Below are 70335 nucleotides of genomic sequence, written 5' to 3' on the forward strand. Positions count from 1 at the left end.
TTGTAAGTCATGTGCCCCAGCCCCCATATCATTTTCGTTGCCCTCTGCTGGACTCTTTCCAATTTATCCACATCCTTTCTGTAGTGGGGGGACCAAAACTGGATGCAGTACTCTAGGTGTGGCCTCACTAGTGCTGAATAGAGGGGAATAATCACTTCCCTCCATCTGCCGGCAATGCCCCTACTTATACAGCCCAATATGCCGTTGGGCGTCTTGGCAACAAGGGTGCACTGCTGACTCATATCCAGCTTCTCATCCACTATAATCCCCAGGGCCTTTTCTGCAGAACTGCTGCAGGGTTGGCTGCCTCCCAAGTGCCCCGCATGGCTAACAGTTGCTATGCAGGGCTCTGCCCCATTGTCTCCTTCACAGGAGGCCTTACGCAAACTCAACAGCCCAAAGGAAGTTCAAGCATCCCCATGTGGGGTCCAATTCATTAATTCTTCGAGTACACACTGGCCCTCCTGAACCTAGTTCAATGTCTCTCTCCCCATAGCCGGGGAGCTCCCAGCCCTCTTCCCCAGAGCTGGGCACACTGCAAAGTGGCTGCAAGAGCTACTCTTCTTCCTCCTGTCTGCAGCCAGCGTCTCAGAGCTCTGCTACTGCAGCCTCCTGCGGCTCTTTATAGGGACCGAGCTACTCTCCTTTCAGAAGCAGCCTGGGCTAGCCCTGGGCCCTCCAGCCATTAAGGGATGAGCTCCCCTGTTACAGGGATACGGTGTCTATTTTCTGTAGTGCTCACTCATGCCGGATGAAATTCACCCCTGTTCAGAGAGGACTTAGTCTGCACAAGGGTTCATTCCATCTTTGGCGAGCAATTAGCCACCCACCCACACCTCCTGCTTGTGCCATGGAATAACCACACCCCTGGGAACACGAGCGCCTCCAAGCTCGAAAGCCCCTATCGCTTTATACAGCATGCCACTCAGCTGGAACTGTACGTGAGCTCAGCCCTTGAACCAGTCATGCCCACACCTGGGCCACAGGTTTGCTGTATTGTTCTGGCACTGGTCCAGCGCTTAGTATAGCAAGTCTTGGACCTCAGTCAAAGGTAATTTTCAAAGCCTGATAAAGAAAGGAATCCACATTACCCTCCCTTAGCTCCTCTCACACGCTCCATAGCACTTACAGGGTACGTGAGGCAAAAGCCAAGGATAAACACATGACCAACTGTGCCAGCTGGATGGCCTCCGCCTCCTGAGGTGAAGGGAATGCTCTGCTTCCATTGCACTAGGCTCTGTGGCTATTGCACATCCAGTACGTCCATGGGGTGGCATTTCAGCTGGCAGGTCTTGCATAGCAGCAGATCCACCATTCATGCCCCCATCAATCTCCTGAGCTCTGCTGCCCCAAACACCCCCAGAACTGCCATGGAAGAAGCATGCTCCTCCTCCTGCTGGGTGCAGATTTTCTGCCTTTTCCCCTCCTCACTTCAATGGAACGGCACTGTTCCTGCTGCCAGTTGGGCCTTAAATCCCCACACAATGGGTAGCCTGTGTTCCTCTGGTGTTCTGCTGTGCCCAGAGGAGCAGAGCCTAAGCAGTATAAGCCAGTGGTGTGCATTGTGGGTGTGCTGGGAGGACCCAGGCCAGTGACTGAGCCTGCAATAGAACCACCCCCTCCTCAGTCCTATTCCAGCAGATGCTGTTTGCTCCATCCCTCCTGAGAACCAGCTGGTTTAATTACTACTTGAGCTGCATCCACTCACAGAGGAAGGCGATGGGGTGTTTGGCTCAGTGCCACTGCAGCTGGCTCAAGGTAAACAGACTTGCTCCAATACACCGGCTCTCCTGTGTGCCGGTTAATGTCCTCGGAGAGATGCCTCTGGTGTGAAAGGAGCAGAGATGGAACCAGAGCAAGATTCTACTCTCCATGAGGCTTTTGAAAGAGGCAAGGCCCTTGACACGAGTCTAGCACTTGCGAGGCTGGTTTGGTTTGTCTGGTACCACCCACCCTCCATTTGTAGTCAATACCTAATGAGTCAGCGGAAGGCAAACCACTAAGTCAGCCTTCGAGTGCCCCTAGGGATTGTGCACCAAGCAGCTGCAGGGGAAAGATTTCTGATTTTCCTTTCTGACCTTGGCTGATAAGCAATTTCTTTCCCAAACCAGGAGCTTTCATTCTCCTTATCGCCGCTTGCATAACTGCCACACCTAATAACAATAAATGTGAGCCAAGTGTGGAGAATGTGGGACATTGCGGCATTCATTTTATCAGCGTTACCCTGAGCAGCTGGCCAAAGCCTGGGGCCCTGCCAGCTGTTTCCTTTAAGATGAGAAATTGACAATGGGGCCAGTTATCCTTGATGCAATTCTGTCTCTCTTACAAAGAATGTACCAAGTCCTGCTCCCCTGAGCACAGGAGGAACCAAGCAACAGGAGACAGTTTCTTTGCTCACAATTTCAAGCTCTTTTCAGCAAGCCAAAAGATCCCTCTCTAACTTCCTATTAGGGTCACGCTTTCTGTGCATGTTCAGCTGTGTCTGGCTTTCTGCTATCACTCTTGTGTTTCTTCCCTTCTCACACACACAGACACTACTGCCCACACCAGAAAATACCCAGGCAATGCCATCTGCACACAGACTCAGGTGTGCCTTTGTTTTGGGCAGGGACATGCCTGTGTTTTGGGTTGCGGCCCATGTTGTTTCTTACATTTGTCCCAAATGAAGGGGACGCGACATTCACGAATTTCAGTGACATTTTGCCAGCCCACAACAATATATCTCTGGGATTTGGTGTTTCTTGTAGTGCTGGCTAAAAGACAACAGAGTTAAGTCTGTCCTAGTTAGCTTTGGTCAGCAGGTACCAAAAGACAGTGGCTGTTGACAGCCCCAGTTGCAGATACTCTAACTGACACTATAGGGCAGTGCTCTTCGCTCTTTTTGAAGTGGGGTCACTTTGGCAAAAAACCTTCAGTGTGAGAACCACACCAGCTACTAAATTAACCCAGTGCGTACAACTCCTTAACGATGTAATGTTACAGAGCCGCTCGTGTAACTAAAACAGTCTACTTGTACAATAAAACAATACTCCTTTTATACAATAATAACCAGGAGAATATATGGAATTAAAAAGGCACCTCTGCGAATAAACTTTTTAAGAGCAGAAGAATGCAAAACTTACTTTAAAACCTGGATGATTGAAAGTGTGCCTGTTCCTCCTTGACTTTGTTCATGCAGTATTGGGAATCTGTCATCGCAAGCCCAGTAAGGCAGTCCAAATGTTCCTTGGTCAATTTGTTCCTCTGTTTTCTTTTCCTCCCTCGGACAGGGGTGAGGGCTCTAGGGTGGAGCTGGGGATGAGGGGTTTGGGAGGTGGCTAAGGGCTGGGCAGAGGGTTGGGCTGTAGGGGGGTGAGGGCTCTGGGGTGGGTCAGGGGATGAGGAGTTTGGGGTGCAGGCTGCCCCAGGGCTGGGGCCAGAGGACTCCCCCCAGCCCTCTCCCCGCCAGCAGCAGCTCCGGGGAAGGTGCTTGTCTCTTCCTGCCGGCGGGCAGCACGGAGCTCTGGGGGAGGAGCCCCTCTCTCCCCTCTGGCAGCAGGGAGCTCTGGGGCCAGGGGAGAGGCCCACAGAGCCCTGCACGCCCCAACTTGCTCCCCTCCCCAGTTCCTGCCCACCCCCTACCTCTCTCCTCTCCAGGTCCCTGCTGCGGGGCCCTTTAGAGCTGCTGCCCGGCTATTTGTAGCCTGCCGCACGGCCGCACAGCTTAGAGGGAAGGTAGCGAGCCGCACTTTGGGTCGCTGGGAGCCGCCATTGGCTTGCGGGCCTTGCACTGATATAGGTGCTCATTGCCCCACTAACGCAGGGGCAGGAATCTGACTGGTCCTATGGTGAGCGGGGGAAGACACCAGCTTGAAACCTTGGCCTTTTAGGCAAGAACTGTCATAAAGAAAGAGCTGGGAATCAGTTAAAAGCTGAGACTCTGACTGACGGGCCAGAGATTGAGAGGCACTGACTGCAGCTGCAGCCAGCTCAGTACTGTGGGGACGTGACTGAGACAAACTTGCGAGGAAAGGCTAATGCACGGGGATGAGAATGTGTGCACAGGCCCTGTGTTGTTTTAACCCATTTCCTCCGTGTTGTATTCCTCGGGATAAATACATCGGACTTGGTTTGGAACAAGTTCTTTCTCCGGCACTGCACTTTCATACTGGTCATGGTCAGTCAGAGGGAAATCTAAGCAGGAGCCAAAACCCAGGTGGAGCTGATGAGGTACTAGGATAGTGAACAAGTGTTCTTTGACCTGGCAGCCCTGTGTGAAAGGGGGGCATTGCGGGATTCCACCCTAAGAGAAGTACAGGCGTGGACCCGTCATTTGGCAAGGGGATTGAATGAGAGGTCAAAGACACAGCTTGTCCTCAAGAGTAACAACTGGTTATAAAATTATATAGCCCCGGTGTTTGCTTGCATGATCTCTGGCTGTAAATTTCCACCAAGGGAATAATATGCAATATGGCCCATTGTTTATCTTGGTCCTGCTTCTCCCACCTTGATCAGATGTCAGGGCACAGAATAAACAGGAGGGACTCATCAGCATTGTCAAATTTGGAATAACTCAATCGATTCCCCTTTAACACTGTTCCTTCCCAGAGTGTAGAATCATGGGGCCAGATTGTCGGCTATGCCATTCCTGGAGCAGGGATTGGGTGGGGCTGGGAAAGAGAGCCTTAAGACACCTTTGCACTTCGCCTCGTCTGGGACCTGCCCCCCCCTCCCCTGTGTAAATTGGAGAAATCTCAGGGTTATTCTAATTTATGGTCCCGCGTGCTGCAAACCAGAGAACACCTATAGTGCAGTGCGTTCTGGCCACACCCTGCCTACGCAGCAGAGCAGCCCTTTCGCCAGTCAGCGAGGTATCCCAGGACGTGTTCATAGAATCATAGAATCATAGAATCTCAGGGTTGGAAGGGACCTCAGGAGGTATCTAGTCCAACCCCCTGCTCAAAGCAGGACCAAACCCAACTAAATCATCCCAGCCAGGGCTTTGTCAAGCCTGACCTTAAAAACCTCTAAGGAAGGAGATTCCACTACCTCCCTAGGTAACCCATTCCAGTTCTTCACCACCCTACTAGTGAAAAAGTTTTTCCTAATATCCAACCTAAACCTCCCCCTCTGCAACTTGAGACCATTACTCCTTGTTCTGTCATCTTCTACCACTGAGAACAGTCTAGATCCATCCTCTTTGGAACCCCCTTTCAGGTAGTTGAAAGCAGCTATCAAATCCCCCCTCATTCTTCTCTTCTGCAGACTAAACAATCCCAGTTCCCTCAGCCTCTCCTCATAAGTCATGTGCTCCAGCCCCCTAATCATTTTTGTTGCCCTCCGCTGGACTCTCTCCAATTTATCCACATCCTTCTTGTAGTGTGGGGCCCAAAACTGGACACAGTACTCCAAATGAGGCCTCACCAGTGCTGAGTAGAGGGGGATGATCACATCCCTTGATCTGCTGGAAATGCCCCTACTTATACAACCCAAAATGCCATTAGCCTTCTTGGCAACAAGGGCACACTGTTGACTCATATTCAGCTTTTCGTCCACCGTAACCCCTAGGTCCTTTTCTGCAGAACTGCTACCCAGCCATTCGGTCCCTAGTCTGTAGCAGTGCATGGGATTCTTCCGTCCTAAGTGCAGGACTCTGCACTTGTCCTTGTTGAACCTCATCATATTTCATTGCCCTGGTTCAGATCCTCTGGATAGACAGTCACCAGGCCACTGTGTTTGGGTCCCACATGCTGGGCCCCTGTGCTTTAAGCTTCCCTGAGTCTGAGCAGAATCCAGGCTCTGGATTCTTAGGCACACGTTTGGATGCAGATTCTCTTTCTAGCACCCCCTTTGAAGAGCTAAGACCCCAGAGTTCAATTGCCTAGGTCCTGAAACCTCTTCTGGCTCCCCCAGACTCCCCAGTTGCTTAAGCAAACCCTCCCCCAGAGCTCCAGTCTGGCTCATGGGTCACTGCTTCAGGAACACATGCTAGGTGAACAGGGGTGGCAGGTTTGTATAATTTTTGGTGGTGCCCAGAACAGGTCCAAGTCCCACCCCGCACACACCTGCCTTGTAAGCCGATATATTTTTTAAAATAATGTAAAAATGTGAGGGCTCTGGAGTGGGGCTGGGAATGAGGGGTCTGGGGTGTGGGAGGGGCTCAGGCAGAGGGTTGGAGTGCAGGCTGCAGGGTGGGGCAGGGGATGAGGGGTCTGCGGTGTGGGAGGGGCTCAGGCAGAGGGTTGCTGTGCAGGCTGCAGGGTGGGGCGGGGGATGAGGGGTCGGGGGGGTGGGAGGGGCTCAGGCCGAGGGTAGGGGTGCAGGCTGCAGGGTGGGGCGGGGGATGAGGGGTGTGGGGGGTGGGAGGGGCTCAGGCAGAGGGTTGGAGTGCAGGCTGCAGGGTGGGGCGGGGGATGAGGGGTCTGGGGTGTGGGAGGGGCCCAGGCAGAGGGTTGGGGTGCAGGCTGCAGGGTGGGGCGGGGGATGAGGGGTCTGGGGTGTGGGAGGGGCTCAGGCAGAGGGTTGGAGATCAGGCTGCAGGGTGGGGCGGGGGATGAGGGGTCTGGGGGGTGGGAGGGGCTCAGGCAGAGGGTTGGAGTGCAGGCTGCAGGGTGGGGTGGGGGATGAGGGGTTTGGGGGGTGGGAGGGGCTCAGGCAGAGGGTTGGAGTGCAGGCTGCAGGGTGGGGCGGGGGATGAGGGGTTTGGGGGGTGGGAGGAGCTCAGGCAGAGGGTTGGGGTGCAGGCTGCAGGGTGGGGCGGGGGATGAGGGGGTGGGGGGGGTGGTAGGGGCTCAGGCAGAGGGTGGGGTTGAAGGCTGCTGGGTGGGGCGGGGGATGAGGGGTTTGGGGGGTGGGAGCGGCTCAGGCAGAGGGTTGGAGTGCAGGCTGCAGGGTGGGGTGGGGGATGAGGGGTTGGGGGGGTGGGAGGGGCTCAGGCAGAGGGTTGGGGTGCAGGCTGCAGGGTGGGGCGGGGGATGAGGGGTTTGGGGGGTGGGAGGGGCTCAGGCAGAGGGTTGGAGTGCAGGCTGCAGGGTGGGGAGGGGGATGAGGGGTCTGGGGGGTGGGAGGGGCTCAGGCAGAGGGTTGGAGTGCAGGCTGCAGGGTGGGGCGGGGGATGAGGGGTCTGGGGGGTGGGAGGGGCTCAGGCAGAGGGTTGCAGTGCAGGCTGCAGGGTGGGGCGGGGGATGAGGGGTCTGGGGGGTGGGAGGGGCTCAGGCAGAGGGTTGCAGTGCAGGCTGCAGGGTGGGGCGGGGGATGAGGGGTTTGGGGGGTGGGAGGGGCTCAGGCAGAGGGTTGGAGTGCTGGCTGCAGGGTGGGGCGGGGGATGAGGGGTCTGGGGGGTGGGAGGGGCTCAGGCAGAGGGTTGCAGTGCAGGCTGGAAGATGGGGCGGCGGATCAGCGGTCTCGCGAGTGGGAGGGGCTCAGGCAGAGGGTTGGAGTGCAGGCTGCAGGGTGGGGTGGGGGATGAGGGGTTTGGGGTGTGGGAGGGGCTCAGGCAGAGGGTTGGGGTGCAGGCTGCAGGGTGGGGCGGGGGATGAGGGGTTTGGGGGGTGGGAGGGGCTCAGGCAGAGGGTTGGAGTGCTGGCTGCTGGGTGGGGCGGGGGATGAGGGGTCTGGGGGGTGGGAGGGGCTCAGGCAGAGGGTTGGGGTGCAGGCTGCAGGGTGGGGCGGGGGATGAGGGGTTGGGGGGGTGGGAGGGGCTCAGGCAGAGGGATGGAGTGCTGGCTGCAGGGTGGGGCGGGGGATGAGGGGTCTGGGGTGTGGGAGGGGCTCAGGCAGAGGGTTGGAGTGCAGGCTGTAGGGTGGGGCGGGGGATGAGGGGTTGGGGGGGTGGGAGGGGCTCAGGCAGAGGGTTGGAGTGCTGGCTGCAGGGTGGGGCGGGGGATGAGGGGTCTGGGGTGTGGGAGGGGCTCAGGCAGAGGGTTGGAGTGCAGGCTGCAGGGTGGGGCGGGGGATGAGGGGTCTGGGGTGGGGGAGGGGCTCAGGCAGAGGGTTGGAGTGCAGGCTGCAGGGTGGGGCGGGGGATGAGGGGTCTGGGGTGTGGGAGGGGCTCAGGCAGAGGGTTGGAGTGCAGGCTGTAGGGTGGGGCGGGGGATGAGGGGTTTGGGGGGTGGGAGGGGCTCAGGCAGAGGGTTGGAGTGCTGGCTGCAGGGTGGGGCGGGGGATGAGGGGTCTGGGGGGTGGGAGGGGCTCAGGCAGAGGGTTGGGGTGCAGGCTGCAGGGTGGGGCGGGGGATGAGGGGAGTGGGGGGTGGGAGGGGCTCAGGCAGAGGGTTGCAGTGCAGGCTGCAGGGTGGGGCGGGGGATGAGGGGTCTGGGGGGTGGGAGGGGCTCAGGCAGAGGGTTGGAGTGCCGGCTGCAGGGTGGGGCGGGGGATGAGGGGTTGGGGGGGTGGGAGGGGCTCAGGCAGGGGGTTGGAGTGCAGGCTGCAGGGTGGGTGGGGGATGTGTGGTTTGGGGTGTGGGAGGGGCTCAGGCAGAGGGTTGGGGTGCAGGCTGCAGGGTGGGGCGGGGGATGAGGGGTTGGGGGGGTGGGAGGGGCTCAGGCAGAGGGTTGGGGTGCAGGCTGCAGGGTGGGGCGGGGGATGAGGGGTCTGGGGTGTGGGAGGGGCTCAGGCAGAGGGTTGGAGTGCAGGCTGCAGGGTGGGGCGGGGGATGAGGGGTTTGGGGGGTGGGAGGGGCTCAGGCAGAGGGTTGGAGTGCAGGCTGCAGGGTGGGGCGGGGGATGAGGGGTCTGGGGGGTGGGAGGGGCTCAGGCAGAGGGTTGCAGTGCAGGCTGCAGGGTTGGGCGGGGGATGCGGGGTTCACAGTGCAGAAGGGGGCTCAGGGCTGGGGCAGAGGGTTGGGGTGCAGGCTCTGGGGTGGGGCGGGGCCAGGGATGAGGAGTTTGGGCTGCAGGCAGGCTGCCCCCAGCTGGGGCCAGAGAGGACTCCCCCCAGCCCTCTCCCCACAGGCAGCACACTCACCTTGCACCACTGTAACTTCACGTGCTCCTAAGGCCTGCTCCGGTCCAGGAAGCCTCCCTCACCTCCCTGTGGTGGGGGAGGGGGGCTGCCATCACATGTGCGCCTCCTCCCCTGCTACTGCCCCTCACTGTAGCCTCACTGGGGGTGGGGGATGGGACTGCCTCTTGCCCAGCGTGGGGCAGGAGTGGTAACTGCAGGGGGCGGGGCTTGTGCTGGTGGAGGGTCCCGCCAGAAAAGGGAAGGGTCCCTCCATCCAAGGCGGAAGGGCATAGGCAGCCTGCCCTGGCACGTGTGATGGGAGGCGCTAGGACCCTGCGGCAGCAGTTGATGCCAGGAGCTGGCAGAGCAGAGCACAGCGCAGAGCTGCAGGGGGCAGCGACCAGCTGCCCGGGGCACAGGCAGGGACACTTGGGGGAGGCACGTGGGGGCAGCAAGTGGGGCTGAACATTGGTGGAGCCAGGCCCCTGGGCCCTGAATATTGCTGGAGCACGGGCACCATGGGCCCATCGAACTCGCTGCCCCTGTAGGTGAAGCAAACAGACGCAGGCTTTGCAGAGAGTGATCACTAGTTTAGACAGCACAAGAGATATACAGATCCATACAAAATAAGAAACCCCTGTACCCCCATTATCTGCTTCTGCTTCCTCACCACTCTGAGCATTTGGGGGGGTTGGTAAGAGTCAGGGAGCCCCGCTCCTGCCTATGACTTCTCCAGATCATGGAGTCTCTCTCTGACCTCTGCTGTCAGTTTCCTTCAGCTTGGCTGGGCCTGTAGACTCCTTCCTAAGCGCCTCCTTTTGCTTCCCTTCTCTCTCCCCCCTCCATGTTTTTAAAGGGATGGCCCAACACCTCAGCCTCTGAGGAAATCCCACTGCTCCAGAAACCCCTTCCTGCAGAGCACCTGGCGTAACTGGATCCTTCCCGCTCAGGCATCCCCATTCTCCTGCCAGAGCAGAGTCATTACAATATTCACAACTCCTTTTGTTTGTTCTGTAGCTTCTCCAGGCAGCAGGGTGTGTGGCAGGTGACAGGGCCCTGGTCAGCCCATGGCTGGTTAATTCCCAGAGAGGGCTGGAGCTGGACACAGAGTTCATAAAATGCATCAGAATTCATAAGATGTCATGTCCATAGAAAGATCATCATAGGACGCCATTTCCACCCATGCTGAGGCCTCTGCAGGCTGCCAGTGTAAGTGAGCCATAGGCCCTACGTCGGCAATCTCTTCTCACTGTGTCTCTCACTCATTCTCCTAACCCTCTTTGGTCTCTTATACCACGGCCGCCGCCCATCGTGTGGCATCCGAGCACTGTGTGCAATTAGGAAATGAACATTTCTGCAGCATCGCCAACCCCAAGAACTCAACCCCCCCTCTCCACCCCAGATCATCAGACTGGCTTAAAATCAGGAGATCTGGAAAATACTGAATTCCAGGTTCTTTTCCTTGCCTGTCTGTGGTGGAGCGCTGGGGGGTGGTGGTGGTGGTGGGGGGGGGTGTCAGGGTTTCAAGTTTTTCTCCACAACCAGCAGAGCTCGAAATGTTTTTCTTTATGAAGTGAACGCTGGTATGACTCCAGGGGATAGCGCTATACATAGCGGCTGGAACGAGGGATGCTGGGGCGGGGGGCTGCTGGTTTCCATTCTATAGTTTACAGTTTGGTTCAATGGCTCTCAGCACCCCCACTATACACCTTGTTCCAGCATCCTTGGGGCTCTAAGGGATATCTTGAGAATTGGCTACATTGTTTCTGGACATTTTTGATCTTACCTAAAAGACAAGACAACCACAACTGGACAGATCACAGGCAGGAATGGTGCATCTGGCAGGGGGGGCCTCCCTCCAGCCTCCCCAACTCAAAGAAGCACCCAAGTCTCTGTCCCTTTTTGACCATGTGCTCCAGCTGGGCAATTCTAGAGCCTCCCCACAGCCAGGCTTCTGTGTAGAGAGTCCATTGTTACAGGGGCTGGGCTGGTAGCTGAGAGAGAAGCAAAGCTCCTGGCACTAGACTGCTCTGCGCTGGCTTCTGAGCCATCCTCAGGTCATTCAGCTCCAGGGCAAACCCCTGCTATCACAGGGAGGTTCCACCATGAGATGAAGGTCACAATCCAAATTGGAGTTCACAGCTGGGTACAGGCATATCCCGTTCTCTCACATCCTTATTCAAGCAAACTGTGGTATTTTGTGGACTGTGTTGAAACTGCAAGTTGTCACCTTGATAGTGTATATCGGGGTGGAAGGTAGGGGGTAGTTTGTGTCCTGCTTTCAGGCCAAGGGGCACTGTAGCAAAGCCTGAGGTCAGACCCAGCCTGGAAAGAACGATCCTTTAAAGCAGGGTGGGGTAAGTTGTGTCGTGCTGCCTCAGGGAGCAGCCTGTTTTCTCTCTCCCTGTGTATTTGGGTTCTTATGCGCTCTGAATTCTATGAAATACAGTTGTGTTAGGTTGTAACCTTCCAGCAAGAGTATTTATGTGTTTATCTAACTTCTCGGTATGTATGTCATGGACATAGCATAAACTCCTCATTCTCCACTGCTTTGCCCCTCATAGAGAAAGAGGGAAAGGTCCGGGTGTGCTGGTGAAGGGGAGGGGAAATGGGGGGACAAGCGAGAGAGAGAGAAGGTCGGCTGGTAGAGAAAGAGGAGGCAAGGTATCCTGTGTAGCTTAAACCAGAGGGATGGGGAGAAGGCACGGGGGACCTGGTACATTCGCTAACACATATGCTACTAGCCTGGGGAAAAGGTGATTGAACCTGCAGTCCAAGTGCAGCTATATGTTAGAGGGTTTCCCTTCACCCCCTCCCCTGGTTCTTGTCATGCACACAGAAAGCAGAAGACCAGAAGTATGAAGTGCAGGCAATGCGATGTTTATTGGGGTTAGTTCCAAGCAAGCATCTCTATAGCTCTACATGCCAGCAGAGTCTGTTTCCCAGAGTTACGTTCCCAGCTCTGATGCCACAGAGCATTGCCTGTGTCCCTATTTCCCAGCTCCTCCATACCTGCAAGGCACGTGCCTCGTCACACATCTTACAACTTATGGTCATGTTCCGGTCTGGAGGGTTGTGAGTCTGGGTTCTTCATCCCACCTCTTTTGTATTCCATGGGAGGGGTAAGGAGTGAGGTTGTGCCAGGCTTTTCTTTCGCTTTTAGTGTGTCTTATGCCTCCCCCGCAACCACCTTGCCCCGCCTAACTGGTTGCTTGACCTTGGCTTGAGAGAGGAGCCAGGCAGCCTTCCACTGTATGCTTATATATAAAAAAGTTATAAAGATGATGTTTAAATAATAAAAAAAATGGTACAGAGTTTAAGTGTAGACATTTCTGGTTATAAGGGAATAACGCACAGATTATCAGGGGTGCGAAGTTCGGTTTAAGATCGGCTGGTGAAAGGAATATATAATCTGCAATATCCCCGATTGGGGGTAAAAGGTTAATGGGTCAAAGTACAGACATTGAGATATGAGGGTATGTTGTTCATATAATGGCTATATTCAGGTGTGGAGTATAGTGAGTGGATACGATGATGAGGATGGATTGACCCTCATTTGGTGAGATTTAACGGTCAGTGAGTTTATGGTTCCAGTTCATATGGTCCAACGGATAAAGTCTCTCGGTCCCTTTCTTGTAGCTGATGGATGATGTCGCTCTGGTTCACCCCTCCTGGTACTGTCGGTGGCCGGTGATGTGTTCGGTGTAGATGTCCCTGGACCATCGAATGGTGTCTGAGACCATGAGGTGCCTCATGAGCCGTGCGTAGGATCGACCGATCCTGCAGGTCCACAGCACACGCTCGTTGCAGGGGCCCCAGGCACCCAGGGCTCAGATGATCAGGGCATCCATCTGCACCTCGTAGCCCTTCGCTCCCAGGGTGTTGGCCAAGGGAGCGTACTTTTCCAGCGTACAAGCTCAGGCTTCGCGAAAGGCCGGGGTCCTGTTCTCAAAGGAGACTGTGATGGCGACGAGGATGATCTTTTTCTGGGCTGATGACGACGTCAGGTTGCAGCTGGCTTTCGGTACCTGGGATGGCGCAGTTCATGGCGACCTCCCCCAGGCACGGTGCGATGGCTTTCACCAGGCAGTTCTGGATGGCGTTGTGGCGCAGCTGCCAGGCTCTGGAGTGGGGCTTGCAGCTGCACAGGACATGGGGCAGGGTCTCGTTGGAGTAGCTGCACTTCCTGCAGAGCTTGTCTTGGTTCCCGTGGCGGAAGGTTCCGTGGAGCGGGACGCAGTTGCGCTGGGCATGGTGGATGAACCACCAGTTGGCGAAATGGGTGAAGCCACCCCCAGCGAGGAAGTGGTTGCTGGCGTCCCATTTGCTGGTCAGCTCGAAGGCTTTACCCTGGTCCGGTTTATGCTTCAGGGTTTCCACATCCAGCACACTCCTACCATACCCTGTCACACTTTTACCTGTTCCCATTATACTAACAAACCCGTCTGGCCAGGCAGAAGCAACACACACAGTGTCTTTGTCCTTCACACATATTAATACAAGAGGGAAGAGCATCAAAAAGTCAAACCCAAAATTCTCTCTCAGGCTGACAAACAGGCCCAGATACTAACACTGGGGGCAACATGGCGAGTGAGCAGAGGGGAGTGTGGCTGGGAAGCACTGCCGCCCCAGGGAAGGGGGACACCTGACCTGGCCCGACCCCCATTCACTGCCCTGGGAAGGGCCAGCCCACGTGCCCTAGTGAGACCTCTTTCTTCCCGTGCCTGGGAGAGTGAGCAGCATGGGCTAAGTGCTGCTCTCCCTCAATCCGGCAGCGAAAACCTGCCCCACCAGGGCAGTAACTCCATGCCCACCAGGGGGGCTGCCGCAGGGGCCCCGCAAGCCCTGGCCCGGCAGTGGTCCAGGTCTTCGGCGGCATTTCGGCGGCAGGGGGGCCCTTCAGTCGCTCCGGGTCTTTGCCGGGTGAGTACAAGCGCTGCTATGCCCCCGGCCCCCTGACTCCTCTGGGTGGTCCTGCCCACCAGCTGTATGTGGGTGTAGCTGAGAGTGGGGTAGGGCCCTGGGAACACACGCAGTGACAATAACCTCACTCCCCTAGACATTCCTTGGGGAGGAGGGACAGCTCAGTGCTTTGAGCATTGGCCTGCTGAACCCAGGGTTGTGAGTTCAGTCCTTGAGGGGGCGATTTGGGGCAAAAATCTGTCTGAAAATTGGTCCTGCTGTGAGCAGGGGGCTGGCCTGGATACCTCCTGAGGCCCCTTCCAGCCCTGGTATTCTATGATTAACAGGAGATGGACCAGGCCAATGACCCAAGCTCCAGTGCATCACTGGCTGGGGAGATCCATGGTCAGTTTTGCTCCCCTTGCCCAGACGAGTGCCAGTGAGCAGCAGCAACCTGAACTCCACAGCCTCTTGCTGGGCCAGCAGCCCTTCCCTCCTCCTACCGAAGGGCCTGCATTTCATGAGCAGCTCGTCAAGATGGGGCCTGCACCTGCCCATGTCAGCCCCATGTGCCATCAGCCACGGACACTTGAGGCCAGAGCATCATGGAGACTCGAGAAAGGAGCCTTTGTTCTCCCATCATGCATAAGAATCCAGGCACGGGTTGCATGGAGACGCACAGGGAGAGATTAAAATTAAATGAGGAACAAAAGAAAGAGGCATTTGAGAAGCGCTCGGACCTCCCAGCAAGGCTGGCTGTCTCCCAGCAGGGAAGGTGGTAATTTTCCACTCCATGTTATGAGCAGGGAGTGGGGATCTACAAGTGCCCAAGAACAACCTCAGTGTTCCTCCAAAGCCAGCGCAGCTCTACCTGGGGGGGTTCCGGTTATTACGGTTGTTTCTGTTATGGGAGCACCTCGGGGCTGGATCCAGGCCCTGCTGGGCTAGGCACAGGTCCCTGCTATGGAGAGCTCACCCCGACACACAGGACCCTGCAGGGGGGTGAAGCAGGCAAACCAGGTGGGTGTGGGTTGGAAGAACAATAGCACAAAATGAGGTTTGCAAGCAAAGCTGTCTGCTGTGCAGGGGCTGTCCTGATGAGTCAGTGAGCAGGGGCGCCATTTAGAGGGGGCCAGCCCTCCCCCCACAAGTTTCGTACGGGAGGTCTACTCAGCCTAGCCCCAGACCGAGCTGTTCACTGCAAGACAGCTTGAGGGTGATCTGTGACGAGTTCTGAAGCTGGGAGTGATTATAAACAGAGGCAGGGTGATTCCAATAACTAAAGGCTTGTCATTAAATGAAGGCTCATTAGAGGATGCTGAAAGCACTGGCAGGCACTCCCGTTAAACCATAGGAAACAAAGCGTAGGGACACGTGGTGAGAACGGAGCGAGGTAAATAGTGGTGTCCCCCAGGGTCTGTACTGGGCCCAGTCCTTTCAACATATTCCTAAATGATCTGGGAAAAGGGGCAAACAGTGAGGTGGCAAATTTTGCAGATGATACAAAATTACCCAAGACAGTTAATTCCCAGGCAGACTCAAAGAGCTACAAAAGGATCTCTCAGAACTGGGTGAGTGGGCTACAAAATGGCAGATGAAATTCAATGTTGATAAATGCAAAGTGATGCAGATTGGAAAACAGAATCCCAACTCTACTACTCCTGGGGGAATTCTGTGCCCCGGCAGGGGGGCAACCTTCTGCAGACTTCTTGGCTCCCCCAGAGAAAAATGGGGGGCAAAGAAATCTGTGGGGAACATACGCCCCTTCCTTAGCAGCCCAGGAGCATCTGCTGGGAGCAGTGGGCAGCAGAGAGCAGATCACCGCGGGGGGATGAGGGAGGCTGGGCGTGTGTCTGTGGAGAGACGTTAAGAGGATTGGGCTGGGCACGTGCCTGTGTGCGAACCAGTGAGAGAGACTTAGGGCTTGTCTACACTAACACTTTACAGCGCAGCAACTTTCTCGCACAGGGCTGTGAAAAAATACCTCCCCGAGCGCTGCAAGTTTCAGCTGTAAAGCGCCAGTGTAGACAGTGCACCAGCGCTGGGAGCTGCACCCCTCATGGAGGTGGGTTTTTTAGAGCGCTGCTCTCCCAGCGCTCGGCCGCGACCACACAAGCCGCTCCTCGCTGTTATGCATCCTGGGCTTGGAGGCGTGGGGCTGTGTGAAGCAGGATCTGTCCCTGAGGCAGAGCAGAAATGTAACAACTAATCAGGCAGGCTGCTAATGTTAGTGAATTGTGCCCATTCTTAGGGCATGGCTACACTTGCAGATGTAGAGCGCTGTGAGTTAAACCCGCCTTCGGAGAGCGCAGTAGGGAAAGCGCTGCAGTCTGTCCACACTGACGGCTGCCAGCGCACTGGCGTGGCCACATTAGCAGCTCTTGCAACAGCCACAGAGAGCAGTGCATTGTGGTAGCTACCCCAGCATGCAAGCGGCTGCAACGTGCTTTTCAATGGGGGGGGGGTGGAGTGTGACAGAGAGTGTGTTGTGTGTATGTGTGGGGAGAGAGAGTGGGTTTTGGGGGGGCTAAGAGCATGTCAGCATGCTGTCTTGTAAGTTCAGACAGCAGCAGATCCCTCCTCCCCCCACCTCTCTCTCTCACACAGCATTCCACAGTAATGGCTTGCATGCCCGCTGTCAGAAACAGAGCTTTGAAAGGGCATTTCCGCATTCCTACAGGAGTTCAGAACAATGACAAGAGTGGCCACTTGACTTAAGGAGATTATGGGACGTTTCCGGGGGCCGATCAGAGCGCAGTAACACAACACCTCGTTCACATTGACGCCCGCGTGTTGTAGCCAAGGCACAGCAAACGTTATTCCTCTCGCCGAGGTGGCGAACCAGCCGCGGAGTCAGAGCGCTCTACAGGCCTTGTCATTGTGGCCAGGGAGTGAGCTAGGGCACCCGGGGCTCCTTTATTGTGCTGTAACTCGCAAGTGTAGCCAAGCCCTTAGTCAATTAAGGCTCCTTTCCCTTGCCAGAGTGGTGTAAGAGAATCCTCAGCTAGAAGGTCTCTGTGTTTTCTTGCTTTTTTTCCTGTGCCAGAGAGGCAGGATGGGGTTAGGTGACAGCTCAGATCTATTTTACTTACCCATTTAAAAAAAAATGCAGGACAATGATTAGCAAAAGTGTCTGACTTTCATATGTGAACGGCTGAGCAATTTAAAGCAGCATTCTACTTTACAGAACACCAAACACCAAAATAAAAGTAATGTAATTTAAATGAAAATCCAGTATTATAACTGGAATGCAGGGTCTTGGTTACCAAGTATTTGTAACTTAACTTTCATGTGTTTAGGAAATGCTGAAGAGTTACTGTGATTTTTTTTTCTGTGTGGTAGTTTAAATAAATTACCAAAATAAGTGAAACTGGTGATTATATTGCATTATTTTGACAAATAAAATATGCAGAATTTTGGTGCAAAATTTTAGATTTTTTGGCATAGAATTCCCCCAGGAGTACTATTCATACAAAAATTATGGGGTCTAAATTAGCTGAACCCATCAATAAAGAGATCTTGGAGTCATTGTAGATAGTTCTCTGGAAGCATCTGCTCAATCAAAAAAGCAAACAGAATGTTGGGAATCATTAGGAAAGGGAGAGATAATAAGATAGAAAATATCATATTGCCTCTGTATAAATCCACGGTACACTCACATCTTGAACACTGCGTGCAGATGTGGTTGCCCCATCTCAAAAAACATCTATCGGACTTGGAAAAGGTACTGAGAAGGGCAACAGAAATTATTAGGGGTATGGAACAGCTTCCATGTGAGGAGAGATTAAAAAGACTGGGACTTTTCAGCTTGGAAAAGAGACGACTAAGGGGGGATAGAATAGAGGTCTATAAAATCATGGCTGGTGTGGAAAAATTGAATAAGGAAGTGTTATTTACTCCTTCACATAACACAAGAACCAGGGTCACTCAATGAAATTAATAGGAGCAGATTTCAAATAAACAAAAAATGGTATTTCTTCACAGTCAGTCTGTGGAACTCTCTGCCAGGGGATCAGGGGCGGCTCCAGGCCCCAGCACGCCAAGCGCGTGCTTGGGGCGACATGCCGCGGGGGGCACTCTGCCAGTCGCCGGGAGGGCAGCAGGCGGCTCTGGTGGACCTCCCGCAGGCGTGCCTGCGGAGGGTCCGCTGGTTGCGCGGTTTCAGTGGAGCATCCACAGGCACGCCTGCAGGAGGTCCACCGGAGCCGCAGGACCGGCGACCGGCAGAGCGCCCCCCGCGGCGTGCTGCTGTGCTTGGGGCGGCGAAATGGCTAGCGCTGCCCCTGCAGGGGATGTTGTAAAGGACAAAACTATAACAGGGTTTCAATAAGAACTAGATAAATGTATGGAGAATAGGTCCATCAATGGCTATTAGCCAGGTTGGGCAGGAATCCAACACCATGTTCTTTGGTCCGGCTCCAGCTTTTTTGCTGCCCCAAGTGGCGAAGCGGGAAAAAAAAGTTAAAGCCGCGATCAGCGGCACTTTGGCGGCAGCTGTACTGCGCCACTTCATTCTTCGGTGGCAATTCGGCGGCAGGTCCTTCCCTCCGAGAGGGACTGAGGGACTCGCCGCCGAAGACCCGGACATGCCGCCCCTTTCCATTGGCCACCCAAGCACCTGCTTCGTTCGCTGGTGCCTGGAGCCGGCCCTGCATGTCCTGCATGTCCCTCACCTCTGTTTGCCAGAAGCTGGGAATGGGCGACAGGGGATGGCTCACTCCATGACTGCCTGTTCTGTCACTCCCCCGGGGCACCTGGCATTGGCCACTGTCGGCAGACAGGGTACCGGGCCTGATCCTGGATACCTTCGGTCTGACCCACGCTGGCCATTCTGATGTTCTTCACTTAGCCCCTTTTGAAGTATTTCCGCTCCGGTCTCATTGCCAATGCTCCCGCCAGGGGCTCCGACCTCTTGCTCCAGACAAGAAGGTCATGGCTTGATGCATCTTGCTCCTTTTTAATTCGTTCCTCCCCCGGGGACCAGCCTCAGTAACTCCTCTCCAGCCTCGGGGCCTACACCCTGCCGATGCTGGCAGCCTGCCTGTCCCCCGGTGCCTCTTTAGCCCAGATTTAGCTCATTTATCTTCCCTCACAAGCCAGCCCCCTCCTGACCCTGGACTAGGGTTAGGTCTGTGGTCTGAACTCCCATGGTAACACAGGCTGATCATGTTGGTTCCCTTCCACCCTGGGGGCAATGCCACTGAAGTCAGTGGCGTTGCACCAGGGACGAATCTGGCCCAATGGTCAGAGCCACACTGGGGGATTCTGGCCTCACTGTGAGCCCTCTCCAGATAACCCCAAGCGTGCACTGCCATATTGTACTGCAGACTCAGGCACCCTGAGCCACCTTTCCAAGCCACGTAACTCCATGCTGAGACACCCGAATACATGGTTGGATCTCCACCAGCGCCGACGAGAGGTGGGGGAAGCCGGTACAAATTACCGGGGCCCAGCGGTCTGGAAGGGGGCCCGGGGCCCAGCTTCCCCGGCTTTGTCGGCCCTCTTTAGCTGGTCTGCCCTTGGTGGGGGGCCCGAAAAATTGTTTTCACCGGGACTCGAACCCGCTCTCAGCGGCCCTGATCTCCACAGGGGCTGTGCTGTGATCAGCGGGGTCCTACCAGAGCTGCATTCCTTACAGCAGCTGCTTTTCTTCCCCAGGCTGCCTTTGCAACAGCTTGTGCAGTCAGTCAGAGACCTAGGAAAACCAATTCCTTCCTACGTCAGCAAGTCCTTGGGCTGGAGCGACAGCCACACACTGAGCTCAGTGGGTTGCTGGGTCACTGGGTGCAGAGCTCAGCCCTCAACTAGCTGGATTTAACACAGCAAAACAATGCCACGTGGCACGCTCCCTGCCCAGCTAGCGGGGGCTCCTTAAGTGAAGGTAGCTCCTTTTTGTACAAGGGGATTTCGGTTCAGGACGTCCTTTGCCCATTAGCACCACGTTAGCATAAACAGGATTCTCAGGAGCTGAGATCATCACAGCCCCTCTGAAAGGGGCCATGCAGTAAGGTCAGCCTTGCCTAATGAGCGCACCCAGTGACCCCGATGAACAAATACATGTTCCCTCCGCTGAAAGAAATGCCAGAGCAGGACATTCTGCTGGGAATACGGGTTAGTAATAATGATTTGTATGTGCTCTTCACAGGCATTGCTAGGCCAAGACTTTTGCTGCAGGTTAACATTGGGTTCTTCCTAGATGACCCTTTTGTACAGGGTCCCAGCTCAGGCCAGTTCTGAACAGATCATTAATGAGCCCAGCAGGTGGTTCACATGGTTGTTTCTCTCTGCTAAAGGCCCCTTATAGGGACTTACATTCGGGGACCTGAGACTCTAGCTAGGTTCCTATATTGTGCCTATCAAGAGGGCACCTCCCATTATATTCTCTGGTGTTCCATGTCTCCCAGGAGGACCTGCAGGCCCCACTGAGGTCAGGTCCCAGCGTGCTAGGTGCTGTACAAGCACAGAGCGAGAGCATCCCATCCAAACAGACACACAAAGGAAACAGCCTACAGAGCTGGACCTAGAACCCAAATCACTGACTCAGGCCAGAGCTTTAACTATAAGGCTGCCCAGCCTCCCCGAATGCCTATGAGTGCAAACACCCTTCTCTTGCACTTGCCGGAGTTATGAGTTGTTAGCCTCAAGGCCCCATGCTAACACTGTGGCGGTTCTCAGCAACTGCATATACCTCTGTGCCTAGGGCAGAGACAGCCTGACCTCCCAGAGGTCTAGCGCCTTGGCATCACTTCCACCTGGGCAGGTGGAGGTCAAACGCTACCACTTCGAGTTGTCAGTGAATATTCCGCTCTGGCTATCAAAGAGCAACTGGAACTAAAAGCCAGGGTTAAAGCAGGAAGATGAAAGGCTGGGCAGAGGGGTTAATAAATAAATAACCCTGCGTGGCCAAAGCCCTCAGGAGCAAGCTGCAGGCACTGCCTGTCTCGCTGTGACTGAGTCAAAGGCCTTGCTGCAGATCTGAACCCAGATGACTATGACAGGCCCCGCCGGGAAGCAGCCGGATGGGCACTGGACAGACTCTCAGGTGTTCTGGGCAGAGCGCCCACTGCTGACTCCTGAGAATACGTCTCCGAGGCAGGGATGTTTGAGTGCTGCTCCTGGCATGTGCCCCTCCGCTGCCCTTCACCCACCCCGAGAAGCCCTGGGGGGTCCCACAGCTGCAGACTGGGAAGAGGACTCATCGTTTGGCAAGGTCAGGCGGGTCTCTCCTGCCACATAGCAAAGGCAAAAAGCAGAGAGGCACCCGATCGCCGGGAGTGCCAATGGCCTCCTAAAGGGGGCCTGATTCCCAGCCCCAGAATACAGACAAATCCCATTGGAGTCAGTGGGGAGCCAGCCACTAATGGGGTGGGGAAGTCAGATCCCTCTCCCTGATTCCTCTCCATTTGCTCTCCTCCCTTGTTGGTCAGTGCTGGAGTCTAGGCTGCAAGCCACATACCACATGCTGACAGCAGAGTGAGGGGGGGTTTGATCGCAGCCTTCAACTCCCTGCAGGGGGTAGGGTGACCAGATGTTCCGATTTTATAGGGACAGTCCTGATATTTGGGGCTTTTTCTTATTTAGGCACCGATTACCCCCCACCCCCCGTCCTGATTTTTCACATTTGCCATCTGGTCATCCTAGAAGGGGGGTTCCAAGGAGGCTGGAGCTCGGCTGTTCTCAGTGGTGGCAGATGACAGAACAAGGAGCAATGGTCTCCAGTTGCGGTGGGGGAGGTTTAGGCTGGACAAACACTATTTCACTAGGAGGGTGGTGAAGCACTGAAATGAGTTACCTAGGGCAGTGGTTTCCACAGTGCCAGGGGGTGCACAAGAGGATCCTTCGGGGTGCGTGGCAGCAGGAGCGCCGCCGGAGCAGTGCCGTGTTTTTCCCCCCTCCCTCAGCAGTTCGTCCGGGAGTCCAAGCGTTTGTTTGTTTGTTTGTGTTTTGCTTCGACAGTTCGGCCGGGAGCAGGGGGGTGCGTGCTCAAAATTTTTTTCCTGATGGGGTGCATGATCAAAAAAGTTTGGAAACCACTGACCTAGGGAGGTGGTGGGATCTCCTTCCTTAGCAGTTTTTAAGGTCAGGCTTGACAAAGCCCTGGCTGGGATGATTTAGTTGGGTTTGGTCCTGCTTTGAGCAGGGGGTTGGACTAGATACCTCCTGAGGTCCCTTCCAACCCTGAGATTCTATGATTCTATGATCTGTGCGCCTGGCTCTGCCTGGTGGTCCACAGAGCCTTCTCCACACATGCCCCCCACCCACAGGCCCTCTCTCACTTCCCTCACTGGCCTGGCAATCCCAATGGATGGGGGCAATCCCAATGCAATGGTGGCAGAGCCTGCTGTCCAGGAGCGTTTTGCACTGAGTCACTGGGCCTGTTGTGGAGCTCCTGCTGGAGCCCGGCCCACCGTGGGCTGTGCTTTAAAAGCCACATTCTGGCTCTAAGCACGTAGCAGCAGGGTGGACTGAGGCAATCCAGGAGTCGGACCCTAGACACAACCACATGCTAGAGTTGCCAGGTGTCCGGTTTTTGACTGGAACACCTGGTCAAAAAGGACCCTGGCAGCTCCAGTCAGCACCGCAGACTGGGCTGTTAAAAATCTGGTCGGTGGCACAGAGGAGCTAAGGCAGGCTATCTGCCTGGCCTGGCTCCGCACAGCTCCCGGATATGGACGGCATGTCTGCCCCTAGGCGCAGGTGCGATCAGGGAGGTTCCACACGCTGCCCCCACCCCAAATGTTGGCTCTGCATCTTCCATTGGCCAGGAACTGTTGCTAATGGTAGCTGCAGGGGCAGCACCTGTCGGTGTGGGCAGCGCACACCATGCAGAGCCGCCTGGCTGCCCCTGCGCCTAGGACCCGGACATGGTGGTTGCTTCCGAGAGCCGTGTGGAGCCAGGGCAGGCAGGAAGACAACTGGAAACTGCCTGAGATAAGCGGTGCCCAGCTGCAGCCCGCAGCCCGAAACCCCTGCCCCAGGTCAAAACCCCCTCCCACACCCTAACTCCCTCCCAGACCCTGCACCTCCACCAGCACCCCAAACCACTGCCCAAGGTCAGAACCCCTCCCACACCCTAATTCCATCCCAGAGCCCGCACCCCTCACCCTCTGCCACACCCCAACCCCCTGTCCCAGCCCTGATCCCCCTCTTGGAGCCCGCACCCTGCACCCCTCCCCCACCTCAACCCCCTCCCCCAGCCCCAAGGCCCCTTCTGCACACAAATTTCCTCCTGGAGCCTGTACCCCCCCACACCCCAAACCTGTCATCCCTGGCCCCACCCCAGAGCCGACCCCCCCCGCTGGAGCCCTCACCCCCTCCTGCATCCCACCCCCCTGCCCCAGCCCAGTGAAAGTGAGTGAGGGTGAGGGAGAGCGAGTGAGGCGAGAGGGGGGATGGAATGAGTGGGGGGAGGGACAGGGGATGGGGCAAGGATGTCTGGTTTTGTGCAATTAGAGAGTTGGCAACCCTACCACATGGGGGGGTGCAAAGCCCACCCTGACATGCCCCTCCCCTTGGGGTGTCAGAAGACACCTTGGCCAGGCAGGCTGGAGGCTCCCTCCTGCGTCGTTCCTGACCTGCAGCCAGTCTCTGAGCAGGCCAGCCATCTGCTGGCACCATCTGCTGGCGAACAGGTCAGCTTGCCTCACTGTGCCACGGCTTCCCACTGTGCCTGGGACAGGAAATAAATGTTGGGTGTCTGCTGGCAAATGCCTGTTGCAGGGTGACCCTGTGAGCTGCTGGAGGAGCTGTGCTCCCTTGGGCACAACAGCAGACTGTGGCTCCACCAGCCAGGCCTTCACAGCAACTTCATTAGACATCTAGATGGGTGTTTGCGGGGCAGCGAGTAGTATGGGCCTGTGGTGCCCGGGATCTATGAATATTTAGGGCCTGGGGGCCCGGCTCCACCAATGTTTGGGGCCAGATCTCTCCTCCGGCCCCGCCTGCTGCCCCCACATGCCTCTCAGCACCTCCTGCTGCCCTGGAGGCCCTCAGCCGCCGCCACCACCACTGTCAGCGTAGCGGGACTGCCCATGTGTCAGCGCAGCCGCGGCAGCGCTGTGACATGGGCAGTGTAGACACACTTTATCGCTGGGGAGAGCTCTCCTAGCGATAAAAAATAACCGCCCTGACTGAGGGGTGGTAGCTTTAACGCCGGGAGCATGGCTCCCGCTGAGAAAGTGCCGTCTGTACTGGTGCTTTTCAGCGCTAAAACTTTTGGTGCTTGGGGGGGGGGTGTTTTTTCACACCCCTGAACGACTAAAGTTTTAGCACTGAAAGTGGCACACAGCCTAAGGTGACTTCCTGCTCACCATCTCTGCAGCCCCAGGGGCAGGAGGGGAGGGGGGGTCTCCACACATTGCCCCCACCCCGAACGCCAAGCTGCTGCCAGAGGGGTGTGTGGGTCACTTTTGGGAGCTGGTGCTGCCCGAGGTAAGCGCCAACCCCTGACCTCCTCCTGCACCCCAACCTCCTGCCCCCCCCAGAACCCACACCCTACACCCAAAGTCCCTCCCAGAGCCTGACCCCTCACCCCTCCCTCACCCAAACTCCCTCCCAGAGCCCAAACCCCCTCCTGCACCCCAACCCCCCTGCTCCCCTGAGCCCACACCCTACACCCAAAGTCCCTCCCAGAGCCTGACCCCTCACCCCTCCCACACCCAAACTCCCTCCCAGAGCCCAAACCCCCTCCTGCACCCCAACCCCCCTGCTCCCCCGAGCCCACACCCTACACCCAAAGTCTCTTCCAGAGCCTGACCCCTCACCCCTCCCACACACAAACTCCCTCACAGAGCCTTAGGTGGGGGAAGAGGGGGGACTTGGACCCATTCTGGGCACCATCAAAAATTATCCAAACCTGCTGCCTCTGGGTGTTTGCGATGACCAGGTGAACTGCATGGTGAATTGCCTGCCTGTGACATTATTGATATAAACTGGGACCATATAGAACATGGTTTGCAACCAAGGTCCTGTAGTGGCACCAAATCTTATGTAAAAAGGGGTCATATAAGGTGTCTAAGACCAGGTTATGGGTTGCTGGTTATGATTATGCTGTCTGGGTGTATGTATCCTTTTGTAGTTGAAGTTATAAGTATTGGCTCTGTACTGTCTGTATTTTGTATTTGTGCTCTGCTTCTGGGTGACACCGCAGACAAGTTGGTGTTAGCTCTGCCTAGCCTGCTTGATGGCCCATTAAGGACCATCAGCTACACAATTAACCCATGGAGAGAAGGCAGATATGCCTTGTGACTCAGCAAATATGCAGGGACTTACCCATGGGACTCAGACTCCATTTTGCTGTAATTTTTCACAGTAAGAACAGAGAGGTGTTCTTACACCTGGAAAAGCCTATAGAAGGCTAATGCCTCATCTCCATCTTGTCTTCAATCCTGCTTCTTACCTCTGGAGGGACTTTACTACAAGCTGAAGCTCTACACAAGGGACTGATGACCTATCCCAGCGGGGGATGTACTCCAGAGACTTGATTTGAACCTGCAGTTTATGCCATCACTGCTACAAGCTTGAACTAAGAACTTTGCCATCACTGTATGTAATTGATTCCATTTAACCAATTCTAGCTCTCATCTCTACCTTTATCCCTTTATGAATAAACCTTTAGATTTTAGATTCTAAAGGATTGGCAACAGTGTGATTTGTGGGTAAGATCTGACTTGTATATTGACCTGGGTCTGGGGCTTGGTCATTTGGAATCAGAAGAACCTTTTTCCTTTTACTGGGGTGTTGGTTTTCATAACCATTCATCCTCAGGACGAGTGCACTGGTGGTGATACTGGGAGACTGGAGTGTCTAAGGGAATTGCTTGTGTGACTTGTGGTTAGTCAGTGCGGTGAAACCGAAGTCATTTTTGTCTGGCTGGTTTGGTTTGCCTTAGAGGTGGAAAAACCCCAGCCTAGGGCTGTAACTGCCCTGTTTGAGCAATTGGTCCTGAATTGGCTCTCTCAGTTGGGTCCCGCCAGAACCACATCGTCACACTGCCGGCCGGGTGCAACAGTTGCAGATCTCTCGAGGTATCTAGACAGGCTTATGTGCAGGGCTGGGGAGGAGCTGGTGGTCATGGTACATGTAGGTGCCAATGACATAGGGAAGGGTAGGAGAGAGATCCTGGAGGCCAAATTTAGACTGCTAGGTAAGAGACTGAAGTCCAGGATCTCCATGGTAGCATTCTCTGAAATGCTTCCAGTTCCACCTGCAGAGCCAATTAGACAGGCAGAACTGCAGGGTCTCAATGCCTGGATGAGATGATGGTATAGGGAGAAGGGGGTTAGATTTATTAGGAACTGGGGAACATTTTGGCAAAAGAGGAGCCTGTACAGGAAGGATGGGCTCCACCTAAACCAACAGGGAACCATGTTGCAGGCATGTAAAATTAAAAAAGTCATAGAGGAGTTTTAAAACTAAATGTTAGGGGGAAACGGAGGAGCACGTGGTTCGGAGAGAGACATCCCTTAGGGGAGTATCTAGTAATCTATTAATGGGGATTCTCTGTATCCTAGTAAGGAGGAGAGGATTAAAATACAGGCAGGATCTGATGAGAAACAGTCAAATGAAAAAAAAGTTCCATTCAATTACATCATGTAATGTCAGACAGCTGAAAAGTGACAAATTATATAAGTGCTTACGTACAAATGCTAAAAGTCTAAATACTAAGATGAGTGAACTTGAATGCCTAGTATTAAAGGAGGATATTAATAAAATAGGCATCACAGAAACTTGGTGGAATGAGGATAATCAATGGGACATGGTAATACCAGGGTACAAAATATATCGGAAGGACAGAACAGGTCGTGCTGGTGGGGGAGTGGCACTATGTGAAAAAAAGCAGAAAGTCAAATACCTGTATAGTAAAAATCTTAAATGAACCAAATTGTACCATAGACTCTCTATAGATAGTAATTCCATGCTTGAATAATAAGAATATAGCAGTAGGGATATACTACCGACCAGCTGACCAGGATGGTGATAGTGACTGTGAAATGCTCAGGGAGATTAGAGAGGCTATAAAAATAGAAAACTTAATAATGGGGGATTTCAACTATCCCCATATTGACTTGGTCCATGTCACCTCAGGACGGAATGCAGTGATAAAGTTTCTTGACACCATAAAATACTCCTTCTTGAAGCAGCTAATTCTGGAGCCCACAAGGAGAGAGGCAATTCTTGATTTAATCCTAAGTAAAACACAGGATCTGGTCCAAGAGGTGAATGTAGCTGAGCTGCTTGGTAATAGCGACCATAATGTAATTAAATGTAACATCCCTTGGGGGGAGACACACCAAAGAAGCCCACCAAAGTAGCCTGTAACTTCAGAAAGGGGAACTACACAAAAATTAAGAAGTTAGTTAAACAGAAATTAAATGGTACAGTCCCAAAAGTGAAATGCCTGAAAGCTGCATGGAAACTTTTTAAAGACACCATTATAAAGGCTCAAATTAAATGTATACCCCAAAATAAAAAGCATAGTAAGAAAACCAAAAAAGTACCACCATGGCTAAACAGCAGAGTAAAAGAAGCAGTTACAGGCAAAAAGGCATCCTTTAAAAATTGGAAGTTACATCCTACTGAGGAAAATAGAAAGGAGCATAAATCTGGCAAGTCAAGTGTAAAAGTATAATTAGGCAGGCCAAAAAAAGAGCAACTAGCTAAATACTCAAAAACTACTAAAAAAAACATTTAAGTACTTCAGAAGCAGGAAGCCTGCTAAGCAATCAGTGGGGCCACTGGACGATCGAGTTGCTAAAGGAGCACTCAAGGATGATAAGACGATTGCAGAGAAACTAAATGAATTCTTTGCATCGGTCTTCATGGCTGAGGAATAAGGATATGAGGGAGATTCCCAAACCCAAGCCATTCTTTTTAGATTACAAATCTGAGGAACTGTCCCAGATTGAAGTGTCATTAGAGGAGGTTTTGGAACAAATTGATAAATTAAACAGTAATAAGTCACTAGGACCAGATGGGATTCACCCAAGAGTTCTGAAGGAACTCAGATGTGAAATTGCAGTACTGCTAACTATCATCTGTAACCTATCATTTAAATCAGCCTCTGTACCAGATGACTGGAGGATAGCTAATTGCCAGATGACTGGAGGATAGCTAATTGCCTCTAGAGCCAATTTTTAAAAAAGGCTCTAGAGGCAATCCCAGCAATTAAAGCCCAGTAAGCCTAAGTACCAGGCAAACTGGTTGAAACTACAGTAAAGAACAGAATTATAGATGAACAAGATTTGTTGGGGAAGAGTCAACATGGTTTTAGTAAAGGGAAATCATGCCTCACCAATCTACTAGAATTCTCTGAGGGTGTCAACAAGCAGATGGACAAGGGGGATCCAGTGGATATAGTGTGCTTTGACTTTCAGAAAGCCTTTGACAAGGTCCCTCACCAAAGGCTCTTCAGCAAAGTAAGCAGTCATGGGGTAAGAGGGAAAGTCCTCAGTAACTGGTTAGAAGATAGGAAACAAAGGGTAGGAATAAATGGACTGTTTTAAGAATGAAGAATTAAATAGTGGTGTCCCCCAGTGCTGTTCAATATATTGATAAATGATCTGGAAAAAGGGGTAAACAGTGAGGCGGCAAAATTTGCAGATGATACAAAACTACTCAAGATAGTTAAGTCCAAAGCAGACTGTGAAGACTTACAAAGGGATCTCACAAAACTGGGTGACTGGGCAACAAAATGGCACATGAAATTCAATGTAGATAAATGCAAAGTAATGCACATTGGAAAACATCATCCCAACTATATATATATATAATGATGGGCTCTAAATTAGCTGTTACCACGCAAGAAAGAGTCATTGTGGGTAGTTCTCTGAAAACATCTGCTCAATGGACAGCGGCAGTCAAAAAACCCAATAGAATGCTATAAATCATTAGGAAAGGGATAGATAATAAGACAGAAAATATCATATGGCCTCTATCGAGATCCATGGTGCGCCCACTTCTTGAATACTGCATACAGATGTGGTCGCCCCATCTCATAAAAGATATATCAGAATTGCAAAAGGTACAGAAAAGGGCAACAAAAATTATTAGGGGTATGGAATAGCTTCTACATAGGAGAGATTAAAAAAAACTAAGACTTTTCATCTTGGAAAAGAGATGACTAATGAGATATGATAATCTATTAAATCTTGACAGGTGTGAAGAAAGTGAATAGGGAAATGTTATTAACTCCTTCCCATAACACAAGAACAAGGGGTCACCCAATGAAATTAATAGGCAGCAGGTTTAAAACAAACAGAAGGAAATATTTCTTCACACAACACACAGTCATCCTGTGGACCTCGTCGCCAGGGGATGTTGTGAAGGCTAAAACTATAATGGGGTTCAAAACAGAACTAGATAAATTCCTGGAGGATAGGTCCATCAATGGCTATTCACCAAGATGGACAGGGACGCAACCCCCTGCTCTGGGTGTCACTGTCCCTAGTCTCTGCCAGAAGCTGGTACTGGACAACAGGGGATGGATCACTCAATCGCCTGTTCTGTTCATTCCCTCTAAAGCACCTGACACCGGCCACTTTCGGAAGACAGGATACTGGGTAGATGGACCATTGGTCTGACCCAGTGTGGCCATTCCTATGTAACCCATTGGCTATGGCTGACACAGGACAGAGCATTAACAGCTCTTTCCCCACAATAACTGGGAGCCTGAGCTGGCCAGAGAAAAATCCCACTGGGAAACTTGTCTGGTGGGCAAAGGGGCTTCCCCACCAGTGAGAACCCCAGCAGAAATGCAAATCTATTTTAGCTCCTTCTACGGCTCCCTCTATCGGGACAGTCCCAATTTTATCAAAGCCCCTTGGCCCCCCAAAGGGCATAGCCCAGGGCGGTTGCCCCGATTCGCCTGACCCAAGGGACAGCTCTGCCCACTGGGCTAGGCACTGTGTGGCCCGTAACACAGCATTCGTGGGTTTACCCCATGCTGCGGGGCAGTATGATTGCATATGAGCTGGGGATTAATATGTCCATTGCACAGAGCACATCCCAAGTTCACATGATTCACCAAAGGAATCGGTGACAGGGAAGAGTGAAAACTGACCCCAGCTTTCCTGTGTCCTAGGCAGGGCCTGAGCCACACAACCATCCTGCCACTGGCCACAATGGAAAGTGCTCTGGTGTTCACAGGGCTGGAACTCCTTCTCAGCAGCCTCTAAGTCCATACGAATTTCCCTCACTACCTCCAGAGATCCTATCCACACAGAGCTTGTGGAAACATCACAAGCACAGATTTCCCGGAGAGGGGTCACATCCTCCGCTGCACTCTGGCTACAGCCAACCGATGTACCCAAAGTCCCATGCTGTGAGTAAGGGTGGTAAGATTTTGCCTGAGAATTCCATGCTTTGGGGCATTGGGTGGCGGGAGGGAGCTATGAAACTGCCTTCATAATCTCAGCTCTGGATCTTTCAGCATCTAAGAACATGCCCCACTTACGGAGTTCAGAAGTCATTGGGTTCTCCAAGTAGCTGCTTAGAATCATAGAAGATTAGGGTTGGAAGAGACCTCAGGAGGTATCTAGTCCAACCCCCTTCTCAAAGCAGGACCAATCCCCAACTAAATCATCCCAGCCAGGGCTTTGTCAAGCCTGACCTTAAAAACCTCAAAGGAAGGAGATTCCACCACCTCCCTAGGTAACCCATTCCAGTGCTTCACCACCCTCCTAGTGAAAAAGTTTTTCCTAATATCCAACCTAAACCTCCCCCACTGCAACTTGAGACCATTACTCCTTGTTCTGTCATCTCGTACCACTGAGAACAGTCTAGATCCATCCTCTTGGGAACCTCCTTTCAGGTAGTTGAAAGCAGCTATCAAATCCCCCCTCATTCTTCTCTTCTGCAGACTAAACAATCCCAGTTCCCTTCCTCATAAATCATGTGTTCCAGCCCCCTAATCATTTTTGTTGCCCTCTGCTGGACTCTTTCCATTTTTTCCACATCCTTCTTGTAGTGTGGGGCCCAAAACAGGACACAGTACTCCAGATGAGGCCTCACCAATATCGAATAAAGGGGAATGATCATGTCCCTCGATCTGCTGGCAATGCCCCTACTTATACAGCCCAAAATGCCGTTAGCCTTCTTGGCAACAAGGGCACACTGTTGATTCATATCCAGCTTCTCATCCACTGTAACCCCTAGGTCCTTTTCTGCAGAACTGCTGCCTAGCCACTTGGTCCCTAGTCTGTAGCAGTGCATGGGATTCTTCCATCCTAAGTGCAGGACTCTGCACTTATCCTTGTGGAACCTCATCAGGTTTCTTTTGGCCCAATCCTCTAATTTGTCTAGGTCCCTCTGTATCCTATCCCTACCCTCCAGCGTATCAACCACTCCTCCCAGTTTAGTGTCATCTGCAAACTTGCTGAGGGTGCAGTCCACACCATTCTCCAGATCATTAATGAAGATATTGAACAAAACCGGCCCCAGGACTGACCCTTGGGGCACTCCGCTTGATACCGGCTGCCAACTAGACATGGAGCTGTTGATCACTACCCGTTGAGCCCAGTGATCTAGCCAGCTTTCTATCCACCTTATAGTCCATTCATCCAGCCCAGACTTCTCTAACTTGCTGGCAAGAATACTGTGGGAGACGGTATCAAAAGCTTTGCTAAAGTCAAGGAATAACACGTCCACTGCTTTCCCCTCATCCAGAGACCCAGTTATCTCATCATAGAAGGCAATTAGGTTAGTCAGGCATGACTTGCCCTTGGTGAATCCATGCTGACTGTTCCTGATCACTTTCCTCTCCTCTAAGTGCTTCAGTATTGATTCCTTGAGGGGAGGGATAGCTCAGTGGTTTGAGTATTGGCCTGCTAAACTCAGGGTTGTGAGTTCAATCCTTGAGGGGGTCACTTAGGGATCTGGAGCAAAAATTGGTTCTGCTAGTGAAGGCAGGGGGCTGGACTTGATGGGGTCCCTTCCAGTTCTAGGAGATTGGTATATCTCCAATTATTACCTACTCCATGATTTTTCCAGGGACTGAGGTGAGGCTGACTAGCCTGTAGTTCCCCAGGTCCTCCTTCTTCCCATTTTTAAAAGATGGGCACTACATTAGCCTTTTTCCAGTCATCCAGGACCTCCCCGATTGCCATGAGTTTTCAAAGATACTGGCCAATGGCTCTGCAGTCACATCCGCCAACTCCTTTAGCACCCTCGGATGCAGCGCATCCGGCCCCATGGACTTGTGCTCGTCCAGCTTTCCTAAATAGCCCCGAACTACTTCTTTCTCCACAGAGAGCTGGTCACCTCCTCCCCATACCGTGCTGCAGAGTGCAGCTGTCTGGGAGCTGACCTTGTCTGTGAAGACAGAGGCAAAAAAATCATTGAGTATATTAGCTTTTTCCACATCCTCTGTCACTAGGTTCCCTCCCTCATTCAGCAAGGGGCCCACACTTTCCTTGACTTTCTTCTTGTTGCTAACGTACCTGAAGAAACCCTTCTTGTTACTCTTAACATCTCTTGCTAGCTGCAACTCCAAGTGTGATTTGGCCTTCCTGATTTCAGTCCTGCATGCCTGAGCAATACTTTTATACTCCTCCCTGGTCATTTGTCCAACCTTCCACTTCCTGTAAGCTGCTTTTCTGTGTTTAAGATCAGCGAGGATTTCACTGTCAAGCCAAGCTGGTCGCCCGCCATATTTACTGTCCTTTCCTGTTACTGAGGAGATGCACACACTGTGCTTTCCCCTCCTAGAGACTGTGAGACCAGTAATATGAGACATGGGGAAATGACACTGACAAAATAAAACCAGGTTGAAGTTCTGAGTAAGAGACTGGGGCTCTTCTGCAGCAGCTCAGCTGTCCCTCTTGCGTTCCACAGCCCCGCAAATGTCTGGCCTCACACTCTAGCCTGTGCTTTTGATAATCGGATACGTAGCAGTGTAGGGCCTGCTTTGCACTTGTCTCCCATAGAAGGCTAGATTTCAATAAGAGCTCAGCATCCCCCAGGCTCCCATCCTGCTGAGTTCTTTGGAAAATTCTGACCTGTGTGTCACTTCCATAAGTGTACTGTGGGTATGAAGGTGGACTCCTCCACTCAGTCACACCGGTGGTTGTATTCTACACCTGCCCAGCCTGGGTGTCAGTGACAACCCCGTATGCAATGCAGAGCAGAATTGGACCCACTAGGTATATGTGAAGGGCTTCAAAGAACAGTTTCAAAGCTACAGGAACACTGGAGCAGAGCATGAAATCCCAGAAGAAAGAATTCCTCATTTTACACAACCTTCCCTCCACCATGCTGCCCAACTGCAAAGAGCCCTGGGATTATCGGCGCTGCATTAACCCCAACAAAGGGAACCCCCTGCCCCCCAAGAAATACACCCACAATGGGATTTCTACAATTGTTTTATTATCTGCCCAGGAAAGTTTCTCCGAGATGTGGCTCTTTCAGCTTATCATGCGTTATTAGCCATGGTCTGAAAGAAAAGCACCCAAAGTATATCAGGGCAGGATACAATAAACTATGGCACAAATCGTATTCCCAGGGCTTCTGGAGCCCTTTGCATGTGTAACGTGATGCCCCTGAATGGCTCGAACCTGGGACCTAGGGATCAGAACTAACCCAGCAACCTCTAGTGCCTGAGCTAAAAAAGCCGCTTCCCTTAGCCAAGGCTGGAGCAGGCTCATCAGCCTCCGCCTCTAGGCCAGCAGCTCCCAGACTTTTTACTAAGGGCTTGGCTACACTTACAAATTTGCAGCGCTGCAGCAGGGTGTGAAAACACACCCTCTCCAGCGCTGCAAATTGCGGCGCTGCAAAGTGCCAGTGTGGTCAAAGCCCCAGCGCTGGGAGCCGTGCTCCCAGCGCTGTCCGTTATTCCCCACAGGGAGGTGGAGTACGGACAGTGCTGGGAGAGCTCTCTCCCAGCGCTGGTGCTTTGACTACACTTAGTGCTTCAAAGCGCTGCCGCGGCAGCGCTTTGAAGTGCTAAGTGTAGCCACAGCCTAAGACAACCGACAACTGCATTTTGTCACCATTGCCCCCGTGCAGCCCCCCCGCCCCCCGCTCAGTCCTCCAGCCCTGTTCTCCCCTCCCCTCCCCTCCCCCGCTCAGTCCTCCAGCCCTCTTCTCCCCTCCCCTCCCCTTCTCAGCCCTTCAGCCCTGTTCTCCCCTTTCTCTCCCCAGCCCCCCAGTCCTGCAGACCCCGTCAAGCCCCTGCAGCCAGGCCACAAATCACTATCCCACTGCTGGTGACTGTCCATTCGCTGGCTCCAGCAGCTTCCTCTACGCTGCTGCCACCGCCCAGGGGCGTGAGAGCGCGGGGGGCCCAGACCCTTCCTCCAGGACCCGCCGTTTGGGGTGGGGATGTCCAGTGCCACAGCACATGGGCCTGGCTCACACTCCCCACCACGCGCCAGAGGTTACCCAGCTCCAGGCCCTTTCCCGACACAATCTGCCCTTCTCGCTGCACTCAAACAAGGAAGGGGGAACGGTTGCCCCCAAATCATCTGCTAGGAAAACTGAGGCCCCCAAGGCCCAGGCCTTCTCTCAGTGACGCTGGTTTGACATTTGTGGAGTTTGTGCCCTGAGTTACACAGGTGTAAATCCAGAGCGTCATGCCCCCCACTGCAGCAGACGCCCTGGTGTAACTGAGAGGGGAGCCTGGCCCTGACGCCAGAGGAACTCTGACCCTGGGAGCAGTGAAATCCAAATCCAGCCCCAAGGCGTCAGCCAGAGCACAGGGCAGCAGAGCTGGGAGCACAGAGCAGAAACTCCAGTTTGCAGGTGCGTGCTTCAGCCACTAGGCCATGCTGCCCCCCCCAACACCTCCCTCGGCCTGCCTCCAGCCCCTGCTCACTGCAGGACAGAGCTCACAGCCACAGCCAAGCCAGATGTTCTGTCTCAAGCCATCCCTAGAGCTGGGTGGTTGGTGCTGCAGGCCACTGAGCATCCTGCTTGTGGCTCTGGGCCGTGTGCCCAAAATGACGGCTCCCAGCAGGCTCCAGGGTCATCACACGTGTGTCAGTGGAGAAGCACATCCAAGCTAGTTTGTCCCCAGTATCTGCTGTGCTGAGACCAGCTCTTCCAGGCTCCAGATCTTACAGAAACCCCTTTGCAGGCCAGACTCAGCTCTTCCTTATTTTGCTCTGCAGTGACATGGGCTGCTGGAAGAGGTGAGGCACAAGGGGGACCAAAGGTGATGTCACATGAGGGGTCCCGCTTGCTCAGTGCTGTGTGCAGGACAGCTGGCTGTGATCTCTGGATGGGGCCCGTGGCACTGAGCTCGGCTCAGAGCCCCAGGAGGACACCACACTCAAGGGGCCCGCACCAGACTCAAATTCTGTTCCTGGAGAGAGCCCCCAAACATTGTCCGTCTGGGACCCCCTGTCCTGTCCCAGGACCCCCTGCCCGGCCTTCGGATTTCTCCCTGACCCTCTCCAGGAGCAGACCTCCCTCCCACTGCCGCGCAGTAACATGGCTGGGGGGCTCACCTCTGCAATCCAGTCATCGAAGGCGGAGACGCGGGTGAAGACGGTGGGTTTCTTTAAGGCGTTGCACCCAAGGGACGAGACAAAGCTGGCGATGCCGTGCACCTGCCATCTCCCATCAGAGGCCTGGCAGTTAAGGGGGCCACCAGAGTCACCCTGAAAGACAGACAGCCCCCATGGGTAAGGGCGAGTCAGATCCCCGATCCCTCACTCGCTGCCTGCTACAGCTGCGCCCCAGGCTCTGGGGGCGAAGTCCAGTCCACTGGGGCCATCTCCACGGCTGTCACTGCAAGGAGGCCTAAGCAGTGCCTTGAACTCTCTCACCCAGAGCTGGCTGTGAATTGGTCAGGCTGAGAGGAGGAAAACATTCCAGTGCAGCTGAGTCTGACCTCTCCAACCCATGGGATTAGGCGAACAAAGACAAGGCTTTGGCATCAGCCCTGCAGGAATGTCTGAGCAGGAGTGTTACCTACGCCTGGGTGGGTGAATGGGAGCTCTTCACTCAGATGCTCCTATTCGCCCAAAGCAAATTTCCAGCCTGATATTTGTACCGTTTACAAATCACATAGCGCTGGTGTTCCAGCCTCACTGCTCTGGCTTCTCCTCCCTGACTGGCTGACATGTAACTAACTAACAGACCAGACGCTGTCAGTTTTACAGTCAATCTGTGCTGTGCTGGCAGTGCCAGCTGCCTGTTGTGTGTCTGGGTGTGATAGCTACAGTCCAAACTGCAGGCATCAGCTGATTACCGGGAGAAAGGGTGAAATTACTATGAATCACACTTCAGAATTTCCCAACCTGGCAACTGATGAGCAGAGAAACGTGGATAAATCATTCCCTGAACGTTCCTTGCTGAGCTATTCTAATGGGCTTTGCCTTTCAAAGCTGGGTGCAGGCTGCACAGCTACATGGAGATGAGTTTCTGCCTCCTGCAACCTTCCTGTACATCTTTGGTGGGTGCAGTGAGTGCTGCCTACAACAGCAACAAAGCATGTGACACACACCCCCCGCCCCCGGTAACAGCTGAGTCACCACTGTATGTTTGACTAGTGGGTGCCTGCATCAGATGCAGTAATTTGGTCAGACAGATCATATGCACACACGAGCCAGCGCTGCACCCAAATTTTCCGCCACTCTCTTTCTACTCACGTTGCAGCCTGATCTGATGTCCCCGCCGGCGCAGACCATGCTCTCTCTGATAGCGATGCTGCCCCACCAGTCACGCTGGGTGCAGTGCGCGTAGTCCACCACCGGGAGCAGAGCCTGCTGCAGCTTCTCAGGGAGGGACCCGCCAGCTGCAAACGGAAGACGCACCCTTCCTCAGTGACACCAAGCCCGGGCACTGGGTTCGAGTGCCACCTCTCCTGTCTCATTCGGAGCTCAATCCCGTGCAGCACTGAGCACCCCTGGGAGCTGTTGATCATCTTCAGCTCCAATGGAAGTCAGTGGGTGCTGGGAGCACTCGGCACCTTGCAGGAGAAGGCCCTAGGTGATGTTTGGCTCCTGCTGCTCCTGACTTTCCCACAGAACCAGAGAGAGCCTGGGCTGGTTGGAGGAGCTGGTGATGAGCTAGGGAACCTGTCACCCCTTCCTCCCCAGCTTGACGCCCTCCCACACGGGTACCAGTCAACGCTCACTGCTATCTGATGGCTACTTGATGGAAGGGCGGGTGCCCATCCAGCTCGTAGGGGGAAGGTGACCATGTTCTAGAATAACTAGTTCTGGTGACACAAATTGGCAGCTTCCCTGGTGCCCCTGGAGGAGGCCCCCCCAGGCCAGGATCGAGGGACATTGGCAAGGGGCAATGCATGTGGAAGAAACCCTGAGCTGCCCATGCTGCACTTCATTTGTGGAGACTGGTCTCCGGGGCTGGATCTCTGAGGCCTCTCAGTGCTAGCGGAGAAGGAACCCACCCAGAGGGACAATGAACTAATGCGTCCCCAACCGATGCACCCCAGCGTGGCTGCCCTTGTGCTTTCCCATGAGAGAGCTGTCCAGCGCAGAGCCCCCCGGGCACGTACTGGAGAGGCGTCCCCAGCCAGTGATGTAGCAGGGATAGTCGTTGGGCAGGACCTCGCCTGCGGGCGGGAGGCAGCCCAGCTGCACTGCGTCGTTCAGCTCGGCACTCCGGGACAGCTTGAGCAGGGCGACGTCATTGCTGCAAGAGAAGGAGTCAGAGCTCACTGGAAGGGCGGGCGGCTCGGGGGGCTGGCCATGGACCTGTCCACCAGCAGACCAAGCGAGAAGCCAAGGATGTCACAGGGCGGCAGCTCTTATTGGCTCGGGGCTCAGTCCAGGTCTCTGGGGGACAGGTGTCCACAGCATGACAGACCCCCCTTGTGGGCAGCCTAACCAGCGAGGCCTGGAGACTGCGCTCGAGGTGTCCCCCCAGGGCAGCCGGAGGGGGCCATGGGGGGGCTGCTCTCCTGCTCCATGGACTGAAGACATCACTGCCCAGGGCTAAAAACCCACCCCTTGCACCAAAGGGGGATGATATGTCCCTTAGAGACTAACACATTTATTTGAGCATAAGCTTCGGTGGCTACAGCCCACTTCACCGGGAATCATAACATTCAAAAAGCAGTGGGAGAACACTTCAGCCTCTCTAACCACCCAGTGACAGGCCTGAAGGTGGCACTTAGGTTTGAACAGGGACTGGGAATGGTTGGGCCATTACACACATTGAATCTATTTCCCCATGTTAAGTATCCTCAAACCTTCTATGCGTCATCTCGGTTACCACTTCAAAAGTTTTTTTTCTCCTGCTGACGACAGCTCATCTCAATTGATTGGCCTCTTCCAGTTGGTCTGGCTACTTCCACCTTTTCATGTTCTCTCTATGTATAAATATCTTCTTGCTGTATGTTCCAGTCTATGCATCCCATGAAGTGGGCTGTAGCCAGAGGTGAAAGTAAGGTGGTACGGGCCGGTACGGAGGACCGGTAAGAAAAGGAGACTGACTGAGGGAGGGAGAGAGAAGCCTGCTCCCTGCATGAGAATAGTTTAAACTCAGCTGTTCCCTGATGGTTCAGCCCCCAGGGCTCGGTTTCTGGCCTCCTTGTTCATTTCACTCACAGCAGCTGGGGGGAGGGGTTGAGGGGAGGGTGTGTTTGACCATGGCAGGGGCAGTCCCTGTCTGCCCCCGGGGATGAGGGGATCTCTCCAATACTAACATATACAACAAATACAAGCATTTGGCTGCACAGCCTAAATCCAGAGCTAATAAAAGCAGGTGGAAGGGGAAAACTCACTGTCACATTGGTTTCTCGGCTCCTCCCTCCCCCTCCTCCAGCCAGGCTGCAGACAAGGCTCTGCATTCCTCCCCCCCCCCCCAGCAGGGGTTCTGCTCTAGGCTCTAGCTTGCAGTAGGGACACTGGCTGAGATGCCTGCTGCTGCTGCCTGCAAAAGAACAGTTTAAACTCAGCTGTTCCCTGTGCAGTTCAGTGCCCAGAGTTAGGAGCCATTTCTGGCATCCTTGTTCATAGGCGGCAGGTTTGTATAATTTTTGTTGGTGCCCCGCCCTGCTCCCACCCTGTAAGCCGATATAAAATGAAGCTACAACGCGTTGGCACCACAAGATTACAAGGGTCAATTAAAAGTGGAAAGTCAGAAGCAGCACTTGCCTGCTTCAATATACGGTATTATATTTTGTTGCACCTGTTGTGACAAAGTGGGAATGTTCTTAATGTTTTCTCTGAATACTGTGTGGGTGCCTCAGTTTCCCCGGCAAGGTGCCAACTGAAGGTGTTGGGGACAAAGAGATCAGGTGGCCTCCTTGTCCGGAAGAGACACAGAGGCCAGAGGAGGGAGTGTCAGTTTGGAGCTGGCTGGGGAAATGGGGAGAGACCCAGAACTTGGGTCTGGGCTCCCCACCCCCCAAGATGGACCTGACTGAAGGGTCCTGTTTTCTGTACCTACAAGCTCTGTTTTAGACTGTGATCCTGTCGTCTAATAAACCTTCTGTTTTACCGGCTGGCTGAGAGTCACGTCTGACTGCAGAGTTGGGGTGCAGGGACCTCTGGTTGCCCCAGGACCTGCCTGGGCAGACTCGCTGTGGAAAGTGCACGGTGTGGAAGGGCTGAATGCTCCGAGGTCAGACCCAGGAAGGTGTAAGCTTCTTGCCCTGCAGACAGTCTGCTCCGAGAGAGGAGGCTCCCCCAGAGTCCTGACTGGCTTTGTATGGAGTTGTTCCAAAGCATCCCAGCATCCCCTTCCACACCATGCGCTTCCCAGAAGTCAGCACAGGCACTGACACTCCCTCCTCTGGCCTTTGTCTCTTTTCCAGGCATTAGGAGGCCACCTGATCTCTTTGTTCTCCAACACCTTCAGTTGGCAGCTTGCAGGAGAGTGGCCCAGGCCATCAGTTGCCTGGAGACAGGGTTTCAGCCATTCTCTGTGCAGACGGCATCACACTGGCCCTCTAGGGCTCTACAACAATCACACCCCCTTATCCCACCATCTAGATCCCTGAGAAATGCATAGGGAAAACTGAGGCACCCACACAGTATTCAGAGAAAACATTAAGAACATTCCCACTTCGTAACACCTGTATACGACTAGTTATATACTTTAAAGGGTGTAAAATAATCAAGTATTGTGCTAAACACAATGATACTCCAAACTGACCACCAAATTTAAGTGGCACGTTTTCCCCCTCAGGTGAGGGCTCTGGGGTGGGGCTGGGGATGAGGGGTTCCCAGTGCAGGAGGGTGCTCAGGGTTGGGGTGCTGGGGGCGCAGGCTCTGGGCATGGCTGGGGATAAGGAACTTGGGGTGCAGACAGGCTGCCCCAGGGCTAGGGCCAGAGAGGACTCCCCCCCCCACACTGGCAGCAGCAAGCTCCAGGGGAGGGACCCTCCTCTCCCCGCCGCCCCCGGCAACACACTCACTCTGCACCACGGTCACTGCACATGCTCCTAGGGCCTCTCTCAGCTCCAGAAAGCCCACTCGCCTCCCCTATGGTGGGTACCGGGGGGACGGGGTTGCCATCACGTGTGGCCTCCCCTGCTGCCCCTCACCGTAGCCTCACTGGGGATGGGGGATGGGGCTGCCCCGTGCCCAGCGTGGGGCAGGAGTGGGGACTGCAGGGTGGTGGCTGGGGGGGGCAGGGTGTCACAAAATCCACTCAAGGCCCAGCTACTCAGGTCTAGGAAGTCCCCCTCCGCCATCTCCCCTGTGGTGGGTGGGTGGGTGGGTGCTGGGGGGGGGGTTCCATCACATGTGGCTTCCTTCCTCCCCTGCTGCAGCCTGCTGCCCCCCGCCCGAGCCTCACTGGGGGTGGGGCTGCCCCTTGCCCAGCACTGGGCAGGAGTGGGGGCTGCGGGGGGAGGGGGTGGATCACAGGGTCAAACCTCACCGAAGCCCCAGCAGCTGCTCCGGTGAGTGAGGTCCACCCCAGCTGTCCATCTCCTGGCCGGAAGTGCCCTTGGCGTCTCCTCCAGGTGGGTGCCGGGGACGGGAGAGAGAGGACTGCCAGGCACCTGTGTGCCTCCTCCCCCCTCCTCTCTCCCCCTCCCCAGGTGCTCCAACGGGCTGCTGGCCGCTGCTCTCTACAGCCTGAGGCAGAAGCAGCGGCAGGCAGCCGGCAGCACAAGCAAGGGAGAGACACGGGCTGTGTTTTTTCAGGCAGGGAAGCTCCAAGGAGGGGGGGGATGACACTCTGGGACGGGGGTGCCAGGGCCCGCTCCAGGCAGGGCCAGGGAAAAAACCCAGCTCCAAATATTGGTGGAGCAGAGCCCCCAGCCTTGAATATTGGTGCTCAGGCACCTTGAGCCCATATAACCTGCCACTCATGTCCTTGTTAATTTCACTCCCAGTTGTTGTTGGGTGTGTGTGACCATGGCAGGGGCAGTTCTTTGCTGCCCCCCGGGGATGAGGGGATCTCCTAAACACAATCAAAATCAGGAACCATTTCCAAGTTCAAATCTATCCCATTCCCTCCCCAGCAGAGGTGAAAGTAAGCCGGTCCGGTCTGGTACGGCGTACCGGCAAGAGCCAGTACACTGTGCTGGACCGCATCGACTTCCACGGCAGGGATTGAAAGGGCTCTGGGCTGCCCGCGGGCTCTGAGCCCTTTAAATCATGGCCACGGCTGAGATTTAAAGGGCTCAGAGCTCCCCGCCGCTGCGGGCAGCCCAGAGCCCTTTGAATCCCGACCACGGCTCTGGCGGCCGGGCTGGGGCCAGGATTTAAAGGGCTCCGGGCTTCCCTCAGCAGCAGGAGCTCTGGGCCCTTTAAATCCCTGCCCCAGTCCCGCAAAGCTCAGGGTTCCCCCCGGCAGCCAGAGCCCCAGGCCCTTTAATTTGCCCCTGAGCCCCGGGGGGCTCCCAGCCACCTCTGCAGCTGGGAGCCCCTGGTTGATTTAAAGGCTCTGGGTCTCCCAGCCACAGCTGGTTGCCCAGGGCCTTTAAATCTTGAGAGGCCCCGCCCCTTCTGATTGAGGCCACGCCCCTTCTGGATGAGGCCACGCCCCCTCAGGACTCCGGCAGTACCGATAAGTCCTGTAAGTTACTTTCACCCCTGGCTGTAGCCCACGAAAGCTTATGCTCAAATAAATGTGTTAGTCTCTAAGGTGCCACAAGTGCTCCTGTGCTTTTTGCAGATACAGACTAACCCGGCTGCTACTCTGCAATATGTCCCTGGCACAGAGCTTGGCAAAGAGAGCCTGCAGCCCCCTCACCGGTCCCGTCCCAAAGGCAGGGCAGTGTGTGCTGATCAGGACGTAGACCCCAGCCAGGTTGGGTCACAGGCCTGCCCAGGGCCTGCTCTGCTATGAGCGGAGCCCATGGCCATGGAGCCAGCGTGGCAGATAAAGCCACACTATTCCCCTGCTGGCTTCTGCAGCCCCTCAGCATCCGCTGGCCTGCAGGGTGCTGCCCAGGGCACCGGCGACAGGCCCAGGGTCCTTACATGGGAACAGCTCTGTGTGTGTCTTTCCCTCCCAAGCCGTTCGGATAACAGACTGTTCCCCGTCTGCCGCTGCCCTCCCTGGGAGCCCTGCCACCCCCAGGCAGCGCAGAAGGGCGGGCAGCCGCAGCCTGGCATGTGCCTGCATTGCCTTACCCGCAGGCCACGCAGATGGAGTTCCAGCGAGGGTGGACGAAGATGTCCTCAGGATTCACCGGGATGCGCTGCTCAGAGCCCTCTGCTACGCTCCTGTCATACTCCCCCAGCACCACCTCGTAGGTGCGGGATGTCCTGGAAGGAAACCCCCAAGAGCCTGTGAGGGGACAACCCAGGGATTGCAGCGGGGGGCAGCCTGCAGTGCCCCCTTGGGACTCAGAGGGGGCTGAGTCCTGCACACCATGCAGGAGACATCACCCTACTCCCTGTGTTGGTCTCTAGCCCTGATCAGCAGCAGCAGCAGCAGCACCCCCCAGCTGGCCCGTCCCAGCCTGGGCACTCGGGGCCCAGCCAGCCCCTCACGCGGGGACACACAGCGCAGGGACACTGTCGTGGCCGGACTGGCCCCTCGAAGGAGAGTCAGGGCCACTCTACCCCTGATGGTCTTCTGTAAGGAGACTGAACCTATCCTGAACCCCCTCTCCCCAGTAGTGAGGTGCTCAGCAGCTAATTGGTTAACAAGCATTAGGCCTGTTAAGCGGCTCCCAGAGCTCAGCTGAAGGAGGAGCTCCTGGAGGCAGGGCCGGCTTTAGGCCTATTCCACCAATTCCCCCGAATCGGGCCCCGCGCCTAAGAGGGCCCCGCGCCCAGTGAGAATCCCTTCCCTGGCTAGAGGCGCCTTTTTAATTTTTACCTACCTGGCGGCGCTTCGGGTCTTCAGCGGCACGTCCTTCACTCGCTCCGGGTCTTCGGTGGCACTTCGGCGGTGGGTCCTTCAGTGCCACCGAAGACCTGGAGTGAATGAAGGACCCGCCGCCGAAGTGCCGCCGAAGGCTCGGGAGCACCGCCCGGTGAGTACAAGCCCCGCGTGGTTTTTTACGTGTGTTTTTTCTTTTTTTTTTTTAGCCATCCCTGCCATCAAAACTGTTGGAATTGGGCCCCGCACTTCCTAAAGCCGGCCCTGCCTGGAGGGAGGGGCTGGGAGGCTTTTAAAAAGTCCACGGCCTCACTAAGCAGATGAACTAAAGGAATCAGGTCCCAGGAAAAGGGGAATGTCTCTGAAAGACTCTGCTTGGGTGGGGAACCCAGAATGGGGGCTGACGTAGGTGTCGTTTGACTACATTTGGGGCGGGTGGCTCCAGTCAGGCCAATGGGGCCGTGCATGGCCGGGGGGGGGACACATTCCGTGCCTGCCCACAGGGGCACCATTTCAGATCGGGGGGGGCGCAACTTTAACTATGATTCCAGGGGGTACTTAGGCAACTGTAAACTCCAGTGTTTTTGTAGATAATAACTTAGAAACTATCAGACAGGAGCACGGTACCTAATTCCTATATCAAGAAAGAAAATTAAATAAATATTAGACCCACTCAGCTCTAATCCTGACATGCTCTGACACCTTGTGGGAAGTCACTTAAGGGACACTGGCTAGGTTTAAAATGGTCATGTATATTCTTACTCAGATACGCTTACTGAAGAGGGAAGGGACCAGCGTGATAATCTAGTCTGATCATGCACCTCGCAGGCCACAGAACCTCACCCACCCACTCCTGTAATAGATCCCTAAGCTCTGGCTGAGTTACTGACATCCTCAAATCGTGGTTTAAAGATTTCAAATTACAGAGAATTCACCATTTACACTAGTTTAAACCTGCAAGTGACCTTATGCCCCATGCTGCAGAGGAAGGTGAAAACCTCCCCCAGGGTCTCTGCCAACCTGACCCAGGGAAAATTCCCGACCTCAAATATGGTGATCAGTTAGACCTTGAGCATATGGGCAAGACCCAGCAGGCAGACACCTGGGAAAGAATTCTCTGTCATAACGCAGAGCCCTCCCCACCTAGTGTCCCATCTCCAGCAGCTGGGGATTTTTGCTACTGGCCATTGCCGACGGGCCACATGCCATTGCAGGCAGTCCTGTCATACCACCCCCTCCATAAGTTTATCAGACTCAGTCTTGAAGCCAGTCAGGTTTTTTGCCCCTATTCCTCCCCTTGGGAGGCTGCTCCAGAACTTCACTCCTCTGATGGTTAGAAACCTTCGTCTAATTTCAAGCCTAAACTTGTTGATGGCCAGTTTATATCCATTTGTTCTGGGGTCCACGTTGGTGCCTAACTTAAATAACTCCTCTCCCTCCCCGGTATTTATCCCTCTGATGTATTTATAGAGAGCAATCGTATCTCCCCTCAGCCTTCTATTGGTTAGGCTAAACAAGCCAAGCTCTGTGAGTCTCCTCTCCTAAGGTAGGTTTTTCATTCCTCAGATCATCCTAGTAGCCCTTCTCCGCACCTGTTCAGTTTGAATTCATCTGTCTTAAACATGGGAGACCAGAACTGCACACAATACTCCAGATGAGGTCTCACCAGTGCCCTGTATAATGGTACTAACACTTCCCCGTCTCTGCTGGAAATACCTCGCCTGATGCACCCCAGGACTGTGTTAGCCTTTTCATGGAGGGACGTGCCCCAGGCTGCAGAGCATGTCAGTTACAGGGCTCCATGGCAGACCAGGGCCCTGTGGCTCCTGCCCCAAGACCCCATGGTGCGTCGGCCGCATTAAATTTTAGGCAATCGGAAGAGGAGGAGGCTTACGAGATGCAGTGCGCAGCCGTCATGACCCATGTGGGAGCGATGAGGGTTCCCCCGCAGGTGTGTTGGAAAGCACCATCCTTCTCGTACTGCAGGGAGATCTGCCAGGAGACAAGACAGGGCAGTGGGGGACCTGCTATGGAGCTCCAGGGCTCCCCATCTTCTGGCTCCACTGTGGGGAGGCTCTGAACAGTGGGAGCTTTGGGGTTAGCCCCAGTAACGTCCCATGGAAACCACCCACTGAAACAGCCAGAGACCATGGCCCATCGGAGTGCTAGCATGGCCTGGCCCGGCTGTGGAGGCAGGCTGCTCTCTGGGGGGCTGTGGTTACACACGGCGGAGTTACCATGGCACACAGTCTGCCGGGGCAAACCCTCTCCCTGCTCACACAGCACCAGAGGGCAGCAGGCACCGAGGGGCTGACCCACGCGGACTGTCACTCAGAAATGCCCTGGGAGTTGAGGGGAGCAGCTAGTCTCTGGCTCCCACTGGCACTCCCTCACGCCCACCCCCTGGCAGAGCCCTGCTGCCCCTTCCCAGTGAATTGTAGGGCTTTTTTGCTTCTCCCTGTGCCCATCAGTGCCATGGGCTGGAACATGGGCACAGACACAGAACTGCTAAGAAACTCAAAGGCAAGGAATCCACCGTGCCCTCCCCAGACTGCTGCGAGCTGGAGCCCAAAGTCTGATGTTTGACAGGGCCCTGATTTCAGAGGGTGGGGCTCAGCTATGTCTGAAACCAGCCCCGTAAGCATAGCCGGAAGCTTGTGCCAATCCTGGCCTTGGGCTGCCCAGTCTGTCGGTAGGGGCCATGGAATGCACACGGCGGGACCTGCAATAGGCACAAGCTGGGATCCGGATAAAACAGCTGCTAGAATTTCGTGCACATCAGAGGTGGGACTTGTTCTCTCAAACCGTAAGGTCAGCGGGGGGTTGCCTAAGGACTGCAGGGCGGGGTGTTAAACCAAGGGCGAGTTTGGCTTCCTCAATCCAGCCGTGAGGAGAAGGGATGAAGAAGATGGAGTTTCCTGTCCCTTTAGCTCTCCTTTGCTCCATAAACGGGGCACTATTCAAGCCACCCACCACCGCCACCCCCTTTGCTTAGCCTGTCCATCACCACAAGAGCTTGGTGTGGTCAGAGCAACTCTGCAGGTCTAACCCCCGCAACCCCCAGTCCTGGGGAGATTACAGCAGGGTGAATAATGGAGTTTTTTAGCTGCTCCAAAATTTGGGGGTGGGGGGAATTTCGTATCCACCCAAAGTGATTTTTTTTTTCAGATTTTTAGGAAACCTAAACAGTTGAAGAAGAAAGTGATTGCGCTGCAGTCGTGTCAGGGCAGGCCCATGGACCCGTGACGGGTCAAACGAAATATTTCATTTTGCTTTTCAGTGTTTGAAAATGTTTTTAATTTTTTTTAATAACTGGACGTACTTTTGAAAGATTCACTTTGAATTGAGAAATCGAAACATTGAACTTCACAAAGAAATATTGGGGAGGGCTCCAAAAAATGTTTCAATATTCTTCTGACAATCAAATGCATCGAACTCAAGGCAAACACAGGTAAGGTTTCAGCCAACCCAAATCTGGATTTTTCAGTGGGGAAAAAAAAAGTTTGCTGTGAACCCTAACACCCCGCGCTAGTGCAGACGTGCGATCGCATCGAGCCTCGGTGCTGATTGGCTGTCACCGCGGCCAATGGCTGGATTCCACTCACCTGCCAGGGCCAGCTGTACGGCACGGCATCCTCTCCGTTCACCACCCTTGTGTGGGGGGAGTAGATGGGTGTCCCACACCCGCGGGCTGGAAGGGGAGAGGACTGTGCATCACACAGATGGCAAAGGCACCCGACCCTTCTGCCGAGCAGAGGAGGCTGGACAATGGGGAAGCGAGACATGTGCTCATGGCAGCTCACCCTCTCCAGCCGAACCCTGGACGTCCCCAGTCACGCCCCAGTCCTGAGGTGCTGCCCCAGGCTCTCCATGAGATGGTCACAGGGCCGCCCGAGGGGGGGGGACAAGTGGGGCAATTTGCCCCGGGCCCTGCAGGGGCCCCCACAAGAGTTTTTCGGGGGCCCTGGAGCAGGGTCCTTCACTTGCTCCGGGGGCCCCAGAAAACTCTCACGGGGCTTTTTCTGCTCCAGGTCTTTGGCGGCAATTCAGTGGCGGGGGCCCCCCGTCGCCAAAGACCCCAGGCCCCCTGAATCCTCTGGGCAGCCCTGGATGGTTACCTTGCCCAGTGTAGGCCCACCCAGGGTCTCATCCCCTCCTGATCCAATGGAGGCAGGCCCCAGGGCCCGTTCCCCTGACAGCACCGGGCACAACCTCCGCGAGGTTGAGGGGCGCCGGGGGGCTGGGAACAAGGGGCCAAGGGGAGCTGTGTGTGTCCTGGGGCTGCAGAGGGCACGAAGGGCCTTCTTCCTTCCTTCCGTATGTGCCCGAGGCAGGGCGCTGGGGCAGAGGAAAGAGTCTTCGCGCTCGCCCATTTCTTACCACCAGCCACAAGCAGAACGGGGATCAGCAGCCTCAGCATCTTGGCCACAGGGACCACAAGGACCAAGGGCCCTTTAATACTCCCCTTTATCAGAGGCTGCAGGGAAGGGAGGTGCCTAGCAGCTCTGGGAGCAGGTGTTGGAATATCCTGTGCCCTGGTGCAAGGTCACTGCGAGGAAACAGGGCCCTGCCCGGCCTTGGGCAGATTGGGATGTGGCCAATCGATGAATGCCCAGAGCATCACTCAGCAAACTGGCTGGGTCACTAATTTTTCCCGCCCATGTGCAGAATGACTTTTGTTATGTGCGCCAATATGGAGGTGATGTGTCCACCTTGGGGCACATAACAAAGTGTATGTGGTGGGGGTGGGGCTGAGGGGTTTGCAGTGGGGGAGGGGGCTCAGGGCTGGGGCAGAGGGGTGAGGGCTCCAGCTGGGGGTGCGGGCTGTGGGGGGGGACAGAGGGTTGGGATGTGGGGGGGAACAGTGGGGGGTGAGGTCTCCGGCTGGGAGTGCAGGATCTGCGGTGGGGCTGGGGATGAGGGGCTCAGGACTGGGGCAGAGGGTTGGGCTGTAGGGGGGTGTGGGCTCTGGGGTGAGGTCGGGGATGAGGGGTTTGGGGTGCGGCTGCCCCAGACTATGGCGGGGAGAGAGCTCTCTCTCCCCGCAGCAGCACCTGAGCTGATGGGGGAGAGGTGCCTCTCCCTGCCATGGCAGCTCCGGGGCTGGGTTGGGTTGAGACCAGGTGCCTCTTCCCGTCTGCGGGAGGTCCAGGCTGGGCTGGGTCGGGACTCGGCTGCGGCAGAACCGGGGCTGGGCTGGGGCCAGCAGGGGAGAGCCGCCTCTCCCCCCCGCAGCAGGTCCAGGGTGGGGGAGAGGCGCCTCTCCCCGCCGCAGCAGGTCCAGGGTGGGGGAGAGGCGCCTCTCCCCGCCGCAGCAGGTCCAGGGTGGGGGAGAGGCGCCTCTCCCCGCAGCACACGGTCCAGGGGGGGGGAGAGGCGCCTCACCCCGCCGCAGCAGGTCCAGGGCGGGGAGAGGCGCCTCTCCCCGCCGCAGCAGGTCCAGGGTGGGGGAGAGGCGCCTCTCCCCGCCGCAGCAGGTCCAGGGTGGGGGAGAGGCGCCTCTCTCCGCCGCAGCAGGTCCAAGGTGGGGGAGAGGCGCCTCTCCCTGCTGCAGCAGGTCCAGGGCGGGGGAGAGGCGCCTCTCCCTGCTGCAGCAGGTCCAGGGTGGGGGAGAGGCGCCTCTCTCCGCCGCAGCAGGTCCAGGGTGGGGGAGAGGCGCCTCTCCCTGCTGCAGCCCTGAGCGCCTGCACAGTGCTTAATAGGCTGCTGCATGGCCACACAGCTTAGAGAGAATTTAGGTCACAGAGCTGGAGAGGGAGTGGGGCCACCCTAGGCCTGGGCACTGGCATGGGTCCCAGGGGGCTAGAGGAATGGAGTCCATCCCCCACTGCAGCCCCCTGCTGTGGGGAGGGGAATGAGCAGAAGATCTGCACAGACATAGGCCAGCTGGCCTGGTCCTTCTCCCTGCACTGGGGTAAGGACTCAGGGCCTGATCCAAGTCCCACTGAAATCACGGGAGACTCTGACTTCACTGGGAGCTGGAGCAGGCCCCTCGTAGGGTCCCTTACGGGGCGAAGGGGACAGAGGAGCCAGGGCCGGCTCCAGGCCCCAGCACGCCAAGCACGTGCTTGGGGCGGCATGCCACGAGGGGCGCTCTGCCGGTCGCCGGGAGGGTGGCAGGCGGCTCCGGTGGACCTCCCGCAGGCGTGCCTGTGGATGCTCCACCGGAGCCGCGGGACCAGTGGACCCTCCGCAGGCACGTCTGCAGGAGGTCCACCGGAGCCGCGGGACCGGCGACCGCCAGAGCGTCCCCGCCACGTGCCGCCGTGCTTGGGGCGGTGGAATTGCTAGAGCCGCCCCTGATAGGAGCAGCCTGTGCCTCGTGCTGCCATTCTGCGCAGGGGTCACTTGCAGTGAATGGTGCTATTAACAAGGTGGCTGCATCAGGGCAGGACAATGAACCTGTGAGAGGCCAGAGCCCACATGGGACGGTGTTAAGCTGCAGATGTTAAATGCAGGAAATTTGGTCACACTTTATAGGTAGGTGCTGTTAATAGATGGCTTGTACGGGGTTACTAAAGTCTGTTATAAACGTGTCCCAGAGGTCAGCAGTGTGTATTAGAGGTGGTTATAAGCCCATCAGCAGCTGGGGTTATGGATGGCTGTTGGCCAGGGGTACAAGCCACCCACACATCTATTGGTCTCTATAACAATCTACAGCAACCGATTAACAGTTCTTAAAATATCTACTTAGCCTTCGTTAGCCCTCTATAAACTGCTTCCAAATGGAACCTTTATGCAAAGTGTGCACCTAAAGTTGATTCAGATTCAGGGTTCCCTTGAGACCACGTAGGGTTTTGTACTGCTTTCTATGGGACTCATTTTAATGCCTTATTGACACAGGGGGCCTGCCCCTTTAAGGGGAATCAGGGCCCAGTCTATCCACAACAGGCTTCGTTAAGGAGAACAAGCCCTTCTCAGCTCACCTGTAAGTAATTAACTGCCTGGGTGGCTGGTTGGCAGCTAACTGACGAAGGAGCACCTGGACTGGATAAACGGCTACCAGGTGCTCTTAGCGAGAGAAGATCCCAGAGAGACACTGGGAGGAGAAGGCGGCTTAGCTTATAGTCCATAGGGCCCAGGAGTTGGGCAGAGGGATTCTCGGCACAAGGAGGGAGCTGCCTGAACTCTTACACAGAGCCAGGAGGAGGCTGTGGGAGCCTGAATTTCAGAGAGGACCCAGGCTCCGAGGGTGGACGTGGGCTAAAGAAGCTGTGCTCTGTACAGGAGTGAATAAATAAGACTTACAGAGGGACCCTTGGTTGAAGTACTCTGGGCTGGGAGTCAATCATTGCAAGAGGGAGAAAGTGCAGCAGGCCTGCCGGGCTACGCGGTACCACAAGCAGTGTGCGTGAGGGTGGCACCCCGTCACTCTGACCTGGCACTGGCACCCCGCGTGGGTTCTCTCTGCTGAGGGAATGCTCATTTAGCTTTCCTGACGTGTGCGTTGCACCTCTTGCATTTAATTTCCCTGCGTTATTGTAATTGTTGGATTTAGAAGAAATGAGAAGGGCAGAGTGTTGATCTCCCATTCACAGAGACAGGGGGCCCCAGATTCCATGGCGGGGGGAACTGCAGTGTTTTCTGCAGAGTCTCCCGGGGCTGGATTTGGCTTGTGTCCATTGTCTGAATGTACAAGATCAAAGTCAAATAATCGCACCCAGTTCACTTCCAAGTGACCCCACAAGGCATTTCCCACTAATGGCCCTTTCCCCTCACTCTGGGTCTCTGGCACAATGGCAGTTGTGACAATGGGCATCTTTTTCTACAGGGTAACGGGTAACCTCAGCTGCTGGGTGAGCCTCCCAGGCCTGGCTGTCCTCTGCCTCCCAACCAGCCTTTCCAGATGCTGATCCCCTTCATGGTGTCAGCATTTGTGCCTTTCCTGACGCTCCACTCCCAGGGGAATAAGGCCCCTCTGAACAGGATCAAAATTAGTCTGGGAACAAGAACAGGTGGCATGAAATGAGTGTTAACAATTAACAAGTGACCCTGGTTTAGCAGGGGATTTTTATTTTTTCCCCCCCAAGGTGATGTCAGATCTGCTGCCAGACTCCAGAGGGAGGTGATAAAGGCAGAGGTGAAGGACAGAGAGCAGCAGACTTGCTTACACAAGGCTTAGTCACTCTACCATCAAGGTGTCAGGGGCTAGGCCAACACAGCACAGTTTCTCCGAGCTTCAGCTAACCTGGGCAGAGAGTGACAGCGATGAAAAACCCCTGATGTTCTCACCAGGATGGTCAAAAATTTCCAGTCGGACTGGTTTTTCCCAGGATGGGGCCGTGGGCAGAGGGTGAAATTGCAGATTCCACCCCCCTCATTCAGAACTCCTAGGCCAGGCCCCCTCTACACATCACGAGATTTAAAAACTAATAAAATTTGCTGGATGATTATTGAGCTTTCTAGGGGTCACATTTCTGTGCCACTGCCAGAGCTAGAAAATACTTCCCCAGCTACTGCTTGGTGTTTGAAATGGAAGCTGGGTGTCTCTCAGAATCACATGACTCCAGGAGCTGGAGGCTTTCCGAAAAACACCAACTCGTGCTACAGCCAGGAGAGTTGCCAGCACTGGAACATTGTGGCGTGTGCTGCCCCCACCTCCCTGCATGCTTGCCTTCTGTCTCCAGCCTGGTTAAGCTCAAACCAGCCATGGCTGCCAGAACTAGAGCAGAGTCTGAGCGTGATCTTCATGCACCAGGAGCAGGTGGTGTAATGGCTGCGCTCCTCTGCCATGGCGTTAGCAGCAGAACCCTGATGCAGATCATAAGATCCCACATCCCTTAAAGCCAGGAAAATGGGGGCGTTGCTCGCTGTATGGCCATGCAGCACAGCTTGGTGCACTCTAATCCGTTATAGATGGGCATGTATGTAGCATGCTCTTGCACTCTGATCTTCGTCTGCCCCAAGAGGAAGATGCTGCTGTCCCTTTCCTAGGTTGTGTGGGCCCCAATTCGTCTCTCTCACGTGACTGGAGTAATTGCGACGTACAATTACAGCAGGGGAGTGGAGAGCAGAACCAGGCCTGGACCCAGCCGATAGCACTGTACTGAGGGCCTTGCCGGAGTTAAACTGCACCCCTGAGTGGCTCTTTGGCACCTCGCCACGACCTGCCCTTAGCATGAGATGCCTCTGCCTGCTGTGGAGCAGCTCCCTGCAACCTGCAACCTCTGGCAGCACCTGCCTTCCAGGCCTGCACAGACCTCGCCCTCTCTGTGCAGGCAGTGACAGGTGCACAGCAAGTCCCGAGTGCCCTGTGGCATCCAGCCCCTTAGCCACTGAACACTTCCAGAATTACCAGCCTGCTGTTCCCAAGGGAGCAGCTTGTGAGAGTCAGCTCAGGCCCAGCACCAAGCACCACAGCACCGAGATAGATGTGACGGGTTGGACCCCCCTCTGGGGTGTCCCCTGATGTGCTGGGGTCTCACTGAGCCCACCCTTTCCACCAGCCTGGGTTTCCTCACCCTGTTCTGCTGAGCCAGGCCCTCAAGCCTCCTCCAGCACACACAGGTAGGGCCACACCCAGCTGCAAATGGACACAGAGACACTGAGATCAGCTGGGTGTGGGAGGAGTCAGCTCGGGGATTGCCCAGCACTCACATGCACCCCAGATAATATTGTTTTGTGCTGTTTCAGCGCAAGCTCATGAAGATTCGCCCTCTTCCTCAATGTGGAGAGAGATCCGCCCGGCTTCTTGCCCCCCCGATAGGAATTGCACAAACTGGGTTCTGAATAAACAAGAAATACGTTTATTGACTATAAAAGATAAATGTGAAGTGATTATAAGGGACGGCAAACAGAACAAAGCAGATTACTGAGCAAATAAAACAAAACACGCAAACTAAGCTTAATGCCAAGTATCAGGGGGTAGCCCTGTTAGTCTGTATCCATAAAAAACAACAAGGAGTCCAACCCCCATGGCGCTTTTTTACCCACGAAAGCTTATGCCCAAATAAATCTGTTAGTCTTTAAGGTGCCACCGGACTCCTTGTTGAAAGTAAGCTTAATACACTCAAGAAGCAGGTTACAAATTATAATTTCTCACCCTAAATGTTCTTTTAGGCAGGTTGCAGAGTTTCTGTAGCTTAGAGTTTCAGTTATTTCTCTTTACAGACTGGACTCCTGTCTCAGCCTGGACTCAGCTTCTGCTCCTGGGTGTTTTTAGCTATCTTCCTTCTTGGACAGGGAGGCAATGGAGAAGAGTCCTGATTCATTTACTCCCCAGCCTGAAATAGAATTTACATAAGGCAGGAGCCCTTTGTTTCCAGTGGAAAAATACTAGCAGAGTCCAAGGTGGTCCTCCGTACCAGGTGACATCATCAAATGACCCTGCAGTGTCAAAGCAAAACCCAGGAAGCTCCTCAGGATGGTGGGAGATTAGTATCTTCAAAGTTCTATTGTCCTTTTTAAATGGCTCATTCAGGCTGATTGCCTACTGTCGTTCCCCCAAATACACACATAGCTGTAATTGTTACATAGTCAATATTTCTAACCTCAGATACAGAAATGATACTTGTATACAAATTGGATAACCACATCCAGCAAATCATAACCTTTCCTGTGATACCTTACATGGCCCATCTTGCATGAAGCATATCTTAGTTATGCCATATTCATATCATAACTATGACAAATATGGGGTGTAACGTCACAATATATTTATAGTGAAAACAAGGATATGTTAATACCACAGAACATTCAGGTGACAGTGAGTAAGAATATTGCAAACAAATGGTTCCATATGAAACAAAATCATAACATGCCTTTTTGAGACTAAACCTAACTAACGAGTTATCCTCTCATCTAAAGAAACCATCTCACCCAAAGATCTCTCCAGCGCTCCCAGCCAAGCCTGGTTGAGATCCCACTTTCAGGAAGCAAATTTGCTGTCCATTTACTGCCTAGGTGAGGGATGCCAGGGTGTTGTCTTTATCCCCCCAAAATAGTAGAGCAAACCTGTGATGTGCACTTCATGTATAAGTAAGGACACTGCCAGCAGATCGAGAGACATGATCATTCCGCTCTATTCGGCATTGGTGAGGCCTCATCTGGAGTACTGTGTCCAGTTTTGGGCCCCACACTACAAGAAGGATGTGGAAAAATTGGAAAGGGTCCAGCGGAGGGCAACAAAAATGATTAGGGGGCTGGAGCACATGACTTATGAGGAGAGGCTGAGGGAACTGGCATTGCTTAGTCTGCAGAAGAGGAGAATGAGGGGGGATTTGATAGCTGCTTTCAACTACCTGAAAGGGGGTTCCAAAGAGGATGGATCTAGACTGTTCTCAGTGGTACCAGATGACAGAACAAGGAGCAATGGTCTCAAGTTGCAGTGGGGGAGGTTTAGGTTGGCTATTAGGAAAAACTTTTTCATTAGGAGGGTGGTGAAGCACTGGAATGGGTTCCCTAGGGAGGTGGTGGAATCTCCTTCCTTAGAGGTTTTTAAGGTCAGGCTTGACAAAGCCCTGACTGGGATGATTTAGTTGGGGATTGGCCATGCTTTGAGCAGGGGGTTGGACTAGATACCTCCTGAGGTCCCTTCCAACCCTGATATTCTATGATTCTATGATGGGATTCTCCCCGACTTTAAGAACATAATTTTCCACCTACATATATAACTCCTTACACAACATCTGTATGTGTGTTTTGCGATGATACTGATGAGCAGTAGGCCACAGGCTTTCACCTGAGATGTTCCAGGACACACTTTGGTGAACTAGAATCTAAAGGCTGGACTCAATAGACCCCTGCAGCCCCCTGCACCCTCTCTCTGCCCTTTGCCAGTTGGCATTGAGAGGTTCCGGGTCACCCCTGGGATATCTGGATCTAAAAGCACAAGCCTCTCCTGCCTGAGTTAAATGATCAAGCTGTGTTAGCTAAGATTGTAGCAGGCCTCTGAACCTCTGTATGTGACTCAGTCACCACTCGAGAGGCATAGAGTGAACGGGCATTACACCATTGGACACGAGGGCTCAGATCGTCAGAGGTGTTTAGGCACCTAACTCCCATTGATTTTAAGGAGAGTTAGGCACCTGAATACCTTTGAGACTCTGGGTCTAGTGGGCTAAGGAACAGCTGGAGACTAGGAACAGCTGGTTTCTTGTGTCTTGCTGTGCTGCTGATTTCCTGTGTGTCCTGAGCCAGCCCCAGCCCCTTTCTGTGCCTCAGTTTCCCCATCTGTACAGTGGGGATGATATTTCTTTACCCACCTCCCACGAGCTGTGAGGATTCATTTGCTAACACCTCCATGATGCTAGGAATTATGGCCGTCTCTTGAATTTCCTGCCCTCTATTGACTGCTCCTTGGATTGGCTCCATCTCTAATCAGGAAAGGGAAATAAACATGACCCTGCTTTTCCCATGGCTCTGCAGTTAGTGTACAAGAAGGGGAATAAGCTACACCAGTCTGATGCACTCTGGCTCCCCATTAGGGGTGGTAGTGGTACAACCATTTCAGTCAAAAAGCCACATCCCTAACCAACATAGTTACACTGGTGCAAAACTGCATAGAGCAAGCTTAAATACCAGCGATCCACCCTCCGAGTGCAACCAGCCAATAAGAGTTTAGCAGATGATGTAACATCTCTACTTGTTTCATTGGCTGAGCCTGTCCTAAGCCACTAAGATTCATTAATGCATTATGCTTTGGAATGCCCTACCTCATAGGCGCTGGAACTAGGGGGGCTGCTGCACCCCCGGGCTGGAAGTGGTTTCCATCATATCCAGGGTTTACAGTTTGGTTCAATGGCTCTCAGCACCCCCACTATACACCTTGTTCCAGTGTCCCTGCCCTACCTGAGAGGCAATTACAGCATTACAGCTCTAACAGCATTGCTCTTCTGAGCAAGTTACGGCTGGAAACGTAGGAGACTCTGGTTTAAAATTCTAATTGGGGATTACAGCTTCTGGGCCTCTCCTTTAGAGATTCTCCTCTTTGCCTGGCTGGAGCACGTCATTTTTTCCAGAATGTCCTTGCCTCAATGTGAAAAGTCACAGGGTGCTAAGCTGCAGGCCTCATGCTGGACAGAGAGGTGTGAGTGCAACCAGTGGCTCCATCATGGTGTATAGATTCTCTCACCCCCATCAAACAGTAGCAGACCTTGGGACCTTGCAAGTCATTTTCTCGTTGGAGGAAAATAAGCGAAGAGTCTGGGTTTTTTCTTAGTGTAACTTGTTTATTTACACATCAGCCAGACATAGAAGAGCAGTGGGCCCAAACAGCATGTAGACAATCCCCTTTCAGTAATCTCAGGCAAATACCAAGGATTTTCAGGAAGCCTTTGACAAGGTCCCTCACCAAAGGCTCTTAAGCAAAGTAAGCAGTCATGGGGTAAGAGGGACGGTTCTCTCATGGATCAGTAATGAATTAAAAACAGGAAACTAAGGGTAGGAATAAATGGTCAGTTTTCAGAATGGAGCGAGGTAAATAGTGGTGTCCCCCAGGGTCCGTACTGGGCGCAGTCCTATTCAACATATTCCTAAATGATCTGGAAAAAGGGGTAACAGTGAGGTGGCAAAATTTGCAGATGATACAAAACTACTCAAGATAGTTAATTCCCAGGCAGACTGTGAAGAGCCACAAAAGGATCTCTCAAAACTGGGTGACTGGGCAACAAAATGACAGATGAAATTCAATGTTGATAAATGCAAAGTAATGCACATTGGAAAACAGAATCTCAACTATATATATAAAATGATGGGGTCTAAATTAGCTATTACCACTCAAGAAGGAGATCTTTGGGTCACAGTGGATAGATATGACCATTCGTATATTCTTATGTTCTTAACTTCAGCTTAACTGTTACCACTCAAGAAAGAGATCTTGGAGTCGTTGTGGGTAGTTCTCTGAAAACATCCACTCAATGTGCAGCGGCAGTCAAAAAAATGAACAGAATTCTGGGAATAATTAAGAAAGGGATAGATAATCAGATAGAAAATAATCATATTGCCTCTATATAAATCCACGGTACGCCCACTTTTTGAATATTGCCTGCAGATGTGGTCGCCCCATCTAAAAAAAAAGATTTATTGGAATTGGAAAAGGTTCAGAAAAGGGCAACAAAAATGATTCGGGGTATGGAACAGCTGCTGTCTGAGGAGAGATTAATAAGACTGGGACTTTTCAGCTTGGAAAAGAGATGACTAAGGCAAGTGTAGTGAGTTGGTGTGGCTCCCCTCTTGCCCAGCAGAGGGAGCGCCCCTGCAGATACCCAAGTGGGCGGAGCCACTGCCGCCTGTTCCCGCCCCCCAGAAGTCAAGGGGCGGGACAGGAAGTATAAAGGCCGGCCGCCAGAGCTCAGTCAGAGCCCAGCCGCCACAGGGAGCAGACGTGCCGCCGGGAGCTCGCGACTGGGAACCCTCCAGGACCCGAGGCTGCTGTCCTGACTGGCTGGAGCTTCCCTGCGCCTGCTACGAGGAGAAGCCACCGGAGCTCCCCCGTGCCCGTTACTGGGAAGAGCTGCTGGAACTCCCCCGCGCCCGCTACGAGGAGGAGCTGTCGGAGCCTCCCCGTCCCTGCTGTTACCCGGAGGAGCCGCCCGAGCACGCTGGCCGGACTTCCCCGAGGAGCTGCCGGACCTGCCACCAAGCCCTGGTCGAGAGGAGCCCATGCTGGTGGACTGGCCTGGAACCGGTGCCACAGACGAGGTAGGCCCTGAGGGGGAAACTGGAAGTAGCCCGGGGGTAGCCGACCCCAGTCAGGCTACAGACACAGACGTGCCTATGTCAGTGTGTTGCGGTCAGGACCCCACTGACCTGCAGCGGTGATAGCCGCTGCTAGGGCCCCGGGCTGGGACGCAGTGGAGTGGGTGGGCCTGCGTCCCCACAGCCACCCCACTCACGGGTGGCAGTTTTCCCACTCACCCAGCGCTCAGGTGTAAGGACCTGGGCTTGTATAAGGTTTGCTGCTCAGCCCCTGCACCAAAGGGCCTGAGCCCCTTGTACTGTTTGTTGCTCAGCCCCTGCACCAGGGGGCTGAGCCTCCTCGAGCCGTGTACTGTTGCTCAGCCCGTTCAGCAGAAGACGTGTAGTGAGTCGGTGTGGCTCCCCTCCTGCCCAGGAGGGTAGAGCCCCGGCGCAAACTATTACACTTGGTGCCAGCGGGGGAGGGTGCGGGGGCGCCATGCTTAGCGGCCCCCCTTCGACTGACCAAGTTGGGCCCGGACGATGACCCCGAGGCCTTCTTGGTCACCTTTGAACGCGTGGCCCTCGTCGCAGGGTGGGCCCGAGACCAGTGGGCTACGCTTGTGGCCCCATACTTGACCGGGGCAGCCCAGACAGCCTACCGCGGACTGGCGACGGAGGAAGCCTGGGATTATGACCGGGTAAAAGCCGCGATTCTAGATGCCTTGGACGTCAGCCCTGAAATCTTCAGACAGCGGTTCCGGGGCCAGTCCTACCCCCCGGGCGCCCGGCCACGGTTGGTGGCCCAGACTTTGAAGGAGGCCTGCTGGCGGTGGCTACAACCCGACGTCCGGACGGCGAAGGAAGTGACTGAACAGGTCGTCTTAGAACAGTTTATCCACACCCTGCCCTCCCGAGGAAGGGCCTGGGTACTACGCCACCGAGGCGACGCTATCCGCGGCGGTGTCACTTATGGAGGACTGCCTCGCCGCCGAAATTGCAGTGGGCCCCACCTTTCGGCGCCCCAGCGCCGGGTCCGAACCAGCCCACACTGAGAAGAAGGGGAACGTCCCAAGCGAGACACGGCACTCGGGCCGCGGACCTGATTCCCACCCGGAGCCCCGGGTCCGGCGCCTGGAGGTGGCCCCATGGACCGGACCAACGCCCCCCGGCCCGGGACCCCCAAGGACCCGACGGAGTACCCTCCAGAGCCCGAGCCGAGTGGCCTCCCGGAGCAGGGGGCCTGAGCTTGGTCCCTGTTTCGGCTGCGGGAAAATGGGGCACCTCCAGCGAGACTGCCCAGACATGGACTGTAGCTACGGGCAAGTTTGGGCAGGGCACAACTGGACCCGGCCGCCCATGAACCCCAAGCTCACAGTCCCGGTGGTTGTGGGGGACCGGACCACCCAGGCCTTGATCGACTCCGGCTGTGGCTAGACGTTAATCCGCCAGGACCTGGCACCTCCGGCCGATTCCCGCTTAGGGTCGATCCATTTACAATGTATCCACGGGGACGTCCGGCCCTATCCGAGCGCCCGGGTTCCCCTAACGATCGCGGGCGTCACTCGGAGTTTGGTGGTCGGCCTAGCCCCCCGCCTAGCGTATCCTGTTATCCTAGGTCGGGACTTCCATCGAGGGTTCATTCTTCAGACAGACACCTCCGAGGTGGGGTTGGGGGCGGTCCTGTCCCAAGAGGTGGATGGCAGGGACCACCCCGTGCTGTACCTCAGTAGGAAGCTGTTTCCCCGAGAAAAGAACTACGCTGTGGTAGAAAAGGAGGCGCTCGCCGTGAAATGGGCCTGCGATGCCCTCCGCTTTTACCTCCTCGGGGCACCCTTCACCCTGGTCAAGGACCACGCCAACGCGGACTTCCTATCCCGCATCAGGGGGATGGAAGAGCCTGGCCCCGACAGGCTGGAGCCAGACTTAAGGGGGGGGGGTGTAGTGAGTCGGTATGGCTCCCCTCTTGCCCAGCAGAGGGAGCGCCCCTGCAGACACCCAAGTGGGCGGAGCCACCGCCGCCTGTTCCCGCCCCCCGGAAGTCAAGGGGCAGGACAGGAAGTATAAAGGCCGGCCGCCAGAGCTCAGTCAGAGCCCAGCCGCCACAGGGAGCAGACGTGCCACCGGGAGCTCGCGACTGGGAACCCTCCAGGACCCGAGGCTGCTGTCCTGACTGGCCGGAGCTTCCCCGCGCCGCTACGAGGAGGAGTCGTTGGAGCCTCCCCGTCCCTGCTGTTACCCGGAGGAGCCGCCCGAGCACGCCTGGCCAGACTTCCCTGAGGAGCTGCCGGACCTGCCACCAAGCCCTGGTCGAGAGGAGCCCATGCTGGTGGACTGGCCTGGAACCGGTGCCACGGACGAGGTAGGCCCTGAGGGGGAAACTGGAAGTAGCCCGGGGGTAGTCGACCCCAGTCAGGCTACAGACACAGATGTGCCTATGTCAGTGTGTTGCGGTCAGGACCCCACTGACCTGCAGCGGTGATAGCCGCTGCTAGGGCCCCGGGCTGGGACGCAGTGGAGTGGGTGGGCCTGCGTCCCCACAGCCACCCCACTCACGGGTGGCAGTTTTCCCACTCACCCAGCGCTCAGGTGTAAGGACCTGGGCTTGTATAAGGTTTGCTGCTCAGCCCCTGCACCAAAGGGCCTGAGCTCCCAATACTGTTTGCTGCTCAGCCCCTGCACCAAAGGGCCTGAGCCCCTTGTACTGTTTGTTGCTCAGCCCCTGCACCAGGGGGCCTGAGCCTCCTCGAGCCGTGTACTGTTGCTCAGCCCGTTCAGCAGAAGATGTGTAGTGAGTCGGTGTGGCTCCCCTCCTGCCCTCAGGAGGGTTGAGCCCCGGCGCGAACGATTACAGCATGATATGAGTGAGGTCTATAAAATGACTGGTGTGGAGAAAATAAATAAGGAAGTGTTATTCACTCCTTCTCATAACACAAGAACTAGGGGCCACCAAATAAAATAATAGGCAGCAGGTTTAAAACAAAGAGGAAGTATTTTTTCACGCAACATACAGTCAACCTGTGGAACTCCTTGCCAGAGGATGTTGTGAAGGCCAAGACTATAACAGGGTTCAAAAAAGAACTAGATAAATTCATGGATAGGATACAGAGGGACCTAGACAAATTAGAGGACTGGGCCAAAAGAAACCTGATGAGGTTCCACAAGGACAAGTGCAGAGTCCTGCACTTAGGATGGAAAAATCCCATGCACTGTTACAGACTAGGGACCGAGTGGCTAGGCAGCAGTTCTGCAGAAAAGGACCTAGGGGTTACAGTGGATGAGAAGCTGGATATGAGTCAACAGTGTGCCCTTATTGCCAAGAAGGCTAACGGCATTTTGGGCTGTATAAGTAGGGGCATTGCCAGCAGATCGAGGGATGTGATCATTCCCCTCTATTCGACATTGGTGAGGCCTCATCTGGAGTCCTGTGTCCAGTTTTGGGCCCCACACTAAAAGAAGGATGTGGATAAATTGGAAAGAGTCCAGCGGAGGGCAACAAAAATAATTAGGGGGCTGGAGCACATGATTTATGAGGAGAGGCTGAGGGAACTGGGATTGTTTAGTCTGCAGAAGAGAAGAATGAGGGGGGATTTGGTAGCTGCTTTCAACTACCTGAAAGGGGGTTCCAAAGAGGATGGATCTAGGCTGTTCTCAGTGGTACGAGATGACAGAACAAGGAGTAATGGTCTCAAGTTGCAGTGCAGGAGGTTTAGGTTGGATATTAGGAAAAACTTTTTCACTCAGAGAGTGCTGAAACACTGGAATGGGTTCCCTAGGGAGGTGGTGGAATCTCCTTCCTTAGAGGTTTTTAAGGTCAGGCTTGACAAAGCCCTGGCTGGGATGATTTAGTTGGGAATTGGTCCTGCTTTGAGCAGGGGGTTGGACTAGATGCCTCCTGAGGTCCCTTCCAACCCTGATATTCTATGATTCTATGATTCATGGAGGATCGGTCCATCAATGGCGATTAGCCAGGATGGGCAGGGATGGTGTCCCTGGCCTCTGTTTGCCAGAAACTGGGAATGGGCGACACGGGATGGATCACCTGATGATTACCTATTCTCTTCATTCCCTCTAGGGCACCTGGCATTGGCTGCTCTCAGAGAACAGGATACTGGGCTAGATGGACTATTGGTCTGATCCAGTGTGGCCATTCTTAAGTTTTTATGAGCAAAGCTCCCTCAAAAACGGACTCTAGTTTAATAGATTCTAAGGCCAGAGGTGAACACTGTGGCAGGACCACCCAGAGGATTCAGGGGGCCTGGGGCAAAGCGGGGGAGCTGCGGCGCTTGTACTCACCCAGCAGCGGTCCGGGTCTTCGGCGGCATTTCGGCAGCGGGGGGCCCATCAGTCGCTCTGCATTTTCAGCAGCATTGAAGGGCCCCCCGCCGCCAAAATGCCACCAAAGACCTGGACTGCCGCTGGGCCAGGGCCTGGGGCAAATTGCCCCACTTGCCCCCCTCCCCTCTGGGCGGCCCTGCACTGTGGTCATAGAATCATAGAATCTCAGGGTTGGAAGGGACCTCAGGAGGTATCTAGTCCAACCCCCCTGCTCAAAGCAGGACCAATTCCCAAGTAAATCCCCAAATCACCCCCTCAAAGATTGAACTCACAGCAGGCCAGAGACCTGCCCCGAATTAATCCGTGTTTGAATTAGAGCAGAGCTCTTATGAAAACACTCGGTCTTGATCTAAAAATGGCCAGTGATAGAGAATCCACTGGGACCCTTAAATTGTTCTAAAGGTTAATTACCTTCATTGTTACAAAAATTATGCCTTAATGCCAGTCTTAATTTGTCTCACTTCAACTTGCAGCCATTGCGTCTCCTACCTGTGTCTGTTCAACTGAAGCATAGGTGCCAACTCCATGGGTGACCCAGGGGTAGGGGCGGAACTGGCAGGAAGAGGTGGGCAGGGCCGGTGTAACCACTAGGCCAATTAGGTGGCCGCTTAGGTCGCCAAGATTTGGGGGCCCCAAAAAGCGGTGTTTGGCATCACGGGAGTCAGCTGAGCGGGGCGGGGCAGGGAGCCCCCGCAGCGAGGGGCGCCATGCAGGACAGTCAGTGGGAGCCTGCGGCAGAGCAAGGAGGAGACAGCCGGCCGGGTGCAGCAACCAGCACGGCCCAGGGATGGAGCCGTTGGGGGAGGCAGGACGTGGTCCTGAGCTCAGATGAGCTTCGCCCTCCAACGCGCTGCACCTGGGGCCGGGCGCAGCTGCCTCCCAGGGCGAGGGAAAGTGAAACTAAACCCTGCAGCGCGACGGAGGGGAAAGGGCTGGCACAGGTGCTGCTTCCAAACACCCCGGTGGCACTGTGCCAATGCAGGGAGCCAGCCCTGAACCCCAGGGAGATCCTCACCTGCTCCCAGGAGAGCCCGGCTCTGCCCTGCTTGCCCCTGGGTCCCCCCGGAGGGCAAAGGACTCAGAGCCTGGGAACGTTTAGAGACCCTGCGAGCTGGGGGCATCCTCAGCCTCCTCCTTGCTCACAGGTTCCCCCGGGCCAGAAGGGACCGTTGTGATCATCTCCTCTGACCCCCCTGTATTAACACTAATGAACAAGGCCACATTATGCAGGATTCATTTTTGAAAGTTTATAATAAGTGATGCTCTGGGGGGATGGGTGGGGGAGAGGGAGACAAGGTGGAAGTTTCGCCTCGGGCACAAAATATCCTTGCACGGCCCTGGGGGTGGGGTGGATGGGGGTGGGGCCCAGGGCGGAGCAGGGTGGGAGGAGGCAGGACAGGGTGGGGGCTTGGGGAAAGGGAGCAGGTGGAGGTGGGGCCCGGGGCAGAGCGGGGGGTTGAGCACCCCCCACACCCAGAGGAAGCCAGTGCCCATAGACTGAAGAGCCCATTATTAGACATTTGTTCCCTGTGTAGGTACTTACAGACTGGGATCAGGTCATCCCTGAACCCTCTCTGTTAAAGTGAGCAGTTCGAACTCCGTGAGTCTAGTGGGAGAGATGAAGGCAGAGAAAACCCCTGATACTGGCAGCAACTTCCCCTGAAAAGAAAGAGCATCACGAACCAATGGCCATGCAGCACTTCACAGTCTCTCAGGCTGGGACAGGGACTCTTCAAGGCAGAACTGCATTTTCCATGGAACACTGCAGAGGACACATTTTTCAGCACCCTCCTAGCAGGGCCGGCTCCAGGCACCAGCTGAGCAAGCTCGTGCTTGGGGCGGCAGATTCCCAGGGGCGGCATTCTGGCCACCCTTTTTTTTCTTTTTCTTTTTGGTTCGCCGCTCTGGCCGCCCTGTAGGGGGCAGCGGTGCGGAGGAGGGGAGCGCCCAGCAGCAAACTCAGCAGGGCAGCCCGCGTCCTTCCCTCCCAGCCGACCGGAGCAGCGCAGAGCCCTCCCGGCAGGCGGCGCGGTGGGAGGGGCCGCGTGGCGAGCACCCCGCTGAAGCGCTGGCCGCCCCCCTTCTCTCTCTCCCCCCGCTCCCTCTCCCTCCCCCTCCCCCCACTAGACCAAGCGCACACTCCGCTGCACGTCTGCAGCACGGGGAGTCCCCCTGCACCCTGGCTCCGGCTGCCCCACAGGTGGTTTTTTTTGCTTCGCTGCTCTGCCCCGTCCCCTCCCCCCTCCCCCGAATTTTTTTTTTTGTTGCTTGGGGTGGCAAAAAAGCCAGAGCCGGCCCTGCCTCCTAGTGAGAGAGTTTTTCCTAATATCCAACCTAGACCTCCCCCACTGCAACTTGAGACCATTACTCCTTGTTCTGTCATCTGTCACCACTGAGAACAGCCTAGCTCAGGGGTCGGCAACCTTTCAGAAGCGCTGCGCCGAGTCTTCATTTATTCATTCTAATCTAAGGTTTCACGTGCCAGTGATACATTTTAACATTTTTAGAAGGTCTCTTTTTATAAGTCTACAATATATAACTAAACTATGGTTGTATGTAAAGTAAATAAGGTTTCAAAATGTTTAAGAAGCTTAATTTAAAATTAAATTAAAATGCAGAGCCCCCCGGACCGGTGGCCAGGACCCGGGCAGTGTGAGTGCCACTGACAATCAGCTCACGTGCCGCCTTCGGCCCCTGCGCCATAGGCTGCCTACCCCTGGGCTAGCTCCATCCTCTTTGGAACCCCCTTCAGGTAGTTGAAAGCAGCTATCAAATCCCCCCTCATTCTCCTCTTCTGCAGACTAAACAATCCCAGTTCCCATGGGTCCCAGCCAGTAGCATAGCTGGGGTGGTGGGACAGCGGCCGCTCCCGCACTGAGCACAAATGGCATCTTGTCAATTGCTTGGCGCCTTTTCAATTTGTACTCACCCAGAAGTGCTCCAGGTCTTCGGCGGCACTTCAGTGGCGGGCCCCTACTCGTTCCGGGTGTCTTCGGCAGCACTGAAGGACCCGCTGCCGAAATGCTGCCAAAGACCCGTGGAGCGAGTGAAGGTCCCGCCATCGAGGTGCCGCTGAAGCACCACCCCCTCAGTAAAAGCGCCGCAGTGGGTGGCACCTTTTTTTTTTGATCGCTCTCCCTATTCCCTCCACCTGGCTACGCCACTGGCACCAGCCTCCTGATCATTTTCGTTGCCCTCCACTGGACTGTCTCCAATTTGTCCACATCCTTTCTGTAGTGGGGGAACCAGTACTGGATGCAGTACTCCAGGTGTGGCCTCACCAGTGACGAATATAGAGGAATAATCACTTCCCTTGATCTGCTGGCAATGCTCCTACTAATGCAGCCCAAAATGCCATTAGCCTTCTTGGCAACAAGGGCACACTGTTGACTCATATCCAGCTTCTCGTCCACTGTAACCCCTAGGTCCCTTTCTGCAGAACTGCTGCCCAGCCATTCGGTCCCTAGTCTGTAACAGTGCATGGGATTCTTCCGTCCTAAGTGCAGGACTCTGCACTTGTCCTTGTGGAACCTCATCAGGTTTCTTTTGGCCCAGTCCTCTAATTTGTTTAGGTCCCTCTGTATCCTATCCCTACCCTCCAGCGTATCAACCACTCCTCCCAGTTTAGTGTCATCTGCAAACTCGCTGAGGGTGCAGTCCACGCTATCCTCCAGATCATTAATGAAGATATTGAACAAAACCGGCCCCAGGACCAACCCTTGGGGTACTCTGCTTGATACCGGCTGCCAACTAGACATGAAGCCATTGATCATTATCTGTTGAGCCCGACGCTCTAGCCAGCTTTCTATCCACCTTACAGTCCATTCATCCAATCTATACTTTTTTAACTTGCTGGCAAGAATACTCTGGGAGACCATATCAAAAGCTTTGATAAAGTCAAGATATATCACTGCCACCGCTTTCCCCATATCCACAGAGCCGGTTATCTCGTCATAGAAGGCAATTAGGTTAGTCAGGCATGACTTGCCCTTGGTGAATCCATGCTGACTGTTCCTGATCACCTTCCTCTCCTCCAAGTGCTTCAAAATGGATTCCTTGAGGACCAGGGTTCGTCAAATAAGTTGTTCACTGAACGTAATGGTAATTTCTTCAGTTTGGTAGAGCGCCTTGGGAAATACAATGATGTCAAGCCTGAACACCTACGTCGAATAGTTCATAAAGAAGTTATGGACCATTACTTATGGCAAGGAAGGTGCTTGATAACATATTGATGTGGCTCGGCAAAGTGAAGTACTATGCCATAATAATGGCCTGCACTCCTGACATTAGTCACAGTGAAAAGATGTCATTTACATTAAGATTTGCTGAAGACACGGACGGCTGTACCCAAGTAACGGAACACTTTGTTTCCAGTCTGTGGACGACTCTACTGCCGCCAAGGCTACAACAACAGTATGAACATGAAGGGCAGTGACAGTGGTGTCAGGCAAGGATCCTTGCGTTGAATCCAAGAGCTTTTTTCATGCCTTGTGGCTGCCATTCCCTCAACCTGGTTGTGCCAGATGCAGCATCATCTTCTTTAGATTCAGTATCTCTCTCTGAGTACTGCAAAGGACGTAGGTCCTGTTTTCAGCACCAGCTATTAGGTGGAAGATCCTTATGGACAACGTTACAAATCTGACATGAAGCCGCTAAGTGACACTCACTGGGAGAGCCGCATTGACTGCGTAAGGCCAGTGAGGCACCAAGTGACTGTGGTTTACGATGCCCAGATGGAACTGGTGCAGTCAAGTAAAGCCAAGGCCAGAATCCGACACGAGGTGCAAAGCCTGGCAAACCAGATCACTGACTTCATATTTCTCATCTCAGTTGTGGTTTGGAATGATATCCAGTTCCAAGTAAATGTTGTACACAAGGCATTACAAACTCTGTCGATGGACATCGCGACCGCTACTACTTTGATGAGAAGCTGCCTTGATTACATTGTGGCCTACAGAGATAACGGATTTTAAGATGCCATCGCTGCTGCCAAAGAAATGGTGGAAAACTTAGGAGTTGAGCCTGTCTTCAAGGAAACTCGTATTCATCAAAAGAAGAGACAGTTTGGTTACAAGGACAGAGATGAGGTGCTGGGAAGCTCAGAAGAATAATTCAAGGGTGAGATTTTTTGCCTGCTCGCTGAAACTGCTCAAGTGTCCATCAAAGAAATGTTTGGACAAATGAAGCAGCACAAAAAGACCTGGGGGAGTTTATATGACCATAGTACCAACGGGTAGTGATCAATGGTTCCATGTCTAGTTGGCACTGCTACAGACTAGGGACCGAATGGCTGGGCAGCAGTTCTGCAGAAAAGGACCTAGGGGTTACGGTGGACGAAAAGCTGAATATGAGTCAACATTGTGCCCTTGTTGCCAAGAAGGCTAATGGCATTTTGGGTTGTATAAGTAGGGGCATTTCCAGCAGATCAAGGGATGTGATCATTCCCCTCTACTCAGCACTGGTGAGGCCTCATTTGGAGTACTGTGTCCAGTTTTGGGCCCCACACTACAAGAAGGATGTGGATAAATTGGAGAGAGTCCAGCGGAGGGCAACAAAAATGATTAGGGGGCTGGAGCACATGACTTATGAGGAGAGGCTGAGGGAACTGGGATTGTTTAGTCTGCAGAAGAGAAGAATGAGGGGGGATTTGATAGCTGCTTTCAACTACCTGAAAGGGGGTTCCCAAGAGGATGGATCTAGACTGTTCTCAGTGGTAGAAGATGACAGAACAAGGAGTAATGGTCTCAAGTTGCAGAGGGGGAGGTTTAGGTTGGACATTAGGAAAAACTTTTTCACTAGTAGGGTGGTGAAGCACTGGAATGGGTTACCTAGGGAGGTGGTGGAATCTCCTTCCTTAGAGGTTTTTAAGGTCAGGCTTGACAAAGCCCTGGCTGGGATGATTTAGTTGGGTTTGGTCCTGCTTTGAGCAGGGGGTTGGACTAGATACCTCCTGAGGTCCCTTCCAACCCTGAGATTCTATGATTCTATGAGTAAGCTGACGGCAGACAGGAAAACACTCCTGAACAATTGTATGAACCTTCACCAGATGCTGACACATGGGGAATGTTTGGACATCAATGATAACGACCTCTATGCCAAATTGGACTACATCTGTCACATTTTGCCACAAGGGAAGCGCTCTCCACTCCACCAATGGTAAGCCCAGGTTTTCGAAGCTCAGGCTCATTAAAACATCTTCGATCAACAATGGCCGACAAGAGACTGACATTGCTGGCTATTTTATTGCTTGAAAATGCCATTGGTCAGTCTGTGCTTCAGTTCGCGAGGGCAAAGGGGAGAAAAGTGACCTGTTGAACTAAAGGACTAGACAGTCATTCTCAGGCAGTCATTACTGTAACACTATTTAATGCTGGTCCACCCAATGTCGATGCACAGTTCAATTTCTTTATGTCAGTACATTTCACTTATTCTTAAAATGTAAAAGTTTCTGTAAGCTTAGAGGAAATGATTTTTTTATTTGCTTACATATAGCATGACTAAATACAGATTCACAGATCCTAGCGTGCAGATTTATCATCTTATACAACAGGGATGAATCATTCATGCAAATCGTGCATCAAAGTCGTGCAATGGGCTACAAATGTAATAAAATACAAGGTATTCAAAAGTTTAACAAATGGAGGCTGGGACACCGTTTGGTCCTCAGCCAACCCTGGTCCTGTCTACACCACCACAGACTCGGACACTGCATCCCTGCAGCCTGTGCCAGCTGGAGAACTCAGCACCTGGCTGTGGATCCCTCTGCTGCAGAGTCAGCCTCTGCAGAAGCACAGGAGGACTGCGGGTGTTGCTGGAGGGCAGAAAAAATGAGCCCCCAGCACCACACCTGCCAGGCACCATGGGGCCAGCTGGTGTCAGCCAACCTAGCTCCACTGGCTGCAGCAGGGCTGGGCTGGTTACAACAGCGAGGGTCTGGTTTGGCCCAGAGGTACCAGTGCAGGACCCAGTGACCCAGCCTCTAGTCCCAGCTCTCAGCACTCCCGCTAATTGCAGCGGCAGGGCCCGTACACTGGCGAGGATAATACAGTGCTGGGGGGAGTGGCTGCTGGTGCAGATGTCAGTCAACTCACCCTCATTGCCCTCTTGTAGCTGCCTCTGCTGTCTCGCAGGGGCGAGCTCTTCTCCCTGCATCAGCCCTCAGCTCCCGGGGCAGGTTCTCAGGAACATCCTGCACTGGTGCCCCCAGCCAGTGATGTAGCAGGGGTCCGTGCCACACCCCTTCTCTGAGGCCCCGCCCCCACTCACTCCATCCCCCCTCCCTCTGTTGCTCGCTCTCCCCACCCTCACTCACTCGCTCATTTTTACCGGGCTGGGTGTGACGTTATTGATATCATCTGGGACCATATAGAACATGGCTGCAACCAAGGTCCTGTAGTGGCACCAAATCTTAGGTAAAGGGGGGTCATATGAGGTGTCTAAGACCAGGTTATGGGTTGCTGGTTAGGATTGTGCTGTCTGTGTGCACGTATCGTTTTGTAGTTGAAGTTAGGAATATTGGCTCTATACTGGCTGTACTTCAAACTTATGCTGTGCTTCTGGGAGACATCCCAGACAAGTTGGTGTTAGCCCTGCCTAGCCTGCTTGATGGCCCATTAAGGACCATCAGCTACACAACTGACCCATGGAGAGAAGGCAGATACGCCTTGTGACTCAGCAGGGTGTGCAGGGACTTGCCCATGTGACTCCAGACTCCATTTTGCTGTAATTTTCCACAGTAAGAACAAAGAGGTTCTTACACCTGGAAAAGCCTATAAAAGGCTGATGCCTCATCTCCATCTTGTCTTCAGTCCTGCTTCTTACCTCTGGAGGGACTTTGCTACAAACTGAAGCTCTGAACAAAGGACTGAATGACCCATCCCAGCAGGGGATGTTCCAGAGACTTGATTTGAACCTGCAGTTTACTCCAGCACTGCTGCAAGCCTGAACTAAGAACTTTGCCATTACTGTATATAATTGATTCCATTTAACCAATTCTACCTCTCATTTCCACCTTTTTCCCTTTGTAAATAAACATTTAGATTTTAGATTCTAAAGGATTGGCAACAGCGTGATTTGTGGGTAAGATCTGATGTGTATATTGACCTGGGTCTGGGGCTTGATTCTTTGGGATCGAGAGAACCGTTTTCTTTTATTGGGGTGTTGGTTTTCATAACCATTCATCCCCAGGACGAGTGGCACTGGTGGTGATACTGGGAGACTGGAGTGTCTAAGGGAATTGCTTGTGTGACTTGTGGTTTGCCAGTGGGGTGAGACCAAAGTCCTCTTTGTCTGGCTGGTTTGGTTTGCCTTAGAGGTGGAAAAACCCCAGCCTTGGGCTGTAACTGCCCTGTTTTAAGC

The 70335-nt window shown here is 54.3% G+C and overlaps 1 protein-coding gene across 1 annotated transcript; it reads right to left on the reverse strand.

Moving 5' to 3' along the window:
* Nucleotides 1-33195: 33195 nt before the first annotated feature.
* Nucleotides 33196-47443, reverse strand: CELA3B (chymotrypsin like elastase 3B). The gene is made up of 8 exons (XM_044996397.1): nucleotides 47404-47443; nucleotides 46629-46714; nucleotides 44918-45015; nucleotides 42327-42461; nucleotides 37286-37422; nucleotides 36414-36559; nucleotides 35268-35420; nucleotides 33196-33253 (listed from the first exon to the last, which is right to left on the reverse strand). Exons 1-8 carry the CDS (start codon nucleotides 47441-47443, stop codon nucleotides 33233-33235), a joined length of 816 nt encoding a protein of 271 aa, XP_044852332.1. The 3' UTR covers nucleotides 33196-33232.
* Nucleotides 47444-70335: the final 22892 nt, after the last annotated feature.

Source organism: Mauremys mutica, chromosome 21 (assembly GCF_020497125.1).
Source record: "Mauremys mutica isolate MM-2020 ecotype Southern chromosome 21, ASM2049712v1, whole genome shotgun sequence".
NCBI classification, from domain to species: domain Eukaryota; kingdom Metazoa; phylum Chordata; order Testudines; family Geoemydidae; genus Mauremys; species Mauremys mutica.

Bases quoted from the DNA above. Each gene is read 5' to 3' on its own strand.
- CELA3B (XM_044996397.1), bottom strand. From the start codon at position 47,443: ATGCTGAGGCTGCTGATCCCCGTTCTGCTTGTGGCTGGTG. The intron at 46,715-47,403 runs GTAAGAAATGGG...CTCCCCTTCCAG, and splicing joins CGTTCTGCTTGTGGCTGGTG to CCCGCGGGTGTGGGACACCC. The intron at 33,254-35,267 runs GTGAGCCCCCCA...CTTTTCTTTCAG, and splicing joins TCGATGACTGGATTGCAGAG to ACCATGGCTAATAACGCATG.